General features: G+C 40.3%; 1 protein-coding gene across 2 annotated transcripts; it reads right to left on the bottom strand.

Moving 5' to 3' along the window:
* Positions 1-20,909: 20,909 nt before the first annotated feature.
* Positions 20,910-43,752, bottom strand: LOC111141136 (pantothenate kinase 3). Of its 2 annotated transcripts, XM_022493482.1 has the most exons (7): positions 43,603-43,752; positions 34,509-34,861; positions 31,755-32,008; positions 29,606-29,782; positions 28,805-28,928; positions 27,210-27,333; positions 20,910-26,262 (listed from the first exon to the last, which is right to left on the bottom strand). In XM_022493482.1, exons 1-6 carry the CDS (start codon positions 43,628-43,630, stop codon positions 27,211-27,213), a joined length of 1,059 nt encoding a protein of 352 aa, XP_022349190.1. In that variant the 5' UTR covers positions 43,631-43,752; the 3' UTR covers positions 20,910-26,262; position 27,210. The 2 variants fall into 2 exon arrangements, with proteins under 2 accessions (XP_022349190.1, XP_022349191.1); XM_022493483.1 differs by lacking the exon at positions 29,606-29,782 and having other exon boundaries at positions 26,205-26,262.
* Positions 43,753-72,089: the final 28,337 nt, after the last annotated feature.

Here is a 72,089-nt window from a genome sequence, read left to right as displayed (position 1 = left end):
AAGGTCATTGATACTGAGTCTGGGGATGACTGCTCACTAATGCATTATTTGGAGAATGGTTCTGCCTTCCTAAAGATGTGCAGGGGCAGAGATTGCCTTAGTCTGCATTTTCTGAGAGGATATTTCCTGAGTAAGATAATATAAATCAGATTTTTTAAAAAGGCATCCATATCTCCACTCCTCTCCTCATTTCCCACCACATGCACATAAATGCTATAATGCGGGGTGAAAACTACCATTCAGGTGTGTTGGCCCAACAGACTCAGGACGAACAGGGTGAATGGAATAAATGCCTACAGAAACCCAAACCAGTTATTTCCAAAAAGAATATGAAATCTTCATTACAATCCTGCAAAGCAATGATGATAATTTCCATTTAACAGTTGAGAAAACTGCAATTCAGAAAGATGACATAACCAGCTTAAGACCTTCCAGTAGGGTTCATAGCCAGAAATCAAACCCATAGGAAACAGATTCCAAAATCTATGGCCCTTCCCTGGAGATCTATACTGGCTCCTTTGCTTTGAAAACCCCTTTCTTCAATCCTAGGCTTATTAACTTGATGCTGGGATGAATCCCTGAGGCTGGGGATGGACTCCCAGGAAAGTTCCAGAATGTGACAGGATCCAGTCCTTGTCAGGGTTGGCTCAGCCTCAAAAAGGAGCACTTGTTTCTTCTTTACAGGGAAAACTCAGCCTCGTTCCTTGGCATGAGCACTCCCATATATACCCACAGGGCCGATTTATAGTCCCTGTCTGACGCTGCTTACAGTGGGGACATTAATGGAGAAATGACACAAAAACAACCGCCTAAAGAATATCTCTGTGTTGTAGATGGGTTCCTGGGTCAATGGAACAACACAGTAAGTACCAAGAGAAATATGGGACTAAGACTGAGGGAGCAAATGAAGGAAGCTGGAACCTGATTTGGAGAATAAAGGCAGGGAAAAGGATGGAACTGTAACTCCAGTGGGCAGCGAGGCCCAGAAGTAGGCAGCAGTGACACTGGACACCTGACATGCTCAGAGCCAAAAATGCTTGGGTTCCTAGAATGTATTAAATTATGATCTCTATCTAGGTGTCTTAGACCACTTGGGTCCTCATCATAAAATACCACAATCTGGGTTGCTTAAGCAATACATATTTTCTCACAGTTCTGGTGGCTGAAAGTCCCAGGTCAAGCTGCCAGCAGGATTGGTTTCTGGTGAAGCCTCTCTCCTTTGCTAGTTGATAGCTGCCTTCTCCCTGTGTCCTTAATGGCCTTTTCTCTGTGTGTTTGGTGGGGGGCAGAGGAGATAGGGAAAGTTACCTTTGGTATCTCTTCCTCTTCTTATAAGGACACCAGTCTTATCAAATTAGGGCCTCACCTTTATGACCTCATTTAAACGTAATTACCTCTTAAAGGCCCCATCTCCAAATATAGTCATATTGAGGGTTAGGGCTCCAACACTTGATGTTGGGGGAACATGGTTCAGCCCATAACACTAGGGTGGGGCAGGAACCTTCTGCTAAAATGCCTGTCTTACTGGTTTGTGAGAACTGACTGAGGAAAGCAACATACAATGTGAAATACTCATACTGCGCTCTGCGTACTGTTTCTCCCTCCCATCTTTCCTCCCTTTGTCCATATAAGATGACGGGGTAGCTGAGAATTAAGGATGAGCATAAAAGCCTGGGGTTGCACTGGAGTTCAGGGGAACTTAGCAGGGCTTTCGGAGGGGCCTGATGTTCCAGCTGAATGGTAGATACAAGTGGCTGCTGAGTTTCAGGGAATCAGCAGGCCGACGAGAGCCGCAGTGGAGCCTGGCCCGAGCGCCAGTGTGTGACCAGCTGTAGGCACCTCTGCAACAAGTGCAGGGAGGTAAGAGGCTGATACTCGAAAATCAGGAGTGATGAACTCTGCGCCGAAGCAAGTCAGCAGGAGCTGGGTGGGGTGTGGTGTGGAGAACACACAGATCCAATCTCTCCTACTCTCACCATCACCCTAATGTCCGCCAGTTTCCTTCCTCGCTGCAGTCCTGCTGTGAAGCTAGATGCACACCCATGTTGCAGTGAGTATGTTTGCGTTCTGCCTCACTCATGTTTTTTGCTTATGAGGTCTCAGGCTGGGAGCTAAGCACTGTTTGATTTTTTTTTTTTTTTTTAAGATTTTATATATTTATTTGACAGAGAGAGAGAGAGAGCGCGCGCGAGAGAATACAACCAGGGGTAGCAGCAAACAGAGGGAGAGGGAGAAGCAGACCCTGCCAAGCAGGGAGCCCCATGTGGAGCTCAATCCGAGGACCCTGGGATCATGACCCAAGCCGAAGGCAGATGTTTAACCCACTGAGCCACCCAGGTGCCCCTGATTTTTTAAAATATAAAATATAAAAATATAAAAAATAACGTACCAGAAAAATACTGAAACGTTAATGTTCAGTTTAATGGAGTGCTATAACATGAACACTGGTGTTGGAGTTACTCCTAACATTTGTGTGGTCTGAAGCAAGAGAATGTATGCAAGCCTGTGGCCGGTCCCTTCCCCTCTTCCACCCCTGGTCTGCCTATACCCTCATGCGCATGTCTCTAGAATCCCTGCCTTCAAGTCCAATGCTCTGTAATAAACTCTTCAAGTTTCCCCCAGGCTCTTTAATAAACAGCCTCCTTTAAGGCACCGCACGGAGCTAGAGTGGCAGACTGGAAGTGTGACCCTCTCTCAGGAACACTGGGCTGGAGAATACAATAGAAGCAGATCCAGGCTGCTCAGGCTGGGTTCTCGTGCCTGATCCAGGATCTAGAAAATGGGGACATGGGTTCCTGGGGGGCATGGCCTTGCTCTCTATGGATTCCTTGCCCTGGGGGGCATGGCCTTGCTCTCTATGGATTCCTTGCCCTGCAGGGCAAGGTGCAGACATAGGAAAACCAGAGCAAAGTCCTGTAAAGTCCAGGAAGGGGCTACTGGTTGCTTCTGCCTTAAAGTGGCCTCTTCGCCTCTCCACCCACCCAAGTGTCAACATTCCTTCTTAAAGAAGCAAATCCAGTTCTTCCAAGTAGTCTTCCAGACCTTTGGGCTCCCAGGAAATCCCTCTTTCGAAAGCCCTTGATTCATTCACATTCGGATTGAGATAGCATTTACTAGGCTTCCAGACACCTTGCTTAACTTAATCCACCTTGGTTAACTACCCTTGGGAGGTGGGTGTTATCACCCCCACATCACAGATAAAGAAACCAAGGCTCTGGAAAGTGATATGAGTCACCCAATGTAGTTTAGTGAGAAAGTGGGAGAACAGGGGCACCTAGGTGGCTCAGTCAGTTGAGTGTCCCACTCTTGGTTTCGGCTCGGGTCTTGATCTCATGGCCTGTGAGGTGGAGCCCACATGGGGCTCTGTACTCAGCAGGCGTAGGGGTGGGTCTGCTTGAGGATTCTCTCCCTCTTCCCCATCCCACCCCTACTCTCTCTCAAATAAATAAATTAAAAAAAAAAAAAAAAAGAAAAGAAACTGGGAGAGCAGGATTGTGTTGGTTCTTTAAGTTAATGAAATGAAAATCAGATGCTCCAGGGAAAGGCATGGATTCAGTGTTTTTCATCCACCCCGCAGGTGATTCTAATGTGTACCCAGGGCTAACACCCACTATTTGCAATTCTATACCATTCTTGTCATTGATTGGGAAAGGCAGGTTTATTTTTTATTTTTTTAAAATATTTTATTTATTTATTTGACAGACCGAGATCACAGGTAGGCAGAGAGAGAGGAAGGGAAGCAGGCTCCCCACTGAGCAGAGAGCCCGATGCGGGGCTCGATCCCAGGACCCTGGGATCACGACCCGAGCCAAAGGCAGAGGCTTTAACCCACTGAGCCACCCAGGTACCCCGGGAAAGGCAGATTTAGTACAGTATTTTGAATAACTGGAAGACAGTAGCTGAGCTTTTCTTTGGTGCCTGCTGGTACTTGGGGCCTCTGTGACAGCCCAAGTACTCCCTAAGATTCCAAAGAGGAGGAGAGGTTTGAAGTTTGTGCCTGAAAACAAAGTTATTAATGTTTCTGTGCATTTAGCCCCTGGGAGCTACATGCAGATCATGTTTGTTATGAGTTCAGCTGAGCTGCCAGGTATCAGAGTTAAGTCTGTAATTACTGCCATGGAATAAGCAAAAGGTGAAAATTAGAGAAAGTGGTGACTCCCCGTGGTTCACTTCCTCCATGCAATGACCCTGATTGAGGATCAGGGGGCTGAGAGCTACATGGGGTGCGGGAGTGAGGCTCATCTCGCTATTTCCAGCACCTGGAACAAAAGACACTTTTATGGACCCTGAGGTGGGTAATGGGGGATGAGGGGAAAGATGAGGAGTGGAGGAGTTTTTTGAGTTTTGAGTCAGAGGGGAAAAGCATCTTCATTTCCCCCTGCAGCCTCCAACAGGTGGCAGAGAAGCCCGAGGGAGACCTCTAAGGCCTCAGATAAGGACACCTAGAAACAGGAGGAGACAGGGTAGAAATGTGAATTTATCTGCCAGGGGCCCCGAGTGCTTCCGAGACTGCAGGGTGCAGGCTGTGCCCCAAGTCCAGCATGGGGAGGCACCTTCTCCTACCCCACAGCGGGTCTGCCGAGTGGAGCCTTTGCGATCCCCTCTGATCAGACCCGAGAGACTGCGCACCGATATTTAATCAGGAGCCAGACGCTAAGAGTGCTCAGCATATAAGTTGTTTTGAATGGGCTTTTTTTCTGTCTCTTGAGCAAAAACATTTATAGATTTCTTCCCCAGAATGTTGCCTTTGCACTTTTCTTTTTTCTCCTGCTTGCCTTTCCATTCTCTGGAGGCCACCCAGCCTCCCATCCAATATGGCTCCATGTCCGCTGTCCACTAGACCCTTCTCTACCTACTGCCTCCAGCCAGGCCTCTGCCTGCAACCCCAGCAGGGGCTCCTCTGATTCATAGCTACTCGGAAGCACAGGTCACAGCCCCGGCTTGTTGTTGGCGTCTGAAGTTGGGAGGGCGGAAATATTTTTTTTTTCCTAAAGATTTTATCTATTTATCTGACAGAGACACAGTGATAGAGGGAGCACAACAAGGGGAGCTGCTGAGGGAGAGGGAGGAGCAGGCTTCTCGCTGAGCTGGGAGCCCGATGCGGGATTTGATGTCCAGACTCTGGGATCATGACCTGAGCTGAAGGCAGACCCTTAATGACTGAGCCACCCAGGCGTCCCCGGGACGGTGGGAATCTTGTGGGGCTGAGCCCTCAGCCTGTGGACTGGAGGCTCTGGAGCGTGTCAGAACTGAGTTGTGTCGTAGGGCAACCAGCTGGTGCTGGAGAACTGCTGATGGAGAACAGGCCCCGTTTCCACAGGGTGGCATTGGGGGACAGAACCGACTCGGAAAGTGATTAGGTCATGAGGGCAGAGCCCTGTGGAATGGGCTTCGTGCCTTATAAAAGAGACGCCCTCTCTTAAAAAGATCTCCCCCACTTTGGCCATGTGAGGGCACAGCAAGAAGCTGCAGTTCTGTGAGCTGGAAGAGGACCTTCTCCAGCGCTCAGCCGTGCTGGTGCCCTGATCTCAGACTTCCAGCCTCAGCAACTGTGAAAAAGAGGATCCTGTTGTCTGTAAACGACCCTGCCTCTGTCACCTGAGGGACTAAAACAGCATGGCCTCCAAAGCCTCCAAAGGCCAACCAACTACTTCTTCAATCTTGTTTGACATCAATCTGAATGTCCGGTTTCAGTCATTCCGAACTGCTTGTATCCTCTTGTGTTTCAGAAGCGTGGGCCTTGCCCGTGATTATTTCTTCCTATAATGTACTTTCTTCTCCACATCATCTGTTTGACTTACTCCTCCTTTGTGCTTTCAGACTTAGCTCAGACACGTCCTATAGACGGTTTTCCCTGCCTCCTGTTTCATCCATCCATCCATCCATCCATCCATCCATCCCTCCTGTGCTTAGGTGAGAATAAAGTCTCTCCTCCCTCCCTATTCCTCTTGTTCTGCATCTCATTTGGTTGGGAATTTACATCTTATTAAAGTGGTTACTTATAGTTAAAAAAAAAAAAATCTAGGAACACCTGGGTGGCTCAGTGGGTTAAAGCCCTGCCTTCTGCTCGGGTCATGATCCCAGGATCCTGGGATCGAGCCCTGCATTGGAATCTCTGCTCAGCAGGGAACCTGCTTCCCTTCCTCTCTCTCTACCTGCCTCTCTGCCTACTTGTGATCTCTGTCTGTCAAATAAATAAATAGAATCTTCAAAAGAAAAAAAAGAAAGAAATCTGGCTACATGCAGTAGCCATTATGTGTGGCAGAGTGTTTCATCTCCACCACATAAGATGGCTTCCAGAAATGCTGGACAAGAAGAGCTGAGGAAGAAACTAGAAGTTGTTTTTATGGCGAACCATGTCTTTCTTATCTCTTCCTTTGATTCTAGTATTCTCTCATCCAAACCTCCTTCCTTCCCACTTATTTGTCCACTTCACTGCCTTTAGGACTGGTAGATCCAACAATCATTCAACCCCATGAAGACCCCCAACACTCTGATCCACCTTCTTTTTTTTTGAAAATTTTTTATAATTTATTTTTTTATAAACATATGATGTATTATTAGCCCCAGTGATTCACCATATTTTTACCACTCCTTCAACTCCCTGCTTCTTGTCCCCAAGTTCTCACCTCCTTCCTTACCTGGCTAAGATCTTATGGTCCATTATAGTTATTTCCTGGCTGAATTCCTTGCTGAATTCCCAGCTGTTTCTTGGAGCACTTGATCAAATGGAAATAAAGCTGCCAATAGATGCTATCAACACTCTTTTTCAACCTCTCCTAAGGTCCCAAGTTCACTGACACGTTACCCACCTTCCGTGTTATCAGGTGACTAAAGCTTCACTTCTTCATAACATAAATCACTATCCTTGTATTGTCTCCTAGCTGCTGGCCCCTAATCCAATGCCACGTATTTAAAATTTTTGGTGTTCTGTGGCATTCCATTTCTCATCCAACTTCTGTATCAGTTGGGATAGGCATATCAGATGGATTATGCTGTGAACCAAGCCTTAAAGCCTAAGTGAACAGTGGTTTTCTCCCTCACACTGCAGCACCTTCATTATTTGGTGGTGAGGGAGAGATAGGGCCACTGTTTATTTGAGTCGCTTAGTGTCTGCCCTGTTAGCTTGATCTCTGTCTTGAATACTGCTAGTTGTTATACTAGAGGGAAAAGATGGCTCTGGAAGGTCTCAAACAAGTGATTAAGTGATCTAGCTGAGAAGTAGTGCACATCATTTCCAATCACAATTCACTCACTAGTTGGCCAGAACTGGTCCAACCACAAGGGAGCCAGGAAGTGCAATCCTGCTGTGTGTCTGAAAAGGGGAATACTGAACATTTCTGCTGAACAGCATTAATGAAGACCACAAGGTGGTACAATTATTAACCTCATCCTGCATGTGGTGAGGCACATGGAGTTAAGAAATTTGCCTGCTATCATGTGCCTCATAAGCCAGAGCAGGATTTAAATCCATGTTCCAGAACACTTGCTTTTAACCACTGCTCTACACTTCCTCTCAAGCCATGAGCAGACATTGTTATTTTCATGTAATTTAATTGTGATATGTTCAGAGACTGTGGTCTTATTTTTTGAAATTTAGTGAGACTCTGTGGTCTTGTAAGTGATCAATTTTTGTAAATGTTCTGTGTGCTTGAGAAGAACGTGTACTCTCCTACTGCTGGTTGATAATTGAATGTTAAGACCTTTAGGTCTAGCTTAACTGTAGTATTCAAACCTGTATTTCGCTGAGTTTTTGTTTACCTGAACTGGTTTTTTTTTTAAAGATTTTATTTATTTATTTGACAGAGAGAGATCACAAGTAGGCAGAGAGGCAGGCAGAGAGAGAGGGGGAAGCAGGCTCCCGGCTGAGCAGAGAGCCCAATGTGGGGCTCAATACCAGGACCCTGGGATCATGACCTGAGCCGGAGGCAGAGGCTTTAACCCACTGAGCCACCCAGGTGCCCCTACCTGAACTGTTAATAATTGAAAGAGGTGTTGAAATATCCCACCGTGATGGCAATTTTATGACTTAATGTTTCATCAATTTTAGCTTTATTTTTGTGGCTATTCTATTACTTGCATATATACTTTAAATTATCACATCTTTTGATTAATTTAACATTTGTGATTGTGTAATGGGCCCTATTCTTAATGATGGCCTTTGTCTTCACATTTATTTTCTTACCTTAATATAACTACCTAAGCTTTCTATTAATGTTTGCCTGATCATTTTTTTACTTATCTCAAAATTGAACTATAGTTGACATACAATATTATATTAATTTCAGGTGTACAGTGTAGTGACCCTATCTATTTATCTATCTATAACAAAATGCTCACCATGGTATGTGTAGTTACTATTTGTCACCCATACAAATTTATTACAATATTACTGACTGTATTCCCTCTGCCATACTTTACATTATTATGACTTCTTTTATACTTTTATACTTCTTTTTTTTTAAAAGATTTTATTTATTTGAGAGAGAGAGAGTGAGAAGGAGGGAGAGCAAGAGCACAAGCACACACAGAGAGAAGGAGAGATAGAGAAGCATGCTCTCCGTGGAGCAGGGAGCCCCATGTGGGACTCCATCCCAGGACCCTGGGATCATGACCTGAGCTGAAGGCAGATGCTTAACCAACTGAGCCACCCAGGCACCCTGGAATTTTATACTTCCGAATCCCCTTTTATTTTGCCCACTTTCCCATTCACTGGCAACTACCAGTTAGTTCTCTGTTTTATGTATGTTCTCTGTATTTATGAGTCTATTTCTGTTCTGCTCAATCATTTGTTGTTGTTGTTGTTTTTAGATTCCACATATAAGTGAAATCATATGGCATTTGTCTTTGAGTTATTTCACTTAGCATAATACTGTCTAGGTCCATCCATGTCATTGCAAATGGCAGGATTTCATTCTTTTTTTATGACTGAATAATATTCTAGTGTGTATATGCACACACCACATCTTCTTCATCCATCAATTTGGATTGCTTCTGTATCTTGGCTATCATAAATAATGCTGCTATAAACATAGAGTGCATGTGTCCTTTTGAATTAGTGTTCTTGTATTCTTTGGGTAAATACTCAGTAGTGTGATTGCTGGATCATAGCATAGTTCTATTTTTAACTTTTTGAGGAACTTCCATACTGTTTTCCACAATGGCCTCACCAGTTCACATTCTGGCCAAGAGTGCAAGAGGGTTCCTTTTTCTCCATGTTCTCACCAATACCTGTTGTTTCTTCTGTTGTTGATTTTTAACCATTCTAACATGTGTGAGGTGGTATCTCATTGTAGTTTTGATTTGCATTTCCCTGATGATGAGTGATGTCAGGCATCTTTTTATGTGTCTGTTCGTCATCTCTGTCTTTGGAGAAATGTCTGTTCAAGTCTTCTGCCCATTTTTAAATTGGATTATTTGTTTTTTGGTGTTGAGTTGTGTAAGATATTTATATATTTTGGATACTAACCCTTTATCAGGTATGTCATTTGCAAATATCTTCTCCAATTCAGTAGGTTGCCTTTTAAAAAAAAAAAAACAAAACATTTATTTATTTTTTAGAGAGAAGAAGAAAGAGAGATTGAGAGACAGAAGGAGGGGCAGAGGGAAAAGGAATGGGAGAGAAGCAGACTCCCTGCTAAGAGTGGAGCCTGACGTGGGTCTGATCCCACAACCCCGAGATCATGACTGAGCCAGTATCAAGAGCTGGAGGCGCAACCAACTGAGCCACCCAGGTACCCCTCAGTAGGCTGCCTTTTAGTTTTGTTGATTATTTCCTTCATTGTGTGGAAGCTTTTGATTTTGATGTGGTCCCAATAGTTCATTTTTGCTTTTGTTTCCTTTGTCTCAGGAGACCTATCTAAAAAGATTTTGCTATGGCTGATGTCAAAGAGGTTACTGTCCATGTTCCCTTATAGGATTTTTGTGGTTTCAGATCTCACATTTAGGGCTTTAGTCCATTTTTTTAAAAAGAAATGTTATTTATTTGACAAAGAGAGAGATCACATGTAGGCAGAGAGAAATGCAGAAAGAGAGGGGGAAGCAGGCTCCCTGCTGAGCAGAGAGCCCAATGTGGGGCTCGATCCCAGGATCCTGAGATCATGACCTGAGCCGAAGGCAGAGGCTCAACCCACTGAGCCACCCAGGCACCACCTCTTTAATCCATTTTGAATTTATTTTTGTGTATGGTGGTTCAGTCTCATTCATTTGCAAGTTGCTGTCCAGATTTCCCAGCAGCATTTATTGATGATACATTCTTTTTCCCATTGCATATTCCTTCCTACTTTGTTGAAGATTCATTGACCATATAATTGTGGGTTTATTTCTGCATTTCCTATTCTGTTCCATTGATCTATGTGTCTATTTTTGTGCCAGTATCATACTGCTTTAATTTCTATAGCTTTGTAATACAGCTTGAAGTCTGGAACTGTGATGCCTCAGCTTTGTTTTTCTTTTTCAAGATGGCTTTGACTACTAGGGGTCTTTTGTGGCTCATAAAAATTTTAGTATTGCTCTAGTTCTGTGAAAAATGTGATATTTTGATAGAGATCACGTTAAATGTGTATATTATTTTGGGTAGTATAGACATTTTTAACAGTATTTGTTCTTCCAATCCATGAACACAGAATGTCTTTCCATTTCTTTGTGTTGTCTTCAATCTCTTTCATCAGTGTTTTATAGTTTCCAGATACAGGTCTTTCATCTCTTTGCTTAGGTTTATTCCTAGGTATCTTATTATTTGGGGTGCAACTGTAGTGGGATTGTTTTCTTTTTTATTTTATTTTTATTATTATTATTTTTTTATTAACATAGAATGTGTTATTTGCCCCAGGGGTACAGGTCTGTGAATCATCAATCTTACACAATACACAGCACTGCCCATAACACATACCCTCCCCAATGCCCATTACCCAGCCACCCTATCCCTACCCCCTCACCCCCCAGCAATCCTCAGTTTGTTTCATGAGATTAAGAGTCTCTTATGGTTTGTCTCCCTCCAGATCCCATCTTGTTTCATTTTTTTCATTCCCGACTTCCCACAACCCCTCGCCCTACCTCTCAAATTCCTCATATCATAGAGATCATATGATAATTGTCTTTCTCTGATTGACTTATTTCGCTCAGCATAATACCCTCTAGGTCCATCCACATTGTTGCAAATGGCAAGATTTCATTTTTGATAGCTGTATAGTATTCCATTGTGTATGTGTGTGTACATATATATGTATACGTATATGTACATATGTATACATATGTATACATGTATATGTATACATATATACATGTACACACACACGATATATATACATATATATATCTATATATCTATATATCTATCACATCTTCTTTATCCATTCATCTGTTGATGGACATCTAGGCTCTTTTCATAGTTTGACTATTGTGGACAGTGCTGCTATAAACATTCGGGTACATGTGCCCCTTCGGATCACTACATTTGTATCTTTAGGGTAAATACCCAGTAGTGCAATTACTGGGTCATAGGGTAGCTCTATTTTCAACTTTTTGAGGAGCCTCCATACTGTTTTCCAGAGTGGCTGCACCAGCTTACATCAGTGGGATTGTTTTCTTAATTTCTCTTTCTGCTGCTCCATTATTGACATAGAAATGTAACAGATTTTTGAAAATTGATACATTGATTTTTTTATCCTATGACTTTCTTGAATTCATTTATCATTTCTAGCAGGTTTTTTGTTGAAGTCTTTGGGGTTTCTATATAGACTATCACGTCATCTACAAAGAGTGAAAATTTTACTTCTTCTTTACTAATTTGGGTGTCTTTTATTTCTTTTTGTTGTCTGATTGCTGTGGTTAGGACTTCCAGTTCTATGTTGAATAAAAGTGGTGTAAGTGTGCATTCTTTTCTTGCTCCTGATCTTAGAGGAAAAGGTTTCAGTTTTTCATCATCAGATATGATATTATCTGTGGGCTTACCATATATGGCCTTTATTATGTTGAGTTATATTCCTTTTATACCCACTTTATTGAGAGTTTTTATCACGAATAGAAGTTTAATTTTATCAAATGTTTTTTTGCATCTGTTGAGATGACTGCATGATTTTCATATTTCATATTGTTCATTTGGTATATCATGATTGTGGATATTGAACCATTTTTGCATCCCTAGAATAAATCCCACCTGCTTATGGTGAGCAGGAGGCACTATTAGATGTTTATGGACAATAGTTCTTTGCCACTGCATCTGGATATAGTAGGGCAATTTGACAAAGTGTGTGAGGTCCTTTTTGGGTTGGATGTCCTGACTGATACTGAAATTCTTGGGCCTTTTCTCAAACAGTGGACTGATCACCTTCTTGGCCTCCTACTTCTTCACAACAGCAGGGGCTAGGGTCATCTTCCCCTTAGCCTTCTTTTCTTTCAGCATCTTGGATGGCTGGAGGAGAGAGCTTAAAATAAGTGTTGATAGGTTATTTATTTGTTACCATTTTGTTAGTTGGTTTCTGGTTATTCTTGTAATTCTTCTCTGTTTCTTTCTTCTTTTGCTCTCTTCTCTTGTGATTTGTTGACTTTCTCTGGTGTTATGCTTGGATTTATTTTAATTTTTTGTGCATCTCTTTTCAGTTTTTGTTTTGTGGTTACCATGAGGTTCATATATAACACCCATGTGTATAACAGTCTAGTTTTTTAAAGATTTTATTTATTTATTTGATAGATAGAGATCACAAGTAGGCAGAGAGGTTGGCAGAGAAAGAGGAGGAAGAAGGCTCCCCACTGAGCAGAGAGCCCGATGTGGGTCTGGATCCCAGGACCCTGGGATCATGACCTGAGCCAAAGTCAGAGCCTTTAACCCACTGAACCACCCAAGCGCCCCTATAACAATCTATTTTAAGTTGATAGTCACTTAACTTTGTTTTTGTTTTAAGATTTTATTTGTTTATTTGAGAGAGAGAGGGAGGGAGAGAGAGAGCACACAAGCACAAGCAGGGAGAGCAGCAGGCAGAGGGAGAGGGAGAGGCAGGCTCGCTGCTGAGCAAGGAACCCAATGCAGGGCTCAATCCCAGGACCCTGGGATCATGACCTGAGCTGAAGCCAGATGGTTAATTGACTGAGCCATCCAGGTGCCCCATCACTTAACTTTCTTTCTTTCTTTCTTTTTTTTTTTTGGTTTAAATTATTTTTTTAAATTAATTAATTTATTTATTTATCAGAGAGAGAGAGAGAGAGAGATAGAGATCACGCACAAGCAGGCAGAGTGGCAGGCAGGGGCAGAGAGAGAAGCAGGTTCCCTGTGGAGCAAGGAGCCCGATGCGGGACTCAATCCCAGGACCCTGGGATCATGGCCTGAGCTGAAGGCAGCGGCTTAACTGACTCAACCACCCAGGCATCCCATCTTTCAACACATTCTAAAAGCACTACATTTTTCTCTGCCCTGCTCCACAAGATTTATGTATTTTGCATCATCTTATTATTTTTAGTATCCCTTAATTATTATGTAGTTGATTTTACTACTTTTATCTTTTAACTCTCATACTAGCTTGATAATGACTGATCTATACTACCTTTACTATATGTTTGCTTTTACTGTTGAACTTTTTCTTTTGTAATTTTCTTACTTATGGCCTTTCATTTTCCACTTAAGTCCTTTTAATATTTCTTGTAAGTCTGGTTTAGTGGTGATGAACACCTTTAACTTTTCTTTGTCTCTGAAATTCTTTATCGATCTTTCAATTCTGAATGATACCCCTACTAGATAGAGTATTCCTCATTGTAGGTTTTTTCTTTTCAGCACTTTAAATATATTATGCCCTTCTCTTCTGGCCTGAAAAATTCCTAAAAATTCAGTTGATAGTCTCATGGTTATTTCTTTGTATGTTACTGGTTTCTTTTCTCTCACTGTTTTAAAATTCTCTCTTTGGGGTGTCTGGGTGAATCAGTTGGTTGAGTATCCAACTCTTGATTTTGGTTCTGGTCATGATCTTGGGGTCATAAGATAGAGCTCTGTGTCAGGCTCCACACTCAATGTGGAGTCTGCTTGTCCCCCTTCCTTTGCTCCCCCCCCTTCTTTCTCTTTCTCTCTCAAATAAATAAATAAATCTTTTAAAAAAATTCTCTCTTTATGTTTAATTTTTGACATTTTAATTACTGTGTCTTAGTAACCCTCTTTGGTTTCATCTTGTTGGGGTTCTCTGTGCTTCCTGGATCTGGATGTCTGTTTCCTTCCCCAGGTTAGGGAAGTTTTCAGCTATTATTTCTTCAAATAAGTTTCCATACTCTTTCTTTCTCTTTCCCTTCTGGGACATCTATAATGTGTACGTTGGTACACTTGATGTTTTGCTGGAGATCCCTTAACCTATCATCATTAAAAAAAATAATAATAATTCTTTCTTCCTTTTGGATTCAACTTGGATGATTTTCACTACCCTGTCTTCCAGACCACTGATCCATTCTTCTGCATCCTCTAATCTGCTGTTGATTCATGCTAGTGTGTTTTTCATTTCAACTATTGTATTCTTCAGCTTGATTGTTTTTTGTATTTTCTATCTCTTTGTTGAAGTTATTACTGAGTTTTACTCTTCTCCCAAATTCACTGACCATTTTTATGACCATCTCTTTGAATTCCTTATCTGGTGGATTGTTTATCTTCATTATTTAGTTCTTTTTATGAAGTTTTGTCTTGTTATTTCACTTGGGACATACTCCTCTGTCTTCTCATTTGGTCTGATTCTCTGTTTTTCTATGGATTAGTAGGTCAGCTTCCTCTCCTGGTCTTAAAGATAGTGGTATTATGTGTGGGCCTGTGGGGCCTAGAAGCACAGTTCCCTCTGGTTACCAGAACTAGATGCTCCTGGGGTAATCTGTTTGTGGACTTTGTGCACACTCATGTTATGCCTCGGAGGTAACTGCTGTGGGGCTTTTGGTAGAGGGTGGGCCTGGCACTGCTACATGTAGGCTGGTGGGCAGAGGTACTTCCCTTCCTCCCCAGGGTGGGTGTTGCTTTGGAGGGATGCTGGTCCCAATGGAGGCTGCCTATTGGGTGGAGCAGGGCAGGAACTGTTTTGGAGAGACACCTGTCTGGATTGGTGGATTGAAAGTGGTAAATCCACAGGGGAATACCAGGGTGGGATGAATGTTGCTAGCAATGTAGTTGGAGAGTATCTGCCAACATTGGGCCAGCTAGGTTGAAAAGGGTCAAGAAAAATGGTGCCCAGCATCACTTTTATTCCCAGAGAATGTTCCTACAAATCTCTGCCCCTCTGGCATGCACCTAAAATCAGTCAATAGATCTTCTACATTTATGGCCCGGTGCTTTTCAAACTGCTGACTCTGTTCTGGGCCTCAGAGTGAATGAGATGGTGCCTGGGCCCTTTAAGAGTAGAGATTTAGTAATCCATAGCCTTCAGGCTCTCCTGGAGTTAAACACACTGATACTCAAAGCCCCTGGAGTTAAGCCCTGCCAATTTTCAAAGCTAGATCTCTCCAGGACAGATCTCCAGAGCAGGAGGTACCCAATTTAGAGCTTCAATCCCTCACTCCTGAGGAAAGTCCTCTGTGTCTGTGGTAGTGTGTATGTTTGTGGGTTGCTGCTGGCTACACACAAAAGTGGGTTCCAACTTTTTTTTTTTTTTTTTTCTCCTGAGTCTTGGGGTTAGTGAGACTGAATACGAACCCTCCAGGAGAGAAACCAGTTTCCTATAGCACTTTCAGATGCCTGGACATCAGTTCAGCTCTGTTGGTTTCCTTTTTCCTTTTTTTTTTTTTTTTTTTATTTTGTTTTTTAAGTAATCCCTACACCAAAATGTGGAGCTCGAATTTAACGATTCCAAGATAAAAAGTCACATGTTTTACTCAGTGCCCTGGACAGGTGCTCCACCCCTGCTTTCTAATTATTATTTTTTTCTGTTGGCTTTCTAAGCCAGATGTTCTGGGGCTTTTCTCTCTGGGATAGATCCTCGGGGCTGGACTACCTGATGTGGGGTCCCAAATTGGGTACCTCCTGTCCCAGAGATCTGCCCTGGGAAGAATGCTCATCTATATGGTTTTTCACTTCTAGAGAAGTGTCTATCTGGTGAGATCCTTCTCTATTATATTGTTGCTCTGGGTGTTGGGTTTTTTATTTTTCTAAAATTGTTACTCTAAAATGGTTACTCTGCCTCTCCCACCTTTTACTTTAGTTAATATTCTATATTATAAAAGCATGTATGTTTTCCTCCTTTTAAACCCAGACTACTCCTTTAATTGGCAAATTTAGTACACTTATATTTGTGTTTATGAAGATACTTTTTCTATGGTTTTTCTTTTGTACTTGTAGTTCTGATTTTTCTATATTGATTGTTCTTTCTTGGATGTTCTAACCTTATTCTTTTTAATTTGAATAACATTCTCTTCCTGTATACTACTTGCCCAACAGAGGGAGGGTTAAAAACAACAACAACAACAACACTGAGTGGGCTAAGAAAAGCTAGAATTCAGTTTGAGTTCTGTTAATAACCTGCTGTGTGACCTGGGACAGGACAATTGATTTCCCTGAGCTTTATAATTCCCTATAAAATCCTGGGTTTGAATCAGCAGTCTGCAAGATTCTTTTTTTTTTTAAAGATTTTATTTATTTATTTATTTGACAGAAACAGTGAGAGAGGGAACACAAGCAGGAGGAGTGCTAGAGGGAGAAGCACTCTCCCTGCTCAGCAGGGAGCCTGATGCAGGACTCATCCCAGGACCCTGGGATTATGACCTGAGCAGAAGGCAGACGCTTGATGACTGATCCACCTAGGCGCCCCTGCAAGATTCTTTCTAACTCATGGATTCTCTATGCCCAAACTTGGCTGGTCATTGGCTACTGGTGTGTGGAGATACTAGGGCAATTGAAATTTGAAGTTTACTCTTAGATGAAGAGTCTTTATTTTAATTTTTTTGCCCAGTTTCATTGAGATAAGACTTGGATTCAAGATAGCCTTCGTTTCTTTACAGCATTGGGACGATTTCAGGCTAAAGTAGCATTATGGAAAGGAACCCAAGAAAAATCAGAATGTTAGTAATATACTTTGATATATATAAATTGTGGTATATTCACCCAATGGAATATTTACTCAGCAGTAAAAAGGAATGAACTACTGATAAACATAGACTAATTTCAAAAAATATGCTGAGAAAGCAGTCAGGTATGAGTACATATTATAGGTAAATCTGTAGACAGAAAGTAGATTGTAACTCTAGAAAGCCTAAAGTAGGGAGGGATGGGGTATTGGGAGGTGAAAAAAGGGTGAATACCCTATGAGCCCACTTATCTTTAAAGTCTAGAAAAGATAAATTGAATCTACTATCATAAAGCATTTATCAGTTGCCACGGGATGAGGATGGGAGGGGACTAAGTTGAGAGGCCAAGGGAACTGTTAAGAATGATGGAAGTATCTTGGGAGTGGTAGTCACAGAGGTGTATAAATTTATCAAGCTTACTTAAGCATATAATTAACTATTATTTTACTTCAACTATACTTCAATAAGAGGATTTTAGAAAATAGGTCCCAGGGGCACTCGGTGGTTCACTTGGTTAAGTGTCCAACTCTTGATCTTGATCTCAGGTCTTGATTTCATGGTTGTTGAGTTCAAGCCCCTCGCTGGGTTCCATGCTGGGCATGGAGACTACTTAAAAAAAAAAAAAAAAGTCCAAAACCAAAAATAAACAAAAGCCAATATTACAAATTTACTGAAATCACTTTTTGAAGTATTAAACTATTATCCTGAAAAAACCTGAAGAAATGTTCTAGAAATCTGAAACATATCAGGATTTTTAAATTTCAACTCTTAAAACAGGATATTTAAAAACAACAGCAACAACAACACAAAAAAAACCAAGCCAAATCCTACATAATATATATTCATTTATCTTTTTCAAGTTGAGAGCCTTGAGTTTTCTAAATGATGTAGTTAATGTTTCTCCCTGACCTCCCCCCCCCAACTCCCCGAGAAATCAGGCGTAGCTGACTCCAAACTCTTGCTAGAGAAAAACAAGCAAATTAGGCTCTTCACTCCAAAAGAACATGCCATCATGGTTTCCATAATCTTTCTATTTCCAGAAACTGTGAAGTTTACTTTTTAAAGCCCTGATTGGAGATGCGCATTTATTTACATCAACATCCAGTCAAATGCACTTCTGGGGTTCTTATTAATAGCTGGGAAAGGCAACATTAAAAAGACCAGTTTTTTTATGTAAAAGAGGTACAGTCCCAGAGAGGTTAGGTTTTCCCAAGTTTATTTTAGAAAAGAACCCAAAGCAAAGCTCTTTAAAAAACCCTCAAATCCCAGAAGCATAGGAGTATCTTAAAATACAAAATACACAAAGCTTTTATAATAGGAAGTATCTGGCTGGCTGAGTTGGTAGAATGCGTGACTCTTGGTCTTGGGGTTGTGAGCTCAAGCGCCATGTTGGCGGTAGGGGTTACTTAAGAATAATCTGGAAATCTTAAAAAAAAAAGTTAAGTGATCAACAGACCTTAGATGCAGAAACATTAACAGTGTTTGCTCAATATACAACATACCTTTAATGGAAGAACATGTCAAGAGAAAAGAGGCATCTTGCTTTCAACATTTGTAAGCTCTGTGAATAGAATCCAGTATAAGCTCTTTCTTTCCCTCCCAGAATAAGTGAGTTTTGAATGAAGCACTTATGTGTATAGCCTTTAACTACTTTGGCTCTTCAGCGACTTATTTCCAGTTGCTTGCGGTACTTCTAAACTACATCTCAAATTTGCATTTCCACACCAGACTTATCATCTTTCCCCTTAGTCACCATCTCACACTTTTTTTCATCCTAACTGCTGTTTACTGGATTTTTTTTTCTTTTAAAGGTTTATTTCAGAGAGAGAGTGAGATGGGTGGGGAGGGAGAGGGGGAGAATCTCAAGCAGACTCAGCGCTGAGTGAGGAGCCCAATGCAGGGCTTGATCTCATGATCCTGAACTAAAACCAAGAGTCTGACACTTCACCACTTAAATGACTGTACCACCCAGGCATTCCATGGGATTTTTCTTTTCCTTAAACAGAAAGGCTATGTACTTCCCGAGTCATATTGGTAGTCTTCATGTTTTCAACCATTCATATGTGCCTGGAATGAACATTCAATTTGAAAATGATAAACTTTCCAAATTAATTCCTCACTTATTAAGATCATCTTTTTTCCTTTTTTCTTTTTTTTTTTAAACAAATCTAACAGTCATTGTCTATTAAAAATAAGTAAATGAGGGGCGCCTGGGTGGCTCAGTGGGTTAAAGTCTCTGCCTTCGGCTCAGGTCATGATCCCTGGGTGCTGGGATCAAGCCCTGCATTGGGCTCTCTGCTCAGCAGGGAGCCTGCTTCCCCCTGCCCCTCTCTGCCTGCATCTCTGCCTACTTATGATCTCTCTCTGTCAAATAAATAAATAAATATCTTAAAAATAAATAAATAAAAATAAGTAAATGAAGTTTTGGTTTAGAGGAAGCATGTATGAAGTTAACACTTCCCAAGGACCACAAAGTTCTGGCATCTCCTGTAGAGCATATCCAAGAGTGTGGAAGAACCCCTCTGTTGACATTCATTCCTGGTATAGGGTAACATGGCCTCATTTTGAGAAAAAGTTACGTTTTCTACATTTTAATAAACGTTAAGTCCTGTATTTCATGAAAGTTTGTATGTATGAAGAACTTAATATGCTTTCTAATGATGGGAACCAGAAGGTGGGGAAAAACTATAATTCTGTCCTACACAGGCAGACTAAATAAGGACACTACAATGAATTCACTCAGCAAGTATTAATTTACTGAATGTCTTCTCTGTGCCAACTACTGGGGACAGAAGAGAGACTGACATGTTCTTGTTCTCAGAGTTTACATTCTACTGTAGGCAATCTCAGTTAAAAATTTAATCAGAGTGAAAACGTAGGAATACAATATATAAAGTGAAATAATAAAAAGATACACATATTAAACAACTTAGAGAATTTATTTGAAAAGTAGGAAATAAAAAGAATGATTTTAACATTTATTTAGAATATGAACAAATCTAGAAAAAGTTGAACTACAGGAAAGAAGGCAGAGAGTACCGAAGTTGGCTTAATGGCCATCCAATATAAACAAGCAAAACTCAAGTTTCTTTCATGCAAATAAGCATTAAAGAGAAGAGCACAGGAATGTTTATAGAACAGGCCACAACGAGTATTTTAAAAATTTACATAAGAAAATGTACATAAACGAAAAAATAAACTGGACAATTTACAAGAAATGTTTTATAGGTTACAATAGGCTATAAGTTAGTTTATTATGAATAAAATTTGTAACACATCATACATTTTTACATCACAGATTCAGTGTTAAAAGAACTCCAACATGACAATGCTTAGACTTGACAAGAACAATGCAATAGAATAAGGCAACTTAAACTGAAATGGCCTGTATAAATAAAATTAAAACATACAAACATCTAGATATGATTTGGTCAATAACTGGGCAGGATTAAGACAAATGCCATTCAACTTCAGTTAAAAAGTCGAAGTCTCAATGTAGGTTCAAAAAAAAGGGAAAGCATACAATGTATAAAAAAAATAATAAAACCGTCTTAACAGGACTTACATCCTAATTCCATTAATTGTATTTGGGACAAAGAAACTAAGATACTGATGTTAGGTGTATAAAGTTACCTTTTGTTTCTAAGCAAAAGTTTGCAAACTAAAAAGGGCATCTCAGAAAAAAAAACTGTAAATTTAAAAATGGCTGATCTGTAATCACTACTAACTGTGCCAGGTATGATGTCCATGATTCAGAGATACAATGTAAAGCTAAAATAATCTCAAACTATTTGCATTACTTGTGTATACTTTACAAATTATGTAAAAGCTCAAATGTTTTCTTTGAAAGTTACTGGAACTGTAAGCCATGTAATGAATGAAAGATGTTAATAGCAAAAAAAAAAAAGTCAGCAATATCTTAGAATTGAAATTCAGTTGCATATTTTATACAATTCAAAACCTTGAATTTTAACTTCATTTACTCCTTTGAAAAATATATTCCTCATTAGTTCTTTTAAACACAAAATTAGTGGCAGCTGCAGCAAAATGACTGAAAATTTAAAAGAAAAATAATCTCTTTACCCAAAGAGCCAGAATATAAAGACTTCTAGATTTTTTTTTCTTAAGGAAAAAAAAATTTATCCCCTCAAACACATCATTCAGCACAACTATTTAGTACTTGAAGTCCCAGTATCAACTCACTGCTACATTTATTTTAATAAGCTAGGAATGTCAGAACCACGTACAATCTTTTTATCCTCAATTCTAAGGATAAAAGTATTTCAAGTCTTTGTATTTGATGTAAATGACTAGAACACATGATATTTCAATTCACTTGAAGGTAATTAAAATTGTTTTATAAATTTCTTTACAAAATGTGTTTGACAAAAGCAGTAAGTAATTCCTGGAGGGGTTTATTCCGTATCTGTTCCTACTCAAAATGACCAGAAAGAAGAAACAGCTTAAAGAAAAGGGCCACTAAAAATCCCAAATATATTTACTATTCAAACATACATGAACCTACCAGGAATTTTCTTTTTGTACAATGGAAAAGCTGTAATAATGTCCACATAATTTCAAATTTAACACAATAAAAATTCCAGATACTTCCACAGATTAAAGTGGACACACACACATACACACTCTTTAATAATATATATATAAACCCCCTCCTATTACTTTAACTACTTGGCCATCATAGGCAAGAACATAGCATTACGAGAGAGTAACTAATACCATTCTACTGGTTTGGTGAGAATCCAGAATCTAGTGCCTCTATCAACATATACAAATCAAATTAACGCCAAAACAGGACACAACATATCTGAACATTTTAGTCTTTCCAAATGCAGCCATGAATGGAAAAACTTTTTTCAGAATCCTGATGATAACGGAGTCGTTTCCCATTGTAATAAACCAATTCCCTCATTTTATAATGAAAGAAAATAACATTCAAAGAATTTAGACCAGTGGCTGGCACTATTTCTAATATAATACCAAGTTATGATCCCATATCCACCGAATACAAAAGCAATAGAGACTTCTCTGAGAAGTCTTTTTGGAAGTGGAAACTACTCAGAATTTTAGATAGGGTCAAAAAGCTGGGGTGATTTATTTTTTATACCACCATCATTTTTATTAGGCTATTAAAAATACCTTCAAGGAAGAAAACAAAATTACATCTTTTGGTCTTTGATTATTAGGCTCAGTAGAAATTATAAGACCACTACTAACTTAAATATTGAAAACAGGCAGTAATACAGATAAAGCACATTATTTTCTGAGGTTATCTGATGACATAAAGTTGGCTGAATTCCTTCAGTATTAGAATAAAACCCACATTTAATAAACTTATTAGGAAAATAGGACATCAATGACATTTCCTGGTAAATCATCTTAAATAAGGTCAAAGAGTATTATAAAAAGGGAATATATTTCTAGTATTTTGCTTATACATACCACAAAACAGTGAGTTAAATGCTAAATAAAGCACACTCATTTATTTCTGATTATCCTTTAAACAGTTTTTACATGGCTTTAAATAAGAAAGGATTTCTAAACTATATTTTCTCAAATGCAATAGACTAAAAGGCATAAAGTGCTCAAAAGAAAAAAAAGATACACTACAAAATACGAACATTTTTTGCATATAGAAAGCAGAGTGGTTATAAAGGATATCTGGGAACTATTGCCTTCCTAAGCTTTCCACAAAGAATGCAACCTTAGAAAGGCAAGATGTGACAGACTGCTCCTACAAGGCAAAAGTTCCATCGGATATAGAGGAAAACCTTTCCCTTTAGCTGCATCATTTTTCTTACAGAAGTGGGACTTTCAGGAACTAGTACCTAAAATACAGTAATCACATTTGCATGCAAAGGAAAAAACTCAAGAATCTTTACAGAGTCTAATATTTGGCAGACTCTGAACCTCTTGAAAGACTGTCAATGGCCATGTATATTACTGGCAATGGCACTGACTTAACCCAAATGAAAAGCCCACCTATTCAGAGTAGCTGAAAAAGGAATACCCCTGTTGACAGGCAAGCCAGTCTAATATAACGTCTGGGGAAACTGGGTATAGAATTGAACGCCATTAGCTCTAAACGTCTCTAGTTTAGCAAAACAACTTTTTTTTTGGGAGGGAGGTGTTGGTGGTGCAAAGTTCTAGACCTTGTGTTTTTCATCAAGCCCAAGACAACTTGATAGTGCTCTTTGTATCTGAAAGTATTCTACCATTCTAAAGAATGGAAATTAAATCCAAAAGTTGTAAAGAAGATTCTCTGTGTGTACAGAATTCAAGAATTAAAAGGGTCTCTTTTTAGTCCTTTAAAATTGTCTTCTCAAAGTTCAATTAGGTAAGGTTGGGGGAATTTAAGTCACTGGAATCATCGTATTTGTTTCAGTGAAGAAAACCGACATATTAGAGATTGCTGATGCCAGTCAGGATGGGTCTTGGGCAACTTTATCAGTATCACTGGAAAAATGATACACAGTATGATGAAATGGCAGGATCCAAAGTAAGACATTTTTGGATTGGTCAGAAATACAGCTAGTCTGTGTAAAATAAACTAGCCCAAATGAGCTACTTCTTTATCTCCTTTTGTATTAAAAAAAAAAAAGTTCCCACATTTTCCCATAAAAAATAACACTTCCCATATCACCTCTCAAAAATTCTTTAAAAACCCTTATTCATAAAGTTTTATTTTTAATATTCATAAAGTTTTAATGGATATACAATAGTGTTCATTTTTAAGAGCTAGTTCTGGACTGCACTGTCTAGTACCGTAGCCACTATCCAAACATGGCTCTTGAGAACTTGGAATGTGGTTAGCCTAAACTGAGGTGTGTCCTGTTTAAATATACACTGGTTTTAAACACAAAGTTGAAAAAAAAATACAGTATCTCCTTAACTTTTTATAGAGATTGTATGCTGAAATGGTGACATACCAGATATACTGGGTTAAATAGACATATATAATAAAAATGATTTTCACCTCTTTCTTTTTACTTTTTAAATATGCCTACTAGAAAATGTAAAATTACATATGGCTTACACTTCATGTTCTTAAACTGTACAGTCTATTTCTATTATAGAACTTTGAGGCATTATGCTGATTGGGCTAAGAACTAAATCTGTTTACCACTGTATGCTTATAAAGAATTTTGTGAGATTGTAATAAAAAACTAAAATCTTGGCAGTCTTTATCACAACTCTGTGTTCACACTTATTCCAGTAATTCTTGATTATACATGAGAACAGCCAAGAACAAAAGTGGTGAAATGGTTGTTCACTACATATGCATTTTAACAGGTAACTTCAGTTTCAAAGGACATAAAGTAGGAATCACGTCCCTAATTAACCAAAGCACTGATCAAATTAACTTACATGGACTCCGACCATTCTGTTTCTTTCTTAAAGACAGCCCCATGCTATGGCTGCTAATACAGTTTGCCATGAACATGAAATTATCATTTAAAAACAAAAACGTTTTGTTCAAATGTCCAAATCACAAAATTTTAAAATAAACTGAACACATGGCTTTTTGTAGTGACAGAGATAACTAGCCATAACAATGGAAACATTAAAGTAAGAAACATTTAGTCATTGTAGGTTTTCAAAGTGACTTACTGACCTGACATGAATTCCAAGTTCCAAATATTCTAAATTCTAAAAAATTACCTTACATGCTTTTCTCTCTGAATATTCACTCCTATTATTCATACCTTCATGCTTTTAGATAAATAAAACAGAATTTTAAACATCTGAGCATGAAACTTTAAAACTATAAGGAGAAATGTCTTTATCAAGCACCTCTACTGCAAACTGTTCTTTATGGAGCAAAATTATGTTCCATAAAAACATATTAATACTTCTTTCTTCCTGTAAACAATTTTTAAGCTCTTCAAGGCATATCCACACTTACTAGTAATTTAAGGACGTGAATATTTTTCCCAAGTCTACTTCTTAAACCAATTAAGTAACAGGTTTGAACAACTTTGCTGAACTAGACCTCCAAAAATGTTACTGCCAAAGTAAATATCTGAAAAAAAATTAGTAACATTATAAAAAATGACTTCAAAATAGAGCACAAATTCCAAGGCAAAAGGATTTACAAATTCTGGAACTCTAATGCCTTTATTACCAGAATGTATAAAACACTGATCTTTTCCTAATTCTGCAATACTGCTCTCAGACCCCTACAGTTTCGAAACAACTCATCTTTTAGATTTCCATGAGCTCTCTTTAGAATAAATGTGATTTTTGTTGCTGTTCATAATAAAGTCTCTAACTTTGAAGTTTCAGACCTAATTAAACAGAAATGACTAAGTTCAGGCCCAAGATAATGTGGTACGGAAAGAGCACAGGTCTCTATCAATGCACACAAACCATATTCTATTAGTATAGTCCTGGGACCACATTAAATGGATTTTCAAATAGGTAATTAAGTCTCTAATTAAAAATTACAAAACATTTTAAAAATATAATGATTAACATAAAATACAGAAAGTGCAATTTTCACCAATTATGTGATTTTCTAGGACTCATCTTAAAATTCAGGCTAATATTTAACAATAGTATTTCAATTAAATTATGGTGTTTGAAAGAGCTTATACTTTGGGAAGAGATCACATAAACATGCTTTTTTGGTGGGAGAAATGTTGAGAAAACTGCAATAATGAGTAATTCATACTGCCTTACCATTTCTAAAATCACATCAAAACGATCATCTTTGATAGCCATACAGGGTATGTTACTGCCCATTTACTAGTAACCAAGACACGTAAGAACACACTTGTAACAAATACTCAGATCCAATTATATTTATGAGCTAAACATTTCAGAGACTTTAAGATTTGTGTTTGAGTATACAGTACTGAAATAGTTGGCTACATAAAATAAATAGAAAATCTTCTGAGAGGAAGCTCAATAATTAGAGGCGGTATTGCATTTTAAGGATTTAACACTGGATATATACAGAAGGGAAAGCATTTCAATGAGAAATACTTCACATGTTACCGTGCTCCTTCTTTTAATATGGCAACTCGGGGCAGCTTACCATCTTGACATTTAAAATTAACAGGAATAGTGCTACTCTGTTATCCTTTGGTTCCCAGTGACAAATAATGCAGTAATAATGCCTCTGGTTTTCAGTTCCTCATGGATGACATTTTTTAGTAGAGAATAACCTGATGCCTTTTAGCTGAAATTTGGCAGTCCAAGAAGTGCACCAACTGCTCCAAAGTATCCCTGCATAATTTTAAAACAATTATTAAAGCAGTTCAGCTTTTAAATTAGCATATGATATTAACAACTACTAGGAACAGATATTTATATATGATCTATTTAAGAACTCTTACTCAGAAACCTATTTCTGTTTTGTAAGCTAGTATTTGAAAAACATGAAATACATAATTTTAAAGTGTGGCTTACAGACACTGAAAAGCTTCTACAGAGAGCCATTACTACAATTTTAAGCCCCTCTCCTCTTTCTTCAGTACAATTCTTTTTGTTCCACCTGCCACTCTCCTGGCATCCAGCATGGCATGTGGAGCCTGCACAGCAGTACACCGTAGAGAGAGCAGTGACAATGAAACATAAACAAAAGAGAGTACTCTTATTCTGTGTTATCAGAATTATTAATATGTCCATCTGACCAGAAACAAAACAATTCAAGGTAAATTGACTTAATCCAAACCATTATATGAACTGACAATTTCAGACCAGAATAACTGGATGCAATGAATGAACAGGAAAAAAGTCCTAAAGAATGATCTCCAAAATTTTAACAATGGTCCCTCTGGAGGTAGGGGGTGAGGTTGTGGTGGGGGGATTAAGGAGGATTTTCATTGCTAAACTATTTATTTTTGTGGTGTTCACATTTGTTATCTCAGGGGAGAGAAAGAGAAAAGAATACAATTTAACTAAGTACACTAACAGCTCCAATATCTAAGGAGCTCACAAGATCTAATATCACTCTCTCTTGGTCAGAGGAAGTGGGAAACTCCCTGTTAATGGGATGCCTACCAGGTTACAGTAAACCCTATCCCCCCAACTCAAACTGAAATGAGAGACTCAATATACTATTTATGTAAATCAGTTTTATACTTATGAGTACACAGTAAGAAGCAACATATGAAACCTGTATATAAAAGCATGCTGTTAAAATTCACAAAGCATTTATTTTCCTATCATACCTCATGCTCTAGAAAATGCTTTCAGTTGACCTTTTGACCAATAATCCAGTGCATATGCCAAAAGTTTCATTGAGAGAGTATTGACACGTAAAAAGTTCCCAACAAAGACAACTCGGTTTATTTTCTAAAAGAAAAGAACAAAGAAAATGAGTTGAAATAAAAATTATCAAGTAGAATTTATAATACAGAAAATCTCTACTTTAAGATTCCACTCACTAATATGGTTCCATAGATAACTTGAAGGTAATCTTATATGCAGGAACTGGTGTTTCAATCTTTCTACTCACAATAATATAATGAACTTTTGAGCGTACATTTTCACATACTGAGTTTGGTTAGTGTAAACTATGGCCCTTAATTATTGTCAGGTGGCTGGTGAAAATCTAGATCTATAGGGCAAAGAAAAAAGGTTCCAGATTATTGTCAGCCCCCAAAAGTGAAATATTCCCTAAACTTGGGTTAAAACATCTGCTAATGGCTCCCTTAGCTAACTTACTACACTGTTATTGAGAAACTTAGAATCCTGGATTTAAACAGAATAATTCAAAGAATTAATTTGGGTCTTTTCACAGATGTTCTCTGCTGGAGCTTCTCTTTCCCCAAATATCTGCATGCTGATTATCTCACCTCCTTTCAATATTTATCCAAGGGTTACATTTTCAATAAAGCCTTCCTTCAACAATCCAATTACTCAGCAGTTTGTTTTCTGCTGGTCTACTCTCAATTCTCTTTATCATATTTAATGATTTTCTTTTTTAAAAAATAGCATTTATCACCAAATACACACTGAAAATTTGTTATATCACTAGAATGGATGAAGTTGCATAAAGTCACAGACCTTTGTTTTTTTTTTCACCAATGTATCCCAAGTGCCTAGAACAATGCCTGGCATATGGTACTCTCTAAAATACTTCATGAATAAATGAATGAACAAATGAAGGGTTCCCTCAAAAAGTAAAATTCCCAATTCATTTTAAGTATTTGATATTTACAAAAATTAAATAGGTAAATACATCTATTACATGAAGACAGAATGATATATATAATCTCCTTCAAATAAAAATAACCCAACAATGAAAGTAAATAGAGTACATGCTTTTCGTTAAGTACATCATTCAAAGTTCAGGTGAAGAACAAGTCTCAATGCCTTCATAGCCCTGTACAATGCTGCTTGATCCATATGCAACAAGGCAGCACTGTAAAGAAGCCAAAGGCAGTAAGAAAACTAAGCACCTCGCTAATCATATTTAACATTAACAGCAAAAAACACCCTTTTCAATAATTAGTTACTTCAGAATCATCCTGTTTGGAAAGATTTTTCTTTTCTATCTTCAAGAAACTTAGGTTGTATATTTCTGAAAAAGTTTCTAGATAAAATTGAAAATGTAAATATTTCTTTGTTCTATTTCCAATTTGAATTATCTGCTACTTTCTTAAAAGTAACGTAACAATTAGGTACACATGGCATATACAGCTAAGCTTTGGGATTTAACAGAGATCTCAATTCTATAGGTCTCCTTAAGGAACACAAAGAAGCCCTGCTGCATGTACATGAAGCGCCAATCCACATTTTTCGAATAGTTAATTTTTTTTACCTCATTAACAGCACACATTCGTGCCACAGAACCAATGTTATTCGTGATAGTAACTAAAGTAGCTCTTGCTAGATCTTCTTTACTAACAGATTCTCGCTTCTCCTTATAAATCATATTCCCAAAACTGCAGAGAAATGAAAAACAAAATCCTGTTGATTATAAGCAACATTTCATATATTTCTGGAATTTATCCTACAGATAAATTTACACAAGTACAAAATAAGGTATATAACAAGGTTACTGACTGACCCACTGAACTACACATAGCAGAATACTGGATAGCACCCTCAAACTCGGATAAATTCACACAATAAAATACCAAGAGGCTGTTAGTAAGGGAGGGAGGGTAGGAGGGTGAGAGGTAAAGGAAGAGAATGGGGAGGGAGAGAGAGAGAGACAGAAAAGGAGGGAGGGAGAGAGGGAAGCTGGCAGAGAGACTAGGATATATTGCCTACTGACTTCTTATTGTATTTTTTTTTTTGAAGATTTTACTTATTTATTGAGAGAGCAAAAGCGAGAGAGATCACAGAGGGAGAGGGAGAAGCAGACTTGCTGGGGAGCAGAGAGCCCAACGCAGAACTCAATCCCAAGACCCTGAGATCATGATCTGAGCTGAAGGTAGAAGCTGAACCAGCTGAGCCACCCAGGTGCCCCCTTAATGTGGATCTTATTTTTAAACTACATGAACGTTCAAAACTTGGAACCTAACGTGGTAAGAGTAAGCCCCCAACAACTTCCTGATATGTTGCCTTCTAAAACCTAAATAAACAACTTTAATTATAATATAAATATTAAACTTACCTAGATGCTACAGCCCAACCTGGCAGACCGAATCTTTCATAATCTCCTCCGTAAATGTCACGGACCAGCTTGTCAGCTTGGGTGCTGTCACCTTTGGATGCCATTTCAAGAGCCTCTTCAAAACTTTCACAGCCAGTCAATAAACAGCATAAACCCAGAAAGGTACCCCCTCCAAGGCTTTAAAAAAAAAAAAAAAAAAGAACACTAAGTAAGTTACATTTACACACTGTATTCTTCCTCCAGAGTAAAAAGGTGGAATATCCATGTAATTAATAAACACAAATAACGAACACACTGCTAATATCAAGTGCTGAAATAGCAACATAATGAAGGTAAGAAAAATGCCAAACCAAACTTGTTAGATGAAAAAATAAAGCATGGCGGGGGGGAACAGTTGGTGATAGCAACAAAAAGGCAGAAAGAGATTAACTTCTAATATCTTTACCCAATTCCTTAAACTTTGTAACTGCTAAAAATAAATGCTTTTACATGTGGGGGAAAAAAGCAGTAAGTGTTAAAAATTAGTACCATATAAATTAAAAGGAGAAAACTTTTAACTCCAAAGAATAAATGGTTTCCAGGAAAGGATTTAGTGAAAGGCCTATTTACTTGGTCTGACAAGGCTGAAATCAATTCAATGTGACACATTAGCATTTGAAATAACCCAGAAATGAATATGGTGAGAAAATTTATGTTAGGCTGGTCAATATATTGATGACAAAAATTTACTTGCTTCTATTATTCTTTTGGGTATGCTGATTAAAATGAAATCCCTAAAATAAAAATCTTTGCTCCCCAGTCTCTCCTAAATTTCTAACAGACTCCATCTATCCCTGATCACTGCTGGAATTTAGTTAATGGACTGAATTTCTTTTAGAACTGATTGAAATAGGTAATATTTCCCTGTAATTCTTTGGCTCAGAGTTACAGTAGAGGTAGATTTTTAGCCACCAGAGTGATAAAATACTAATTAAATTTAAGTATCACTTTGGGTGCCTGGCCAGCTGAGTTGGTAGAGCACAAGACTCTTGATCTCAGGGTCTTGAGTCTTGAGCCCCACATGGATTAGAGTTTACTTAAAACAAAAAAATTTAAGTATCACTTTAATAAGAGTACTACTTTAAAACAGAAATGAGTTTTTTTCATATTCCCCAAATCTTTCTTCCTCAAATAATTAGAGGAGTTTCAACGCCCCCCCCCCTTTTAAAAGATTTTATTTTATTTGACAGAGAAACACAGCGAGAGGGAAACAAGCAAGGCGAGTGGGAGATGGAGAAGCAGGCTTCCCGCTGAGCAGGGAGCCCAATGCAGGGCTCAATCCCAGGACACTGGGATCATGACCTGAGCCAAAGTCAGAGGCTTAACGACTGAGCCACCCAGGAGCCCCAGTTTCTATCCTTAAAAGCTGATCAAGTACATGTATCAGAATCATAAAAACAATTATAAAACTTCATTTCACAATAATATTTCAGGCATTATAGAAACTCTTATGGGATATTTAAAAGATCCATGTTATCCCATAACGAGCTCATGTTAAATTCATCTTGTAAGAATTATTTCACTTGGTTGAGCATCTGATTGTTGATTTCAGCTCAGGTAATGATCTCAGGGTAATGAGACTGAGCCCTGCATGGGCTCCCTGCTCAGATGGAAGTCAGCTTGAGATTCTCTCTCCCTCTCCTCCCACCCCCCACTCTCTCAAATAAATAAAATAAATCTTAAAGAAAAAAAGAATTATTACAATGTTGCCCACTTAAATGTGAATCTAATTCAACCAGCATGCAAGCTGACCAGTGGCAAACTTCAGGCTTAAACAGATCTATATGACAGTGAAAAACAAGGAGAGGAATGAATGCTTTGGAAAACAGAAAAGTCATTGAAATCATTCTAGATAAAAATTCCCTCTTACAATTATGGCAATTTTGATGCCAACTGATGTTAAGCAAATATAAATATTTAATTATTTTAGTTTGAGTCTTTACATACATACCTTATAAAACATATTATTTGTGACACTCTAACTTTTACTTACATATCTACATTTTCTGCTACTGCACAAATGTCCCTTAGAGGCTAGCATTAAGATGATTTCACAACTTCTGGGTATAAAACAACATGAATGCTGCAATAAGAACAGAAAGGTCACTACCTTGTCCCGGTTACTCGTTTATAGTTGTCTTTGGAATGGACTGCTAAAATACTGACTCCTGAGCCAATGTTCACTATCAGCAGTGGATAGGGATCATCCAGGTTAAAAGGCATCTTTTGGCATCGCTCAGGTTCTGAGGCATTAGCAAAATAATAGCACTCTGCTTGTCCATTGAAACTGACAGAATCTATATACAGCAAGCCCTTTACAAGGCAGTCAAGTTCATCCAGTTTGTGCAGGTGGAGGTTTCCAATCTATAAAAAACACCATAGAAGTTTTATAAAGTGAACAAGGGACAGTATTCAAAATATGACTCAAATGCACTGTATAATTTTCATGTACTTTATAAAACTTCAAAATCATCTATGACCCATACATTTTCACTTGTTTTGTTTCGTGTCAGAATCTCTTAGTCCAGTGGTTCTCAGTGATGGTGGTATTACCTCTGGATACATTCTGGGAATTTTTAGGGATATTTCAGTTTTCACAAAGATGGAGAGGAGGACAGGACCAAACTAACATACAGTGGGAAGGACTTGGGATGCCAGATACCTGCAATGGGTAGGGCAGTTGTGCAGAAACAACAAATTATCCCATTCTTGCCTAATCTTTGAGCCTTCTGACATTTTTTAAGGAAGCAGCAAGGAAATTTGTTTGTAATTATCAGAGCCTATGGAATCACAAAGTATTCTTCATCTGGCTTTAATATATATATGCTAAATTTGCTAGGAATGCAACCACCATTTAAACTGAGGAAATAACAGACGTTTTTATTGCTTGGAATTTTCCCAAGTGTTATGTCACAAACAGCAATAGCATTTATGGTACCAGATTTTCCTAAAAATACCGTATCAATCTACCAGCATTTGTGGCTTTAGAATTCATGGTGAATTTATGTTTAAGTGCCAGCATCTAACTATCTCATTATGCCCTCTCATGTGATCATACCAGAGAATCTACCCATTTTCTAAATACCTTCATTTCCTTCCTCTATGTTATAGTTTGTGTAACTAGTTTGAAATTTATTAAAGTCATTTCAGGTTAGTAAAGAATTTATTATAAACTATTTGTAAAAAAGATCTTAGCTTAGAGATCACTTCTTCTGGGAAGCCTTCGTTCTCCAGAACTTGTTAGGTAACACTACTCTGGTGTTCCCATGACCCTGCTTTTCATAGCAATACTATTAATTATAACGCACTGTACCTTTACTTGTAACCCACTGATCTGTGTGGTCTAGATACTGCACTCTTTCAAAGCTAAGACTGTGTCTTATTCCCAGCTGAGTTCTGTGTCTAGCATAATACCAGACACATACTAAGTGCAAGTATTAGCTTAATAAATGACTGAATATTAATATAAACAGTTATTACAGAACTTCATCACTAGAAAATATTGATACTACTGGGGCACTTGGGTGGCTTAGTCAGTTAAGCGCTGGCCTTCAGCTCAGGTTGGGACTGAGCCCTGCGTATGGGCTCCTGCTCAGCATGGAGTCTGCCTCTCCCTCTGCCCCTTCCCCTGTTCATGCTCTAATACATTAAAACACACACACACACCTTAAAAAGAAAAAAAAAAAAAAAAGAAAAATATTGATACTTCAATGGCCAGGTAAAAGCTAGCTTCAAAGATGCCACTTCTGGTAAGAATTCTGGCAAACACTAAATATCACATGTTCAAGCAAACTAGTCTCAAATTTATGAAACTTATGTTAAAATTACTCAATAAATTGAATACAAATTTAGACTTTTCAACTATCCCGTAATTTAAGGGTCTCACTTATGTGAGCCATATAAATCATCACTTATGTTCTATTAACAGAACTTAAGAAATTAAATGGTTCAGATGCATATTTTCAAAGAAAATAAATTTTAGTAGCCCCAAATGCCAACATTCTAAACTTTATTCTACTGGAAAGGACTAGAAGCTTGACAAACCCCCAGTAGCACTTAAATCAGTTTACATAGTCCTCTTGCCATATCCAAATGACCCCCTTTGAGATAGGAACATGGTAAGGTTGGTGGATAAAAACAGAAAAAAGGGTAATGGGGACTCTCAATCAATGTCTACTTAATCAAAAGACACTGGCTTCAGCAGATTTATTTATTTTTTGGTGGGGGGGGGAGGGAAAGAGATGGCCCTGGGACAAAGTACTGTATGGATAATACATAAAAGCAATGCAAACACAGGGCAAGGCAATAATAGTGAAAATAATTCAAACACCACTTATATTTGGCTTTGTATACTGCCAAATTCACTGACATGAACCCTTTTACTGTAGCTTTATAGTAGTCCCTAAACTTAGCAGGTTTTACCAAATATTATGGACAATAAGCCCAAATCTGGACAATTTTCTACTCAGCCCACGAAGGTAATAATTAAGGGCCCCAGGTGAAAAGCTGGTCATGAATACATACTTCCTCCAAACCCAGCATGGGGAACTTATCTAGGAAGCATGCTAGATATAAACAGCCTTGTATTTTAAAAATTAAAGAGGGGGTGCCTGGGTGGCTAAGTGGGTTCAGAGTCCAACTCTTGGTTTTGGCTCAGGCCATGATCTCAAGGTTGTGAGACTGAGCCCCGTGATGGGCTCCATGCTCAGTGCAGAGTCTGCTGGTCCCTCTCCCTTGGCTCCTCAACCCCACCCCTCCTGCCACACACACTCTCTCAAATAAATCAATCTTAAAAAAAAAAAAAAAAATGAGAGAGAAAGAGAGAGAATGAGTAACAATTTTGGGTTTTGAGTAAGATACCTACTGTGCGAAAATCTTCTTCAAACTTGTAAGCACCACCTCCTGTAGCACATAGCACCGTGTGTAATGTTGAGAAGTTTTTATCTCTTCCCATTTGAATAAAAGTAGGCAGGTCGTGGGTTGGAAATCTGATAAAGTGCAAGTTCCCTCTTCGCCCAAAAAGTGTTAAATCCTTCAGTTCAAGATGTACATCCCGAATACCAGTGGATCCATATGCTACATTAGAAGTCAAATATTTCCGGATACTTTTTAAGCTCTCAACTTCTTCTTGCTCTTCCTCTGCTGTGATATCAATAGGTTCAAAATATGAGAGCTTTACTAGAGTCCCCCCAATGTCCATGCCAAACCATGGGAAAGCTGTGGATAAAAAAACATACATATATATCAACTCTAGAAATGCAAATTAGGAGCTAGTTAATTATCCACAAACATCATATATCCTGAATTATGCAGTCAATATTTTTGGGGTTAGATGCTTCTTCTATATGGAACTCAAATTTTTCCCTTCAAAGTATTATTTTATAGTTTTCTAAAAACCTGTAACAAAGGCCCAGGGCCTTTATATTCCTGGTCAGGTAGGTATTCCTTTTCATTTATTAAATACTTACCATATGCCCCAAGGGATCAAGAAAAATTTGGACCAATTTTGTTTTAATAAATAGGTCATCAACTATGGCTTGATAATGTTTCTAGTAAGATTTTAATGTAATAAAATTGGCCTAATAATTACTTCAAGCAACCCAAGGGAAAAAGTACCTCCTTAAAAAGAAATCTTAGTCTTTGCTCATTAAACATTATATTTCTTTGGTACATCTAGTTAATAAAATTAGCTGTTAATGTTGAAGATAAGTCTACTTAGGCACATTTGGGCAGGCAGTTATATCATTTAGGTTTGGAACCTGGTGCTTTTTCACTAAATGTACTTACGTAACTTTGGAAAAGCCATTAAATTAAATTTTCTGAAACTAGTTTTTTTAAGGTCTGTTTCTATTCTCTGGGATCTTAAACAAAATGATAGAGACTCAAGAATAATTTAATACTTAAGATATACACATTACAGGTGCGTGGGTGGCTCAGTGGGTTAAAGCCTCTGCTTTGGGCTCAGGTCATGATCCCAGGGCTCCTGGGATCAAGCCCCCTATCAGGCTCTCTGCTCAGTGGGGAGCCTGCTTCTTCCTCTTCTCTCTCTCTACCTGCCTCTCTGCCTACTTGTGATCTCTGTCTGTTCAAATAAATAAAATCTTAAAAAAAAAAAGATATACACATTACTGAATACTTCAGAACAAAATGTATTTAACAGTTTATGTGTAAGTTGTCAAGGAAAACTAGTTCCCTCCAAAATCTGTTTCTTAAATATTAATATTTTATTTGAAATATGTGACTATTAGAAACCAGGTTCATACAATTCAACAAGAAAAGATTCTATATATTTCTCTATTTCAGAATTTATGTTTTCTGAAATTAGTAAATAATATTAAATGAGGAAGGAGTAGTTCTCATTATCTTCTCCTGGAGAAATAGTTCACTTGTCTTTTTTTTTTTTTTTTTTTTTTAAGATCACTTGTATTTGTATTTGAAACCCAATTTCCAGATTGGGTTTCCAGATCTACACTGAAGAGTATTAAAAAACAAACTTCTTTAAAAAAAAAAAAAAAAAAAAAAAAAGGTAAAATGACTTAAGACTATAATCTGAGGGGCAATAAGATCCGAACAGGCATAACACTTTTGTGTCACCTATAGATTTTTGTAAGTAACTAAAATATTAAAGAAACAGACTAAATTTTCTCAATTTTTAAATCCTTAGTAGCAAACAGCAATACTAACAGTTATAGAGGGGAAATTTACAGCAACTGTTTGCTTGGACAACCCGTTGAAGAAAAAACAATATGGAGTACCTCTACTGATCCAATAAATCAGAGATATCTTCAGAATTTTCCCAATCATAATTAGGACACTTTTCAGTGGACATTAGATAAAACATAGGAATGCTACTGGTATAACTGTGATTATTTTTAAGATTTTATTTATTTTAAAGAGAAAAGGCGGGGGCAAGAGTGGGGAAGGGCAGAGGGAGAGGGAAAAGCAGACACCTTGCTGAGCACGGACCCTGATACCATGTCCTAAGCCAAAGGCAGACACGTAACTGACTGAGCCACCCAGGAGCCCGATTTCTCTTATTTGTTGATGTTTGATTCTAGATTTCATGGGGACAGGTGTGCAAATCACTGTTCCACATAAAGTACATTTTGGGATAGAAGAATTTCTACAAGGTAAGATTTATTAAGCTAAAAACCTTTATTTTCCAAAATTAAAAATACTTTAAAAACTGTTTTAAGTTTATAGTTTTCCTTTCTATGTTTTTGTCAGGTGTCAAAATTTACAAATAAAAATATTACTTCAGAGCAAACTACAATGCTGCAAACATTACCGGGTTCAAAGTTCATGATATTTTTATTTTCAGTCAGAGTCCCTGTCTGCTCCCAGGTTTATAAATATGTGAAAACTGCTGTTCTTGAAAGAAAAAAACCCAATTAACATTTATGTGAAGAACTTTTAATTCTTACACGAAAACATAAATTAAGTTTCAAAAGGACCTTACTTAACATTTATGTGAAGACCTTTTAATTCTTTTTTTTTGGATTTTATTTATTTATTTGACAGAGAGAGATCACAAGTAGGCAGAGAGGCGGGCAGAGGGGGATGGGGAAGCAGGCTCCCCGCTGCGCAGAGTCCAGTGATGCGGGGCTTGATTCGAGGACCCTGAGATCATGACCTGAGCTGAAGGCAGAGGCTTAACCCACTGAGCCACCAAGGCACCCCAAGAACTTTTAATTCTTACATGAAAACATAAATTAATTTTCGAAAGGATGTTACAGCCTATGAAGATTATCTGAAGTTTATAGATGAAATACTGGAGAGTGATAAATTTTCTACTTTTCTAAAGCTATGCAGGAGCACCAAGGTTTTTGAGCCCAAAGGTCAAGGGCCAATTCTAATACCTAATTGTGGAGTAGGCAATAGAAAGGCTCACTGAATGAAATCCTGTTTGTGAGATCTAGGGTGCTCAAAAGTATTAACTAGTTCTTTCTCAGAGAAAACTACTGCTTAGATATAATTATAGTTAAATTGATAAGGAAAAATAAACAAAACCTTCCACTGCTTCTTCTTTTAAAAGGCTTTTGTTGAGGGATGCCTGGGTGGCTCAGTTGGTTAAGCATCTGCCTTTGGCTCTCAGGTCATGATCCCAGCCAGACTCCTGGGATCAGGTCCTGCATCAGGCTTCTTGCTCAGCCGGGAGCCTGCTTCTCCTTTGCCTGCTTTGCCTGCCGCTCCCTGTGCTTGGGCGCATGCTCTCTCTCTAACAAATACATAATATCTTAAAAAAAAAAAAAAAAAAAAAAAAAAAAAAAAAAAAAAAAAAAAAAAAAAAGAAAAAAGAAAAAAAAGGAAGGAAAAGCCTTTTGTTGATATATTTGCATGAAACAACCAAGCTTGTCCTATCTGAGAAAGAAAACTCCACACAGAAAGTAAAAAAAATTGTAAACAAAGCTATGTTTTATTATTACAGTATATCAAATCCCTCATTTCTTTTAAGTTACATTAATTACTGAAGAATACTCTAAGATATGTATGACATGTAACACATAAAGAATAACAACCACCAGCCTGGGGGGCTCAGTCAGTTAACGGACTCTTGGTTTCAGCTCAGACCATGATCTCAAGGTCGTGACTGAGCCCAGCACTGGGCTCTGTGCTTAGTGGGGAGTCTGAGTGAAGATTCTTTCTCTCTTTCTAAAATTAAAAAAAAATCTTTAAAAAAAAAAAAAAAAAAAAAAAAGAATAACCACCAACAACCACCACGAACTCATGAAACAGTATTACCATTCAATTTTAAATCTTTGTGTGACCCACTTTTGTAGACTGGACTACAGGAACAGAAGTTTCTATGAAAAAACTGCAAATTAAATTGGAAAAACTGTATGATTTCTTTAACAGTTATTGACTACAGAGGTCAGTTTTTAAAATTAAGAATGCAAAAAGCCCAAACTCATCTCACATCTAGCCTATGAGACACATTTGTTCTTTTAGTGCTGTCTGTTCTTAAGGGAAGGGTAACTAGAGATGCTATATTGTAGTCGAATTTCTCAGTGATCATGTGCCAACTAGAACATAACATGTGCTTTCTATTTCTTAGTAAATTTCAATTATGACCATTATCTACTTAAAATCAGGAAGGTAAGGATTGAAAGAAGTCAGCCTTGCCAGTGACTCCAAAGAAAAAAAAGTTGGTTAATAGCCACCTTTGGCACAGTGAGACATTTAACTTGGCAGAGTTCTGGAATTCATTTCCTTAAGCCAGAGGGGGAGAAAAAAAAAAATCACATTAAAAAAGTATGGGGACCCTCTCCCATGGGAGCCATGGAGGAGCAGAAACCATGGCTCTAGCAAACTGAGCAAACTGAGGCACAGCCATGGGCGCCTCACCAAGCACACCAAGTTTGTGTCGTCTCAGATGATGCCAGATGATCCCAGGTGTGCCATGTCGCCCCACATGAGCAGAATGTGCAAGGTCTCCAAGGACAAGTGCGCCCCCAAGTTCATCAAGAAAAGGGTGGTGACATACATCCGTGCCAAGAGGAAAAGAGAGGAAATGAGCAATGTCCTGGCAGCCAAGGGGTAAGAAGCAGCCAAGAAGGACTGGACCCCCTCCCCACTCTGTATATACTAAAGACTCTTTGGAACTTGAAAAAAAGGAAAAATTAATTTTTTCATTTTATTTTTAGGCACTCTCTACACCCAACATGGGGCTCGAACTCACAACCTGAGTTCAAGAGTCCCATGCTCTACTGACTGAACCAGTGAGGTGTGTCTCACAGAAAACACAAATTCTTAATTATGATCCACTTCTATCATTTAGTAAGTGGTCTGATTACTGATCTTTACATTTTCTAGTACATTAAAAAAAAATATTTTGTCACCGAAACAGGAGGGGGAAAGGGACATGGAGCTCAAACTTTATTTACAATTCTAAATATGAGGGAACTGTAAGGTTATTAAGTACAACCACAGGTCCACTAATAGATCATGAGTTAAGAAAAATACCAAGTTTCCTAAAAAATCAGGCAAGCATCTATACCGATAGTTTTGTTGCTTCTAGCCGAGACAGGTTAAAGGTCAGTCACCAGCACATAAGCAGGCTACTTACTGCATATAACGTCAACATTTTTTATTCTTTGATAATAAAACTCTCTACTGCCAAGGTGAAAATATGAACCAAAACACAGGTTTAAAAAGTAAAATACACACTTCATAAATACAACTGAGTACTTTTGATGATGGGAAATATGCACTGCCTTCTCCAGACTTTTCTAGAATCTATTTGGCGTTCAAAAAAAATAACAACTCCTATTCTGTTTCTCAGCTGAGCCTAACAGAGCTGTCAGTTGCCCATCAGTAACAAAACATCCAGAACTACCATAAGCATAAAGTGCTACCAAGAATTTTATCTTTCTTACCAGGTAGATTGTGTGTGAAGAAACCTGCCAAGTCCAATCCCCTTGATTATCTAGCAGAAGATACCTTGCCACGGGGCAAACTGTTGATTTCTAACAAAATATGTTATAAGAGTTTGGTGTCTTGCTAGATGTGAAGGGGTGGAGGAGAAACATTAAAGAACTGTTTAATTGCTACTGGCTCCATGCAGATTTCAGCCCAAAGGGATCCTATGCCAGATTTAATTCTTTAGCAGAAAGAGGGGCCAAATGATGAAAATGTTTAAAACATTAGTAGATTATTTTAAGAAACAAAATTCTAAAATGGGCATGTGCACAGGTAAATTCCAGGTATGCTTCAGTTCTTAGAAAAAAAGGCCATTAATTTTGCTTTTCCCGATAATCATTCCAACTAAAAATGCTGGTGTTTTGCAATAGACTAAGAAAATAACCATCTTCACACCTTTAGTATCATAATTCCTTAGAAGAGTGTTAGGTAAATATTTCTTTTTCCTTTGGTAAATTAGGTACATCCAAGGGAACACTAGAAACTATCACATTCAATTGTACTTCATTATCAACTGGAAGGGATAATTCTTTTTTTTTTTTTTTTAAAGTAGGCTCGACACCCAGCATGGAGCCCAACATGGGGCTTGAACTCACAACCCGGAGATCAAGACTCAGATGTTCAACCAAATGAGCCACCTAGGTGCGCATGGAAGTGAAGATTCTTAAGTAATGATTCAATTTACAAACAGGCCAATCAAATTATATAGAAGCAAAGGCACATATGCCATATAATTCTCTCTGCTCTTGACAAAAGCTTTAGGTAACAGCCTGGGTTAGCAAAGCAGAGACTCAAAAACCTTCATCTTATCAAATTAAAAAATGTGTCTTTTAGTATCATCGTGTTAATTAGGCTCCATGCCACAAAGGTAAGCAAAACAAAGGTTGAACATACCTTAAGACATCCCATCAGCTGAGGTACAAAGGAACCCATGATTGTTTGGCTTTTTAATATCTAATATTTAAGCAGTATGAAATACTTAAGTAAAGGTAAAGCAAACAAACACTGCCACTTTTCAGGTTTCCATATTTTCACAAGGAAAAATTTTTTACTAGGTTAATGTTTGACTTCATCCTTCCCTTAGAGTTGAATTAACACATACTTCCAATGCTAACCTTTTACTTATATTATACAGTCCAGCAGATGAAACTACTTCCTTTTCTTATTTTCTGGTTAAATACATGCATTTGATTTATAACCTCCTAATATATTAGTGATGTATCTAAAAGCAACGTTCTAACACTCAGGGGAATGTAAGAAAGTGTGAAGCCAAAGCTACTTGTTTAATACAGCAATGCATGTAAAGATAAAGCCTTACACATTGAAGTGCTCACTAAATTTATAATCACGAAAAACAAAACAAAACAGAACAAAAAACCCTACCCAACTACTCAAAAACAACACAAATATATTTTTAGGTAATCTGAGTGTTAATATTCCTAAAAACATTAGAAATAACACTCTCCAGTTACATATTTTATAATTTATAATGGAAATACTTCCCTCACAAAAACAAGATGTTCTTTACTTTTCGTATAAAGAACTAATGAAGCAGTAGTATCATCTTTTACACAAAAGAAACAGGAAATGTTACTTTAGACTTCTAAATCCTTTTAACTGACTAGTGTTTCAACATGACTCTTTCATCATTAATAGCCTCATAATGTAATAGCAAGTAACTTAAAAAAAAAAAAAAAAAAGGTGTTTTTGGGGCACCTAAGCAGCTCAGTTGATCAAGCATCTACCTTCAGCTCAGGTCATGATCTCAAGGTCCTGGGATGGAGCCCTGCATCAGGCTCCCTGCTCTGCAGCAGGGAAATCTACTTCTCCCTCTTCCCCCACTTGTGCACTGTCTCAAATACATAAATCCTTAAAAAAAAATTTTTTTTTAAAAGGCGTTCTTTTCTCAATCTAAAGTTTATTTAATAAACCTTTATATCTTTGCGGAAACACCTCTGACAGAGGTGGCATTCATACCTGATTACAAGTGTGACCAAATCCAACAAATCATATTACTATCATGGAAAAAAAGAAAATACCGTAAGAGTCTGCATATGAGCTTGTCATAGTTAAACTTATTTTACTAAATGGAACTTCTAAGACAAGCAGGGAAAATGTATGTGTTAAGGGAAGATGTCCAAGTGTTTTACATGACTGCATCTGTTCAAGATTAGTTTAATTCAGCAAATATAAAACAATTAGAAGTGGTTCTACAGTACTGTCATTTATTTAAGCCTTCACATCACTATTTTATAGGGTCCTTGAACAAGAACTCTAGTTATCACAAGAAATCATCATTAAAAAAATTTTTTTTCAGCAGGCAGATAAAACCCCCCAGACCAGAAAGTTTTTCTTCTCTAAGTATTTGGACTAACCTATCCCTTTGGGTGCAGAAAAAACACTGGACTACGAGGGAACCTCATTAGCAGAGTTGGTTGGTACTGCCTTGGAAAAGTTACTCTGAGGCTAAATAAATTCAACTCCCTCATCTGTAAAATTAAGACCAAACTATCTCACATTTAAATAACAATTAGTCGTTTTCAAAGTGCTTTGGTATGTTGCCTTTCTGGTGAGGTTACAAGAATGCTCAAGGGCCGGAAGGGAAGGTGTCAATGCTCCCTTTTATAGATTTCTTAGAACTCTAAGATCACATGAGACACTAAAAACTTAAATACCAATACAATTCTAAGATAAGCATGCTTCCCCACATTCCTGGTTCCTCTGGGAGAATATACTTACAAAGTATGAAAATCACAGTGAGTGATTAAATAAGCTATTTACAGGAGTAAAAGGTTTTTAAAAGGCTAATAATAAAAAGGAAAGGAAAACTGATCTCTTTTAAAACACGTGAGGAATGTTTTATTAAAAAGCACGTACAAAAATAGTCGTAGAAAAACCTCTAATAAGAGCATTCAACAAGGTGTTAATAGTGGTTAGCTCTGAGTGGCGGGAATACCCGTGATTTTTATCTTTTTTGTTTGTCTCTTCTTTTAAGCAAACACGACCTAGTTGTTATTCTAAACAAAAACAAGCCAAGGTAATTACCCACTGGTAGGTTACAGGCGGGTTTTAAAAAGATTCTAATTTTAACAGCAGTGACAACTCCCAGGAACACACCGGTATTTCAAGGACACAAGCGGGAAGCACAGCAATTAGTTTAAGAAAAAAAGAAAAAGGTGGCAAATGCCCCCACGCAAATGCCCCCCATTTTCAACCCGACTTCAGAGGAAGCTGGGGGAGTGGACTGGTAGCTCTAGCCTTGCCTGGCAAACACCGAATCAAAAATTCCCCCAAGCGCGTCCCAGATCTCGAGGAGGAAGTGGGAGGAAAGGGCCAGGGGGCGGCAGGCGTTCGTCACGCGCGCACAGGAGGATGGAGAAGGCGGCTCCATCCCGAGGCTGAAATGGTCCTTGCGCCCCCATCCCGTGCAGGGCGCCGGCGACGAGCGACAGGCCGGGAACGAGGCCGCTCCGTTAAGGCGCTTCTACACGGGGCCCAAAGTGCTCTCCCAACCCGGCGGGCCCAAGCCCTCATCTTACAGGGTTTCTTGGCATCCTTGATCTTCATGGCTTCTGCGGAAGGAACCAGGGGCAGGTTCGGACCCGGAGCACGCAGGTAGTGGCGGCGACTCTGGAGCTGCCTGGGCCGCGCGGGAAGGCCCAGCCGGTTCCTCCCCTCAGGCCGGGCGGGGCGGGCCTAGGGCGGGGCGGCGGCGCCTGAGGCGAGGCCCGGCCCAGGGGCGGCCTCCCCACCCCCGTGAGGGTGTGCCGGGACCGAGCGAGCTGGGGAAGGCCGCCGTCCTCGCCGCTCCGGGGCCCCCACCGCAGCCGCTCCAAACAAAAGGCCCCGGTCCCCGGAGCCGCCGCCGCCGCCGCACTAAGAAATAGCCCGCCCAGGCCGAGAGCCCACGTGACACAAGCTCCCCCTCTCTCCGCTCTTCGCGGGCTGTTGGGGATTGTAGTTCTCCGGGTCCTGACGCCTTGGTCTTTGGCTGCAGCTGTAGGGTCGGACTACAAAGCCCAGGATTCGTCGCGGTCCCTCCTTTGAGGCCCCTCCACTTCCGGAGATCGCCTCAGCATGGTCCCAGAGAGAAGGGGGAAGGGCCTTAATCACGCCAGCGACGAGGCGACCAATGATGGCTGAGATGGGCGTGTTGTGGAAGTCGGGGGCTCAGGCCTCACCCCGCCCTTGAAAGATAAGGGAAAGGGTACTCCGTGCGGGTACTGGTGTCGCTGTTCTGTAAGTCGCGGACGTCCCCCGGAGGTAGAAAACGTGGTCGTTTACCATGGAAAGCCTACAGGCCGGACTGTAGGTCCGCTGTTTAGGCAGAACATTGAATGCATTTGTAAATTCAAGTCATTCACAACGCGACCCCCTGGCTTAATAGAGGCACCTCGAATGTTGTTGGGGTTGGAATAATAAAAATAATGGCAAAAATATTAACTCACATTTATTGAATGCTTGCCATGTCCTAGGCACTCTGCTAAGCCCATTTAGTGAAATTATTTAGTTCGGTTGAGCAACTTTGTAAACTGCGTTACAACCATTACCACGCATTTTGAGGATGGGGTGGGATCTGAGAAATTTAATAACTTGTGGGACACGTGCTCTTTGCCACAGTTCCATGAAGTCCGGCTCCGTCCTTCCAAAGGGGAGAATCTCCGGAGAAGAAAATTAGACGCTCCAGTTCTCACAGGAAAGACGGAGACCCCTTTCCCTATGCCTCCTAGATTCCGAGTTTTCTAGCTGGAACAGGAAGGGATGGCACCGGGGATCTTCTCCTGGCCTCCCTTCGGCCCCTCTACCTCAGATGGTTTGAGAGTGGGCCCTGGACGATTAAACTTTACTGTCCCTCCCCTGTGAAGGATGACACAAGGATTGTGAATATGGACAGAAAGGGACACAAACTACCCAAGGAGCATGTCCTGAGAGCTGGCACTTCGCAGTTAAAATCTAAATTTTAATTTAGATTTAATCCTCACAACCACCCTTTGAAATATAATGAATAAGAACTTCAGATTTCAATTTTTGGTCCAATAACTTGACAATAAATTTGGGCAAATTACTTCATCTCTCTGATTCTCATTGGAAATAATGATATCTATATTCCATGGGATTGGGATGGGGATTAGACGAAAGAAGGGATAAAAACTGGTTAACTCATTGCCTGTCATATGGGTAGTGATCAGTAAGTGATGACTACATCTATTATTGCTATTGTTATCCTTATTGTAAATATGAATAATGGTTATCTATGCTGTTAGGCTAAGGTAATTATTTAGGATTGGACCTCAGGTCTAATTGGTAATTTGAGGTACCTTATTTTTTGTTATTTTGACCCCAGTTTCCACATTTGTTGTTTGGAAAAATATTTTTATTTTTATTTTTTATAGAAACGGTCTTTTGAGTTCCCAGATGTGTGTGTGACCCGATAACTCTGAACCATGACTCGTAGACTTAACCTTCTTTTCCTCTTCTTTTCCCCTCTTCCCATTCTATCACATACAGAACTATGGATGTCCTCGAATGGTCCTGTTTGCCCACAGTTTTATTGGGTGAGAATCACGATTTCTGATCGTATTTAGCTTCAAAAACTGTGAAGTATCTATTACGGGTTAACCTGCTGTTTTTGTAAGTATCGTGTACATACCCTGTTCTCTACCAACATATATCTTCTGGTTATTTCCGGCCTCGTTCTGATAGCATCAGCTTGGAAATCAAAGGGGAAGTGATAAGTGTGTCTTGTGATAGGTTGGCCATGGACTGAGAGGCAGGAGAGCTAGAAATGAGAAGTCATAAAAATTTGGATGAGTTTTGGACACAGGCACTTGCTAGTTTCTGTGGCCACAGAGATGAATGACATGTGGATATGACCTTAGCTTAATTTAACTTAAAAGTTAGGTTTATACTGGTGATGATATGTGCCAGAAAACACTGAACTTTGAATAATGAGAATTCTAGTCTTAGATCAGCCACAGAATTTCAGTGTGATCCTGGGAAAGTCTCTGGGTTTCAGATTACCCATTTTAAAATGAAACAGTTGGGGTTTCTTCCCTTTCTGATTTTTGAGGTTCACTAAAATGTCTCTTTTTCAGGAACATTATGAGATGTATTCAACTGTGCTTTCCATTAGGTTTTTCCCAGTGTTATTGAAACCGATAAGGTTATCCTGCTTCAGTTTTTGACCGGAAAGTTTCTTCTGCAGCCCCTGTTGCCTGTCAGCCCAATCCCTCCCTCCAGTACTGTCTGGGTACCTGCATTTTCTCTCTTCTCTAGCATGTTCTAAAAACCCCTCCCCGCAGAGCCAATGTGGGAGCTGGGGAGAATATGTGAAGGGGCTAAGAGACTGTCTTCCTGTCTCAATACTTATAGTTTACAAGACACAATAAATTCACACTACCTTGCAAAGGAACAGAGGAGAGCTACCACATCCTCATTTTACTTTTACCAAGTGGGTATCCATTGAGGTAGGTGGTAGATTGTACCTAATGATGATTATGAGGTCTCTTGGCATAAACTAAACACACACACACACACACACACACACACACACCCCTAGCTTCAAAGCCCAGACCAAGCTTGTGACAATGGATTCTGTCTCTAATTAGATGGTCGAGAATATGTTCCAGTCAGTCCTTGGATCCACAAACACAAACTAGCATCTTACTGTGGGAGGGCGTCATTTGTATGAGCGTCATCAGCATCACCATAAAACTGGAAGCACAGTTTTACACAAAAATGTTAATTGAGCTTTGACTATGTTCTGGGCACTGGAATACATGCTAGGAAGAGAGAGAGGTGAAAAAGAGAGAACTAATAATCAAGTCAACTAATCGGTGAACAAGAATAGGCTGTGATATCTAATGTGAAAGAAGTAATCAGGCTGATGTGCTAGGGCAGAGGAGGAAGGATTTATTTTATTATTTTTTTTATAAATTATTTGTGCATTTGTTTATTTTTTATTTTATTAACGTATAATGTATTATTTGCCCCAGGGGTACAGGTCTGTGAATCATCAGGCTTACACATTTGACAGCACTCACCATAGCACATATCCTCCCCAGTGTCCATCACCCAACCACCCTCTCCCTACCCACCTCTCCCCAGCAACCCTCAGTTTGTTTTGTGAGATTAAGAGTCTCTTATGGTTTGTCTCCCTCCCGATCCCACCTTGTTTTATTTTTTCCCTCCCTAGCCCCCATGGCGCCCTGCCCTGCCTCTCAAATTCCTCATATCAGAGAGATCATATGATAATTGTCTTTCTCTGATGGACTTATCTCGCTTAGCATAATACCTTCTGGTTCCATCCATGACCTTGCAAATGGCAAGATTTTGGGTTTTTTTGATGGCTGCATAGTATTCATATATATATACGTGTGTGTGTGTGTGTATATATATACACGTATACACACACACACACACACACACACACACGTATATATACCACATCATTTTTATCCATTATCTGTTGATGGACATCTAGGCTCTTTCCATAGTTTGGCCGTTGTGGACATTGCTGCTATAAACATTCGGGCGCACATGGGAAGGCTTTATTTTAGTTTGGACAGTCAGAGAAGGCCTCTCCCAGAAGGTAGTGTATGAGCTAGAATCCTTACAAGTTGCTGGGGAAGTCAGAAGTGTGACTGGCACTGGAGGTGTATTTGGCTTGAGGAACAGAGCCCACAATATAGGCAGTTGAGAATAAAGTGTATTGGAGTAAAGTGACTGGAGGTGAAGTTGGAGAAGTGGGTATGCTGGACCTTGAGGACCCCTGGAAAATTTTAAGCAGGGCATTGACATGATCTATGATTTTAGAAAGCCACTCTGGCTGCTCTGTGGAGAATAGGTGGACCAGAGAGGTGCCATGAGTTAGAAATGGAAAGGCTAGTCACTCTAGGCTCCTCCCTCACCCTCCTGGCCCCATGCAAGCAGTCACCAAGTCTGAGGCGCTCCACTCTGGGAACTGTGTGGGAACTTGTGTCAGTTTGGTGGCGGCAGAGATGGAGACAAGCTCTGGGATGAGCACATCATTTTTTTTTAAAGATTTTAAAAAAATATTTATTTATTTGACACACACAGAGAGAGAGATCACAAGTAGGCAGAGAGGCAGGCAGAGAGAGAGGGTAAACAGGCTCCCCACTGAGCAGAGAGCCCGCTGTGGGGCTCAATCTCAGGACCTGAGATCATGTCCTGAGCCGAAGGCAGAGGCTTAACCCACTGAGCCTCCCAGGCACCCCGAGAACATCATTTAACAACTGCTTACTGAGCTTCCTACAGTGTGCCAGGCACTGTTCTAGGTATTCGGGGTGTGCTGAGGAACAGGACAAAGTCCCACTCTCCTGGAGTTTACATTTCAGGGGGACATAGAGAGTAAACAAGTAGACAGCATCCACCCACTTTCCCAATACAGAAAGCTGGGAGTCATCCTGGACTTCTCTCGCCCCCTTCTAACCCACATCCAACCAGTCGCTAAGTCCTCATTGCTGTCCTTGTGTCTCTTCTTCCTGTCCAGCCTCACTGCTTTCATCCAAGCACCAGTCTCCACATCTCCCATATATACTCTTGTAGGTCCTTCCTGCCTCTTGACTGGCTTTTTCCATCTACACTCCTTGCTGATACCAGAGTGAGTTTTCGCAAAAGCAAACTGGACTGTATCATTTCCAGGGTTTAGATCCGTGTCTCTCCCCTGATGTTGTCTTCAGGATAAAATCCCAGCCCTTTAGCCTAGGATATAAGACCTATTATGACTGGCTGCTCTAAACTTCTTTAGCTGCATCCCTTTCACCCATGCACCCTGATGATATGCTGTGATAAGACAAAAACTGCTTATAGCAGATGGAGTACATGTTACTGCCTGATGCTTCTATCCCTTTTGTATCTGTAAGGCTCTCTTCTTGACTTCCCATTGAACACCTATTCATAGTTTAAAGCCCAACTCAGAAATCCCCTCCCCTGGAAAGACTTCCTTTCCTCCAAGCTACTTCTGGTCCCTGCACAACCTTCTTTTTGCCTCTCTTTGCATAGTAATATAGTGATCCCTTCACTTGCTTGTCCCCTTCAATATCAGATGAATTCTTTGATTGCTAGGATTGTGACGTATTCTGCTTGGTGTCCTCAAGCTTAGCATGGGGTCTGTAACAGAACGGTGGCTCACAAATAAATAAATTGGATGAGCTTGTATACAAGTCCTTCAAATACAACCTGGAAACTCTCAGCCTTCTAGAAACTTCCAACAACCAGTAATTATTGATCACAAAGGCAGCTTAGTAGGAGTGAATTATTGTACTTTATAGGGTTAATATTGAAGAGAGTATGGCCTGGGAGCCATCATGAACTTTCTAACACTGTGTGTAATCAGGGGCACCTCTAATTATAGCTGGGCCTCTTGCTGGACCTGGGATACCTGCAGAAGTGTGTTTATCAAGGCCTTGAACTAGGTTAGAGTAGAGTTCAATGGTAAAAGCTAGGCATCAAATTAGGCAGGATTAGGTTTTGAGCTTTCATTGGTTATGCAACTTTGAAGTGGTAATTTCCCTATCTATGTCTTGGCCTCCTCCTCTGTAAAAGGAGGATAAAAAAGGCTCCCACCATTCAGCCTTTGTAAAGATGAAATGACTTCCTGCATCTAAAGTGCTTAACAAAGTATCTGACATACAGAGCAAAAGGGTGGCCTTGTTGGTGACTATTAAGAAGACAAATCATTCTTGCTAATATTTGAGCCTCAGTGTAAAGGTCCCTTTTCTCCCTCTCTAGTGCACACAGGCTGACTTGACTAGAGTGTCTATTTGACTTTCTTATAAAACTTGAGTACTTTGTTCATAGCTTTCATCATGAGACTAGTTGTGTCACATTTAGTCTGACTTCCTCACTCAGCTCAGAAAGCTCCCAGAGGGCATGGACTCTGTTCTTTACACCACTCTTTTTTTTTTTCTTTTAAGATTTTATTTATTCATTTAAGAGAGGGAGAGAGAGCATGAGGACGAGGAGAAGCAGGCTCCCTATTGAGTGTGGAGCCTGATATGGAACTCAATACCACGACCCTGAGATCATGGCCCTGAGATTATGACCTGAGCCCAAGGCAGACACTTAACTGACCAAGCTGCACAGATGCCCCTATTTCTCAACTCTTAACACAGTTCCTGGCCCAGAGAAAGCTCTCAACTCTTAACACACTTCCTGGCCCAGAGAAAGCTCTCACTGACTATTGAATGATTGAATGAAGAAGCCTTTTCTGCTGGCATGCTATGTTGCCGTGGGATATTTGTGTGTGTGTGTGTGTGTGTGTGTGTGTGTGTGTGTGTGTGTGTATGTGGGTGTGTGTAGAGGGGCTATTTGGTGGGATTAGAAGTAAAAGCACTGGTAGAGAGTCCATGGTAATGATGAATAGTTAGGGACCTCTGCACCAATGAGACAAGAGACTAAGAAGACATAAAGACAGTCCCCTGCATCATAGGATTTTTGAGGCTATTACTGCCTTAGGCTATGAGGCCAGTGTGTAGGATAAGAATAGTTTGCACAGTTCTACTTTGGAAATCAGGGCTTTGACAGAGCTTAGCCAGTTACCCAGCAAGAATAGCTAGTCATTTCTGGAGCTCAGAACCTTATGAAAATTCCAGAACTGGGGAATAATTAAAAAAATTTTTTTTTCTTACTTTGAAAGGCAGGAATAAAAAAAACCCTACCCTCATTTTCAATATTCTCTTTATCTACAATATAAATTATCTGACACTTCCTGTGCACAAACCCATAGATGAGAGGAAGGAAGGAGCCAGGAATAAACCCAAGTGCCTCACATGAAGGCATCAAATGAGGGATGAGGAAGAGTAAAGAGTATAGTGTGGTGGCCAGACTAGAGGAATGCTAGGCAAAGTGTGGCACACAGGTGTGTGCAGACCCCTGACTGTCATTAGCTCCCAGTGGGATATGGAGCCTGCAGCACAATGTAAAGCAACTGCTTCACTGAGCACATTATTTTTAGTCTAACTGATACTCTTTTCATAGCGAGATATGCTCCATGAAGGTAGCCCTTCATTATTTTACATTTTTTCAAACTATTTTATTTATTTGACAGAGAGATCACAAGAAGGCAGTGAGGCAGGCAGAGAGAGGGGGGAGGCAGGTTACCTGCTGAGCACAGAGCACATTGCGGGGCTTGATCCCAGGACCCTGAGACCATGACCTGAGCGGAAGGCAGAGGCTTAACCCACTGAGCCACCCAGGCGCCCATTATTTTACATTTTGGCCTGACCTTTTACTGCCTCAGGCTTGGACCAGTAACAAACAGTTTACTGATAGCTGCTTTGAACAATACAGGTCTAGAGCATGGACTTTGAAATCAGTCAGACTTGGTTGTACTAGTTAAGCAAGTCCTCTAAGTTATCTGAGCCTTGGATTCCAAATCTGGAAAATGGCAGTTCATTCTTACCCACCAGTGTTTTGAGCACAATAGTATATTCTAGGTACTATTTTACCAGTTGAGGATATTGCAGTGACCTTGGCTGATGGGATTCCTGCTTTTGAGGGGCTTAATGATAAAGAAGTGAGATAATTACAGTTTATAATACATGCTGTTAAGAAAGTCAAATAATGGGTTACCTGGGTGGCTTAGTCCTTTAAGTGTCTGTCTGCAGCTCAGGTCATGTGGGATCCACCCCACATCAGGCTCCCTGCTCAGTGGGGAGTCTGCTCCTCTTCTCCCTCTCCCCCTCCTCCCTGCTTGTGCTCTGTTGCTCTCTTTCTCAAATAAGTAAATAAAATATATTTTTTAAGATTTTATTTATTTATTTGACAGAGATCACAAGTAGGCAGAGAGGCAGGCAGAGAGGGAGGGGGAAGCAGGCTCCCCGCGGAGCAGAGAGCCCGATGTGGGGCTCGATCCCAGGACCCCAGGATCATGACCTGAGCCGAAGGCAGAGGCTTTAACCCACTGAGCCACCCAGGCACCCCAGTAAATAAAATATTTTTTAAAAAAGTGAATTAAAAAAAAAAAAGAAAGTCAACTAACTGATGTGTAACAGATTGATTGATTAGGAAATGGTTGACTTGAGAAGTTTAAGAAGCAACCAGTTATGCAAAAAACTCGAGGATGAGTATTCCAAGTAGAGGGTAGAGCATGTACCAAGGCTCTGAGGCATGTTGGGGAAACAAGGTGACCAGTGTGCCTGGAGTGGAGTAAAGCAGGGAGGTAGAGGGTAGAGAGGTGAGGTCAGATAGGATCCAGTTCATGCAGGTCTAGTAGAACACACAGAAAGGGTTTGGATTCTGATCTTAAAGCAATACAAAACCTTTGGAGGATTTTAAACTAGGTCATAAAATTTCTTGGAAACCATGTTAAAGAGTTTGGACTTATTCCAGAGAACAACAGAGACCCTTCAAAGATTTAAAAGCAGGCGAGTATCAGGATTAGAACCAGGGTTTAGAAAGTTTACTCTGGCTGTGGTAAAGGTAACAGCTTAGATGGAGCTCAGGCAAAGAGACCAGCCAGGGGAAGACATTCTGACTGTGGAATGAGTGCATAAGTGTAAGTGTGATTGAGTTAGCATCATTAACTAGACCACAAGCTCCCTTATGTCATGAGCCTCACCAACTCTTATTTTGGATGTTTTACAACATAAGCATTAGGTCTTTGTGAAGGTCAATGTTTAATTCATATACAGGTCGTTGAATTGACTAGCTAACAGAAAATCAACCTAGCTTCTCCATCCCCTCTACAGAAGCTTAATCATTGTGCAGAGCACTGATCGTATCCATGTTGTATTGTCTGTCTCCTTAACCTTGTTCACTTCTTGCCCACTGATGGTAGAGGCTACAGGTGAGTCAGTTTCCAGCAGCAACTGAACTGGAGCAATTAACATCTGGAACCAAATAAATGCCTAAGCCCTGTTTGGAATGTCTGCTTCTAGAGTCATCCAGCCACAGAGTCTGTTGCACAAGGCAAACTTTCATTTGGCCTGCTTAATAGAATTGTCAGTGCTCCTACATGAGAGAAGACCTATTCATTACCAGAGGCTTTGCTAGCCAACATTGGCTCAGTCAATATCAAGGAACAGTGATGAGTAATGTTTATTGACCAGCTACTGTGTACCAGGCTCTGGGCTGAAGGTTTACATTTTTTCTCTCATTTTAAATCTCACAACAATCTTATACAATAGGTGTTCTTAACTAATTCCATTTTATTTTAGTTATTTATTTATTTTTTACATGTGTGAAGGTTTTTTAAAGATTTTATTTTATTTTATTTTTTTTTAAGATTTTATTTATTTGACAGAGAGAGATCACAAGTGGGCAGAGAGGCAAGCAGAGAGAGAGAGAGAGGAGGAAGCAGGCTCCCTGTGGAGCAGAGAGCCCGATGTGGGACTCGATTCCAGGACCCCGAGATCATGACCTGAGCCGAAGGCAGAGGCTTAACCCACTGAGCCACCCAGGTGCCCCTAAAGATTTTATTTTATTTTATTTTTTAAGATTTTATTTATTCATTTGACAGAGAGAGAGAGATCACAAGTAGGCAGAGATGCAGGCAGAGAGAGGGGGAAGCAGACTCCCCGCTGAGGAGAGAGCCCAATGTGGGGCCCGATCCCAGGACCCCGGGACCATGACCCGAGCCGAAGGCAGAGGCTTTAACCCACTGAGCCACCCAGGCGCCCCTAAAGATTTTATTTTTAAGTAATCCCTACACCCTATGTGGGGCTTGAACTTACAACTTTGAGGTCATCAGTCACATGCTCCACTGAGTGAGCCAGCCCTTAACACTATTTTAAAGAGAAAGAAATTGAGAATTAGAGAGACTAAGTAACTTACCTAATGTCATATAACTAATAGGATGGTGACCAGGATTTATGCCTAGTTCTCTTTGATTCCAAAACCTTGTGTCATTTTAATAGTAATTTTAAATTTACTTTATATGTAATGACTCTTTATAATTATTAAGATTATATATGTTTATTGTCATAACTCAAGCAATTTAAGATTATATAAAGTAACTATGGGAACTGTCTGTTCTGGCTATCTATCGCTGTGTAAAAAATCACTCCTGTGCTTAGTGACTTAAAAAAAAAACAGCAGTGATTTAGGGGATGCTGCGGGCCATGGCTGCTGAGCAGCACGTGGCCCCAGGAGCCAGGTCTGAGGTGGCTGTGGGGACATGGGGCTGGCCTGGAGGCCTTGGGAGAAGGCAGGCTGGGGCCAGGGTCTGGAACCACCGGCTTGTCTACACTTGCAAAGTCTGTGGGACACTGTCCTCCAAGCACATCTCCAAACTGGCCTGTCACCAAGTTGTGGTCATGGTGAACTGCCCCTGTTGCCAGAAGCACTGCGTCATCGTGGACAAACTGGGCTGATTCTCGGACCTGGATAGGAAGAGGAATATTGAAGAAATCCTGCTGGTCAGAGGGGAGAAGCTGTGCTGAGCGGCTGGCGATGGGGCCCTAGGGCTGGTTGGGAACCCCAAATCCACTGCTGCTCCAGAAGGGGGTGAGGACGAGGATCTCACTTATCCTGGCAAGGTGGAGCTCAGATGACCCTAACTTTTGCCTTCGAGAAGATCCTTCAGCCACAAGCCCTTCTAGACTTCCCTGTTTTCTATCAATAAAAAGATATCACTTGGAAATAGAAAGCAATAATTTAATTCTCTCTCATGGTTCTGAGGCCTGCCTGGTTCATCTAGTCCTATCTCACTCATTGTCTCTTACGTGCTTATGGTTGGATCTCGGCTGGGGCTGGAATTTTCTTAGTTTTCTTACTCCCATGCTGACTACAGACTGGGACCATAGTGGGGCTTTCTAGACACAATCCCTTGGCCCTGGGCTTTCCTCACAGCATGATGGGTGGGATCCAAAAGTGAGAATCCCAAGAAAAGAAATAGAATCTGCTCATTTCTTAAGGCCTGGGCCAGAAACCGACAAGTACCATTTATATGCTGTTTTCTATTGATCAAGCAGTTACAGAGCCAAGATTGAAGGGAAGGAGACAGGGCCCACTTTTACATGGTAGAAATGTCAAAAAATTGGGAGGTCAGATTTTAAAACTACCATGGTGTGCTTCTGACCACAAATTATGTTCTTTCTTCACTCAAAATGCAGTTGTCCCATCCAAAGACTCTCCCAAACACCTTGTGCCATCTAGGACAGGCATGAAGTCCAGGTCCTTGTCTTCTGTATTACTTCTAGGTGTGGATGAGGGGCCTTGAGTCCGAATCTTTAGTAATAGCTCTTCAGGAATGATTCTTCTTGATCTGAGTATCTGTGAACAAAAAGACAGATTATTGGGATGCCCCGGTGGCTCAGTTGGTGAAGCATCTGACTCGTGATTTTGGCTTAGGTCATGATCTCAGGATTGTGAGATCCAGTCCAGCATCTAGCTGGCTCCACACTGGGTGTGCTGCCTGCTTAAGATTCTCTCTCCCTCTCCCTCAGTTCCTCCCCTCCCCATCCTTAAGAAAATATCTATCTATATTTATATATAGATATAGATAGATAGATATAGAATATAAACAAAATAAAAAGACAGGTTATTTGTCTTCCACACCCAACATACAGTGGTGGGATAGGCATCAGGAAACGGCAATATAATTTTTTTTCTTAGGACCCAATTCTATTTGGTGATCCTCTACACCTCTGTCTTCTGAGCTCTTGGTTCTACCTTCTGGAGTTAGCTGTCCTTTTCCATGAAATGTAAACTGTGTTTGCCCTGAGTGGTTTCTGAGGTTTCTGAGCCTGCTTCCTGCTCATAGAAGTTCTGGAATCCAAAGGCTTTTTTTTTTTTTTTTCACTGTGCACTATTTCCTTCTCTTAGTTCAAACTGATTCTAAAAAATGTTGTTTTTAAATGATTCTTCGTTGAGTTCCTTCCATTGGGGAAAAAGCCATGACCACAAATCTCTTCAGCTCATGTATGTATTTTCTACTTTGGGTGCTTTTTAAGGGACATCCTGTTGTTTAATTAAGATAGAAAAGTGCAGTCTGAAATTCTTCAGGGGCATTTGGCTGTTTGAAAGGGTTAATGAAGTAGTGAGCAGGACCCCTTTGCTGAAGATCACTTTAATTTGAGAAGAGTTTGCCCTCTGGAGAGGCTGGGCATGAGAAGTCATTTTATTTTCAAACCCAGAAAACCCTGACACTTCTATATACTCTCTAAAATTTGCTCTAATACCAAAAAGTTTCTTTTGTTAGCTGCTCTCTCTCCTTTGCATTTTACTATATGTAGATTGGCCAGGTCATCATATTATGGAATATTTACTTTTCCACATTACAGAAGACAACAGTGCACCAAATCTTCCACTGCCCACAGGGGTCCCCTTTCTTCCAACTTCCAGTAGCATTTTCCTTTAAGTCATCATCAAGACCCTTAAGATTTTCACTAACATGCTCTTTGAGGCCCTTCTAGCTTTTGCCTGCTGGTCAAACACGATAATTATAATATTGTGATTTATAGTAAGAAATATTGCTAAAAACAACACTCATTTTTATGGCTCATGGTCCTCTGGCTTGATGGTGCTCATTTAGCCCGTTCTCATGCAGGTGTCTCATGAAGTTGCAATTGTCTGGCCAGAGTCATCTTGAAGGTTAGCCCAGGCTATACCAATCTCATCCCTCCTTGGAGAATGTATAATAATCAGGATATGGACAGATTAAGCCAGTTAACTATGGAGAGTCAAGGGGAGAGGCCATGGAGACTTCCAGAGTCAAAATGTTGCAGAGGCTGGTATATTGGGTCATATGCAAGATGGTTAAACAAAGCAAGTCATCTGTTGGAAAAGAAAACCAAGGTGTAAAGATGACAGAGAGCACGGGGCACTCTGATTTCCAAGTTCATAAGTCCTGGCTGTGCTTTGTTTCCATTATATCTCTGTATTCTTACCATAAACATCCGTTTTTGCTGTATTGGCCTAGGGAGATTTCTGTTTCTGACATGCAACATACCTGACATGAAGATCTTTATTATTCTCAAGGAGTGGTGGGAAGAAATGAGCATGTACTTTAGGGCAATTGATTGAGATATTCATGTTATTACCCAATATTAATGCAAGGAAGTCTCTTGTACTTCCCTCAGTTACCAAAATCTGCCAGACACGGGGTATGTGGAGGTGAACAAGGTTGGCAAGGTCCCTGTCCTCATGGAACTCACAGTCTAGTGAGACTCACCCAGAGCCAAGTTCAAATTCTTCCTGTGTCAGGAACTAGATGAGTGAAGTCCCTACTTCTCACCTGGGAAGTGGGCAGCACTTTGTGGACTTGATGTGAAGATTAAATGACATCTGTGTATGTGCATGGAAATGTGGAGACCATATGACACATGAAAGGCAATTAAATATTTTGGTTTATTTTTCCTTGTGTTTTTTCTCAAATTTGGGGCTGGATAATGCTTTGTTGTGGAAGGCTACCCTGTCTCTGCAAGATGTTTAGCAATGTCCCTGGCCTCTATGCACAAGTTGGTGGTAGCACTCCCTCTGACCCCAAGTTGTGATATCCAAAAATGTTTCTACTTATTGCTGGATGGGCCAAGGGGTAGAGATTGGTTGGGCAAAATGGCTGCCTGTTGCAAACCCTTACATCAGATAAAAGGCAGACTTTTATGCCTACAGCTATGGACTCTAACATCCACTTCTGAGTTTAACTTCCCAATCCGCCTGACTCCCTTTCATGGTTTTTTGTTGTTGTTGTTGTTGTTGTTGTTTTGTTTTGTTTTGTTTTGCTTCCAAGACTAAATGGCATCAGGAGGAAAGTAGATACTAACACCAATTTGGTAGTGCTGACACTGAAGAAAGGAAAATTGTTACAGTCCCCTCCCTCCTTCCTTCTCTGAGGCCAAGCCCAGTTTTGCCTATTTAATTACCTGCAGTGATTTCAACATTAACCAGGTCTGTTGATCCACCCTGGCAAGAGAAATAACAGAGTTGGCCAGATCTGATAGTGCAGAGAAATTGGAGGCTTTCCCTAGCACTGTTTACACAGACCTCATCTGAGGGTTGAGGGTCATAGCTTTGGTGGCTTAAAGCTGGAACACACTTGTCATTACCTGAGGGAGAGGAAAAGGGTTCTATTTCAATTGGTAAGCACAGAATTTCGCAATAGGGGGGGCATGGGCTTAGCTGTCTGATTTGTATGGGGACTAAATTTGCACGGCAAGAAAATGATTTATCCAGAGATTCTGTTTAAAAAACTATACAAGTATCTTAGTTTTCTAAAAGGCCTTTATTTATACTCTACATAAGTTTGGAAAAAAGTTCATTTTAAATATCATAGTGCTATGATAACAATTTTGTTTGGGATGGGGCTTCTTTTGGCGCAGTACTATTAGAGCCTGTCGGGTAAGACTGACGTGACTCTCTGACTCTCTGTCTTTCCACTTTCTCTCTTGTTCATATACTGGCTTTCTTCTGTTCCTGAACACCAAGTTTCCTTAAGGCCTTTGTACTTGATGTTTCCTTTTCTTAGAACTTGCGCTGTCTTAGCTGGTGTGCAAAATGCCCTCACAGGCTGAGTGGCTTAAACAATAGAAACGTATTTCTCACAGTTCTGTAGACTGGGAAGTCCAAGGTCAAGGTGTTAGCAAGGTAGGTTAATTGGGAGGCCTCCTCTCTTGGCTCCTCGGTGGCCTCCATCTCTCTGTGTGCTCACATGGCCTTTCCTATGTGCATGTACACAGACAGGTGGGAAGAGTAAGCTCCCTGATGTCTTCTCTCCCAAGGACACTAGGCCTATTGGATGAGAGCCCCACCTTTATGACTTCATGCAACCTTAATTTCTTCCTTAGTGACCCCATCTCCAAATACAGCCACACCGAGGGTTAGGGCTTCACTGTATGAATTTGAGGGGAGGGAACACACAAATATTCAGTCCATAACACTCTCTATTAGGTCTAACTTGGTTTAGTTCTTGGCTCTCTATAACACATCTTTCCTCCCCTTTTTTTCTGTCACTCACTATCCTTCTCTGCTTTGTTTTTCTTCCTGCACTTAATACCACCTAAAATTATTTTACATTAAATGAGTCGTGTTTATTTTCTGTCTCTAGGTCTTAGATTAGTTAATGATTAAATGCCCTTGCTTAAATAAGTTATTTGTTCAACAAATTTTTATTTTGTGCCTACAATGTGCAAGGCACTGGACTTGGTTCTAGGGTTACAGTGATGAAGAAAAGTATGCATATTCCCTGCCCTCATATTGCTTCCAGTGTGGGAGCATTAATTGAATACTTAGTAGGTACCAGGTATGGTGCTGAGAATTTAACCTAGATGATCTCACTTGATCTTTATAAAAATCCTATGATGTAGGTCTTATTGTTTCATTAATTTTGTGAAAGGGACCATTGGGCCCCACAGGGATAAGCCACTTTTTCAAAGTCATTCAACTAGTTGGACCTGGGCCCTAGTCGATGCTCTTGACCACTGTGCTACCCTGCATATGGAAGGCATCTCAGAGTACAGAGCACATTTGAGGGGGTGAATAAAATCATGTATGGCTGTAACCTCACTATCAAAAACCTCAATATCAAAAAAGTATTCAATACTGGTTATTCCCATTAAACATCAGTTAATTCCCATTAAACATAGTATAGATATACTATACTATAAACAAGTTTGGATATAAAAACCTATATGCACAAGATTGATATTCTGAGGCATTATTAAGAATGTTATAAAAATCACTGCACGGAATTCCTTTTCTTTAGAGTGTGTGATAGAAAACCCAGTGGAGGCTTTGGAGGCAGGCAGGGGGATTTGAGAGCAGACTTAGACTCATGTCTTTACTCTGTCACTTACTGCCCTTGGAAACTTGAGCAGGTTCTGAGACTTAGTTTTCTTAGCTGTGAAATGAGGATTATAATACCTACTTGATAAAGTGTTGAAATATTCCTGCAAATAGAGGATACTTAATGAATAGTAGTTAGTTTTTACTGTATTATTTTCACAGTACATTTAAACTATAATTTGAGGGGCACCTGGGTAGCTCAGTCGTTAAGCATCTGCCTTTGGCTCAGGTCATGATCCCAGGGTCCTGGGATGGAGCCCCACGGTGGGCTCCTGCTCAGTGGGGAGTCTGCTTCTCCCTCTGCCCCTCCCCCTGGTCGTGCTCTCTCACTTTCTCTCTCAAATAAATAAATAAAATCTTTTAAAAAATACACTATAATTTGATCTTTAAACAACTAACCTGTACAGAAGCGTGGGTGTTACGTACAGTGAGGCTAACCTGAAAGACTGAGTTGTGTAACCTGATCACTAGGAAGGAGCCATTTCTCCATCAGTTCTCCTGAATGCCTCAAGATAATCTCATCAGTCCTAGATTCCCTTTCCCTTGGAAGGAGTGTTTCTGGGACTGGCAGTCTTCCAAGGTTCTAGGAGGTCAAATGAATCCAGGTCCCCTTGACATGTTTCTTTCTCTTTGCCTCTAGATTCAATAGGAAGAAGTCTGGGTCTGTGTTAGTGGGTTGGATAAGGAAGAAGTGAGAAGAGGGAAAAAGAAAAAAAATCGGACATGGGTTCAAGTTATACCCAGTTCCCATTGGAGCCCCAGAAACTATCCCCTTCCCTTGGGCGGGACAGAAAGAATTAGAATCTTGCCGTCAGGGGTTTGTCAGACCACGTGTTTTCATGCTTTTGGCTGTGGGTGTTTAGAAGGCTGTGGGTTGTGCCTGCTGAATATTCATTCTCACTTCTTATAAAAATAACTTGACTTATTTTCCTTTGGGAAACTAACCTCCCACTTTTAGTCCCTGTTCCAGGTCCAGGTAAGTCTATAGCCAGGCCTAGCAGTTAGCGCCTTCCATTCCTCTTTCCACAGTGATTGGTCCCAAGATGGCAGTATAATTCAAAGCTGGGCCAATGAGGCTCAATTTCTGTGCCTTTATTGTCCGCCTTTCGCCTCAGACAGGCTAAACTCTGGGCCTGTAATCTTGCTTCTGCCTTGACCCCCTAGAGAGAGCTCAGCTCAGAGTGGAGGCAATAAGGCAAGAGACCTCACAATATCATTCCAGTTCCTCCATCTTATCAGGCTTCCCTTCCAGTTACTTGAACTGATAAACCCAGTTCCTCCATTTTTTTTCTTTTCTTAAATCAAGTTGGTTTTTGACACTTGGAGTGAAGAGAGTCCTAAGTAATACATCTGACTTTGTGGAACTGGAATGAGCAGACGAGGCAGCCAAGATGTGAGGGGGTGTGGGAAATCATGTCCTAGAGAAATCATGGGGAGACCAGCAGTGTTCACCTCTGCCTCAGGGGCTGCTGCTGGGTGGGGCTGTTGTTTGTCTTGTCTAGTTCGTTGGTGCTCTCGAGAGTAGAACTAGACCAAAGACAGGGGTTAAGAAGTAACAGATGGTAAGTATGTTATTTCCAATAGTGATTACTGGAGAAAACAGGTGGAAATTTCTAGTTGGGGAGCGAGTGCCCCATCACTAGAGCTGTCTGATTCCAGGAAGCTGCCCTGCCCCTGCTTGAATGTTAAGCATGGTGGAGGCAGACATATTTAGATTGACTTTGAGCCCCTTTTTATTTTGGGAGTTTCTGATTAGATGCAAATTGTTTGAATATATCATTTCGCCTGGAGTATGTATAAATGAGCCTATATTTCACTAACAAGATGTGCTCTTGTAAGGACTGTGTCTTGCATACCTCTCTAGCTTAGGGCAGACAGAGGACAGGTAACCTGGTAATGAAACTGAAATGCCCTGCATTCTAATCCTGAGTCTGTCACTTGTTTGATAAGTGACCTTGGGCAGTAACTTTGTGTCCTCTCTGTAACATGAGGATCCTATTACCTACTTCTTAGGGTTAGCCTGTGGGTTGGCGGTAAGGCATGGTAAGCACTTCTCTGATAGCTGTTATTAAGTGCTCAGCCCCTGCCTGTGGAGTGAATGGACAAAGGTGCTGGGAGAACCCCAGAGAAAACCCTGCCAACTGGTTTTAGAGAGGAACTCAGAGTGAATTTGGGAGAAAGAAAAGGTGTGGCAGTCAAAGAGAGCTCAGGTCTGCTCTTGCTGATGGGACACAGTGCCTGAATTCTAGTTTCTTCTTTCCTGGGTAAACAGGCATGTATCCTATGTTAGGTTCTATAGAAGCTGTGTGGGAGAGGGATAGGGACACTGTTCAAGTGATTTATGGGGGACAATGCTCTCAGGAGACAGGGAGTGAGCAGGACTGGCTACACAATTTTTTGGGTCCAGAGCAAAATGAAGATGGGGGGAGCCCATTTTCAAAAGAACAGGGAAAAAGTGTTGTTAAAGATACTAACATATAAAACTTTTTTCTTTCTTCTACCATTTTTCTTTCAACTTGCCATGGTATTTTTTTATTTGCTATTTAATGTAGTTCTAAGTAAAGGAAAAATAAAAATTTAAATTATTCGTATGAATTTTACTGTTTATCTTCTTTTTTTAAAAAAAATAAAACAATCATCTAATTTATTGTTGGGCTATGGAACTGTCATTTTCTTCTAGACATTTATAATTTAAACAAAGCAATGGTAAAACTTTACAGATAATCAGACATTAAAAATTAGTTTATGGTAATAGGTCCTTTTTCTTATCAAATATCCAATTGAAGATTTATTTATATACTAAAATGTTAGTTATATTTTTCCAAGTTTTCAAAAATGAGGACAGTAGAGTATTTCTCCAAGATGGTTAGGTTTTTAAAAGACCCTAAAGTGATCTGTCCTGGGGCGCTGGGCTGGTGGAATCGGGAGAGTGAATGACTCTTGATCTCAGGGTTGTGAGTTCAAGCCTGATGTTGGATGTGGAGATTACTTTATTTATTTATTTTTTAAAAAAGATTTTATCTATTTATTTGACAGACAGAGATTACAAGTAGGCAGAGAGGCAGGCAGAGAGAGATGAGGAAGCAGGCTCCCCGCCGAGCAGAGGGCCCAAGAGGGTCATGATCCCGGGACCCTGAGATCATGACCCGAGCTGAAGGCAGAGGCTTTAACCTGCTGAGCCACCCAGGTGCCCCTGGAGATTACTTTAAAGATAAAATCTTTGGAGTGTCCAGGTGGCTCAGTTGGTTAAGCATCTGACTTCGGCTCAGGTCATGATCTCAGAGTCCTGGGATGGAGCCCATCAGGTAGCTCTCTGTCTACCAGACCTTCTGGAAGCAGCTCTTCATTATCTGCCTTTATATAACCACACACTTTTGGTGACTGTAGATGTGAAACATTCTTGATATCTTCAGATTTATAAACTAATTTTCCTTTGTCTTTAGTATCATTAGTCTCCAAAGTGGCTCTACATTATATTCTGCCCCATCGGTGTTGATTCTTACTGTAATATCATCATCTCCTATGTGGGCAAGAACTGTAGAGTCAGGCTCACCAACCACATGTCCACTGAAGGAGTCTTGCCATTTGCTGGTGTACTCACTTTGATCTTTACCATCTACCACCACGACTTTGAAATTTTGGGAAGAGGTTCAATACTTGATGTCAGGTATAATTTAAACTGCCTTTTCAAGGCTGAAAAAGTCGGTAGTGTTTCTAAATGTGTTGAGGTCAATAGATCCCTTTTTCTTACTGTGTGCTGTTGGATATTGGATAAAGAGAGGGTTTTGTAGTCTGAGAGAAAGAATCAAGCTTTTCCAGTCACTCCGGGGAATTGTCTACAGGTGGCGGCGCCAGCACAAAAGGAACCACACTGGTCAAGAAGATGAGAGACACTGCTTCATGTTCCCGGCCTGGCCACCGGCTCCACCTCTCTGGGCAGCCTTTGCCTAAACGGGGCTCAGGACACTGCTCACATTGGGAGAGAAGGGGATCTGCCCGGCACTGCCCCTCAAGCCTTTTTCCTCCCATGCCACCTACCAGAAGACTCCCATTTATTTTCATTTTGTACAGTGCCAATTTTAAGTGCAAGTATCATCCAAATTATATTAGTTTGTATTTTTGTGCTTCATCCTCAGAAGGTGCCTCAAGCTAGTCAGAAGACGCAAACACAAGCCAGATCCAGGAAGGTTGGAAGGGAGGGTGTGCAAGGCAGAAAGATACACCAGCACCTGACATGCTGCCTCTGGGCTCAGGAAGTTGAGCTAAGAATGTCCTCTTCCCATAGATCACCCATTCTGGTCCACAGTGGAAGGAGACCCTAAGCTTATTTCAGCCTCTGTACTGGGATATCTAGCTACCTTCACTGGAGGTAGGTGAGAGGCTTGCTCTTCCCACAGTGCTTGCCAAATGTGCTATGCATTGCCAGCCAGAGGTAAGAACAGCCACCACCTTGCCCAGCCCCACCTTTCCTTGTGTCTGCACTCAGGCCCTTGCTGTGGGCAGAGGGCTGCTGCCATCACTGGGCAGGGCAGGGAGGGAGAGGTGGGGCAGAAAGAAGGGTGTAAGGAGGTGGAGGAGGTGGGAAGGTGCTGGGAGGTGGCACTGCCCGTGAGCCAAGGCTCTAAGTCCCTGCTCATCCTTATTAATTTACTAGGACTTCCCCTACAAACAGATTCAAAGATAAACTTTTTAAGAATTTCAAGATGGCAGGTGCAGAGCAGTAAACTCCAAGCTAGAGGCCCTTGTGAGCATTGGACCCTATGTGATTGCCTTGGTCTTAGGTTTGTGAGTATCTCTGACCTCATTTTTTGGCCCATCAATTCTTAATCTCTTTTCATTGTGTATATTAAGCAGTACCCTAGTTGGATGTCCTGATTTGCTCCCAGGATTACTATGTTCGATGAGCCATCTATCTAGATCCCTGCAGGTTAGGGTCCTGGGTCCTTGGCCACTATTCTACCCTCGTTGCCCTTTATGGTAATTGTACCCATCTTGTTTCTTATGGTTGAGTGCTTGTGCTGGTCTTTGCCATTCTGGAATTTTATTATCAAGTTTTTTTCTATTACAGCAAGTCCTTTAGGAGACTACAAGCTTCTTGAGGTACTATTGCCAACCTCACCAATATTTCTTTGTTTTTAAGATTTTGTTTTTAAAGATTTTTATTTATTTATTTGTCAGAGAGAGAGAGAGAGAGAGAGAGAATGAGCGAGTGTAAGCAGGGGGAGCTACAGAGGGAAAGGGAGAAACAGGCACCTGCTGATCAAGGAGCCTGACACAGGACTTGATCCCAGCACCCCAGGATCATGACCTGAGCTGAAGGCAGACGCTTAACTGACTGAGCCTCCCATGTGGCCCTCACCAATACTTTCTTATCTCCCTGGTAAAGGGAGAGTCCTCCAGGCCTTCTCAAGGAATACGGTCTGCTGGTGGGTTTTCCAGTCTCATCTGGTAGGCCCATTCGAGCATGCCCACTGCTCTGAGCGGGTCAGACCTTCCCTCCAGTTTGCAGTGGCAGTTCTGGCATCTCTGAATTGTTGTTTGGGTCATTGCTTTTTCCAGTCTTTCAAGAGCCTCTCTTCAGCATATTGGAAACATCCTCTGGGACCATCCTGTGACACTGGAGAGAGGACCCCTCTTCATCAACAAACTCTTACCCAGCTTCTATATCACCCTCCTTGATTCATCACCCTTTTAATACTCCCCAGACATTCTCCCCTCCCCAGTTTGGGCTTATGCATGTTAGCCAGGTCTAATATATAATCCCTTTCTTTCCTCAGTAGGCCTAACACCTTCTGAGTTGGTCCATGCTCAGGTTTTTCCTCCATGATTAGCCTGGTGGCCAGGAGTGGAGGTGAGGGCTTATCTTCCAGCAAGGGAACAGGGTCAGTTGGTAGGCCCAGAGAGGCTTCAAGTGTACCTGGATTTATCTCTTCAAATAGCCCCTCCCAAGAATCTGCATCCCCTCTTTACCTGTCAGGGCCTCGTCTTTGGTTCCTAGCAGAGAACTCGGCTGCCAGCTCTTCAGCTCTATCAGCTCTCCAGCTGTGAGAGATAAGGGTCTCTCTAAATGCTGTCATTCAGACCCTCTGAAACTGTTTATCAGTCTGTCGTCCTCTCTCTTCAGCACATCTTAGCACATCTAGCTAGTTCCATGGTCTCTTTGGTCTGCATTTGTCCCAGACCTCTCAGATGCCGGAGGGACTGTAGAAAGCAGATTCTCAGACTCAGAGGAGAGATCGAAGAAGTTGTTTGGACTTTGGCCCAATTTCTCTGGCAAGTGATTTCAGGATTGAAGATATTGTAAGTCATTGTAATGCATGTCACTGGTACTGTCTCTACTGGGATGGCTTTTGTTATGGGATAAATGAAGAGGCCTGGCAAAATGTGGCGTGCTGCTAGGTTTGCTTTCTGGGATCCCATAGCTGGATAATTATGGACACCACAGGGATCATGTTGGAAAGGATTTTGTTTCCGTTTGGTTCCTGGGATGTTTACTCTATGTTTTCTAATTACTGACCAAGTTGGAGAATCAATACGAAACCTGAAGAACTTAGAGTATATGCATCGATTTTCTGGGGTGCCTGGGTTGCTCAGTTGGTTAAGCTTTTGCCTTTGGCTCAGGTCATGATCCCAGGGTCCTGGGATGGAGTTGTGCATCAGGCTTCTTGCTTAGTGGGGAGCCTATTTCTCTTTCTCCCTCTGCTGCTCCCCTGCTTGTGCTCTCTCCTTTCTAATAAGTAAATAAAATCTTAAAAAAAAAAAAAAGAATCGATTTTCTGTTAGGGATTGTTGGGGAGCCTGGGTGGCTTAGTCCATTAAGTGTCTGCTTTCAGCTCAGGTCATAATCCCAGGGTCCTGGAATCAAGCCCGGCGTCGGGCTCCCTGCTCAGTGGGGAGTTTGCCTCTTTTCTCCCTCTGTTCTCTCTGTCTCTCTCTCTCTATAAACTAAATAAATAATAAGTAAATAAATAAATAAAATCTAAAAAAACCGAATTGTTAGGGTTTCTTACGGTTAGTTTTATATATCAACTTAGCCAGACCACAGTACCCAGATATTTGCTCAAAAACCAGTCTAAATGTTTCTGTAAAGGTATTTTTTAGATGAGATTAGCATTTAAATCAGTAGGCTTTGGGTGCCAGGGTGGCTCAGTCAGTTGAGCATCTAACTCTTGGTCTCAGCTCAGGTCTTGGTCTTGGGGTTGTGAGTTCAAGCCCCACACTGGGCGTGGAGCCTACTTAAAAACAAACAAATGAATAGGCTTTGAGTAAAGCAGATTACACTACATAATGTGGGTAGACCTCATCCAGTCAGTTGAAGGCTTTAGGAGAAAAAAAGTCAAGGTCCTCTGAGCGAGAGGGAATTCTGCCTCCAGACTGCCTTCTAAAACATCAGTTCCTCCCTCAGTCTCCAGCTTGCTGGTCTTTTCTGTGGTGTTTGGACTGGGCAACCCCAACTTCAATTGCACAAGCCAATTTCTTTGAAAAAATTGCTCTCTCCTTTCTCTCTTTCTCTATATACATCCTCGTGTTCTGTTTTTCACAGAACTCTGACTAACCTAGGGATATAGTTAGGTCTTTTTCTTCAACTGTTCTAGAGAATAGTGTAACTCTATTGTAGAATGAAGATTTAGGATTCATTCTTTTAAGTGTGACTGACTGAGTTTGAATCCTGCCTCAGTCATTTACTGTGTGATGTTTTAAAAATTTTAATTAAAATTTTATATGCATATAGAAATACAAACACATAATAAGATACAGCTCAATGGTGCTTGAGTAGCTTAGTTGTTAAGCATCTGCCTTCAGCTCAAGTCATGATTCCAGGGTCCTGGGATCGAGCCCCACATTGGACTCCCTGTTCGGCGGGGAGCTGCTTCTCCCTCTCCCACTCCCCCTGCTTGTGTTCTCTCTCTTGCTGTGTCTTTCTCTGTCAAATAAATAAAATCTTTAAACAAACAATCAAACAAAAAAAGATACAGCTCAATGGATTTTCAGAAAATGAACACACTAATGTAACTAGCAAAATAAAAAAAAACAAAATATTACTAACACTCAAGAAATTTCCCTTGTGCCTATTACCAATCACTACTCACACTGTCACTAAGGAAAAACACAATTTTGACTTCTAAAAGAGTATTTTTTTATTGTTGTGTATTGTGTTATCAATTTTTGCATTTTATATATAAGGAATCAGCATGTTTTTTTTTTAAGATTTTATTTATTTATTTGACACAGACAGAGATCACAAGTAGGCAGAGAGGCAGGCAGAGAGAGAGAGGAGGAAGCAGACTCCCCGTGAGCAGAGAGCCCGATGTGGGGCTCAATCCCAGGACCCTGAGATCATGACCTGAGCTGAAGGCAGAGACTTTAACCCACTGAGCCACCCAGGCGCCCCCAGCATGTATTTTTTGTATCTATCTTGTGCTCAACCTTTTTTTGGTATGATTAATTTAGGTGGTTTTATGTCATTATAGTTCCCCCCCATAAAATTTATCTATTTATTTTTTAATTTAAATTAAATTAACATATAATGTATTATTAGTTTCAGAGGTATAGGTCTGTGATTCATCACAAGATTTCATTTTTGATGGCTAAGTAGTATTCCATTGTACATGTGCGTGCGTGTGTGTGTGTGTGTGTGTATGTGTGTGTCTGTTTATCCATCCCACATCTTCTTTATCCATTCATCTGTTGATGGACATTTGGGCTCTTTCCATAGCTTGGCTATTGTGGACATTGCTGCTATAAACACTGGGGTGCAGGTGCCCCTTCAGATCACTAGATTTGTATTTTTTAGGTAAATACCTAGTAATACAACTGCTAGATCATAGGGTAGCTCTATTTTCAACTTTTTGAGGACCTCCGTACTGTTTTCCAGAGTGGCTGTACCAGCTTGCATTCCCACCAACAGTGTAAGAGGTTTCTCTTTCCTCTGCATTCTTGCCAACATCTGTTGTTTCCTGACTTGTTAATTTTAGCCATTCTGACTAGTGTGAGGTGGTATCTCATTGTGGTTTTGATTTGTATTTCCCTGATGCTGAGTGATGTTGAACATTTTTTCATGTGTCTATTGGCCATTTGGATGTCTTCTTTGCAGAAATATCTGTTCATGTCTCCCACCCATTTCTTGATTGGTTTTTTTGTTGTTTGGATGTTGAGTTTGATAAATTCATTATAGATTTTGGATACTAGCCCTTTATCTGATATGTCATTTGCAAATATCTTCTCCTATTCTGTTGGTTGTCTTTTGGTTTTGTCGACTGTTTCCATTGCTTTTTATCCTGATGAAGCCCCAATAGTTCATTTTTGCTTTTGTTTTTCTTGCCTTTGCAGACGTGTCTTGCAAGAAGTTGCTGCAGATCATAGAGGTTACTGCCTGCGTTCTTCTATAGGATTTTGACGGATTCCTGTCTCACATTTAGCTCTTTCATCCATTTTGAGTCTGTTTTTGTGTATGGTGTAAGAAAGGGGTCCAATTTCATTCTACTGCATGTGGCTGTGCAATTTTCCCAGCACCATTTGTTGAAGAGACTGTCTTTTTTCCACTGGACATTCTTTCCTGCTTTGTCAAAGATTAGTTGACCATAGAGCTGAGGGTCCATTTCTGGGTTCTTTATTCTGATCCATTGTTCTGTGTGTCTGTTTTTGTGCCAGTACCATACTGTCTTGATGATTGCACCTTTGTCATACAGCTTTGAAGTCCAGGATTGTGATGCTTCCAGCTTTGATTTTCTTTTTCAGGATTGCTTTGGCAATTTGGGGTCTTTTCTGGTTCCATACAAATTTTAGGATTGTTTTTTTCCAGCTCTGTGAAAAAAGTTGATGATATTTTGATAGGGATTGCACTGAATGTATAGATTGCTCTGGGTAGCATAGACATCTTAACAATATTTGTTCTTCCAGTCCATGAGCATGGAATGTTTTTCTATTTCTTCCTGTCTTTCTCAGTTTCTTTCATGAATGTTCTATAGTTTTCTGAGTACAGATTCTTTGTCTCTTTGGTTAGGTTTATTCCTAGGCATCTTATGGTTTTTGGTGCTATTATAAATAGTACCAAAGGGATTGATTCCTTGATTTCTCTTTCTTCTGCCTCATTGTTAGTCTATAGAAATGCAACTGATTTCTTTTTCTTTTTTAAAGATTTTATTTATTCAAGAGAGAGAAAGAGAGCACACGTGGGCACGAATTGGGGGCAGGGGCAGAGGGAGAGGGAGAATAGACTCCCTGCTGAGCAGGGAGCCCTATTTGGGACTCTATCCCAGGACCCTGGGATCATGACCTGAGCTGAAGACAGATGCTTAACTGACTGAGCCACACAGGCACCCCGAAATGCAACTGATTTCTGTGCACTGATTTTATATCCTGCCACTTTTCTGAATTTCTGTATGAGTTCTAGCAATTTTAGGGTGGAATCTTTTGTGTTTCCAACATAGAGTATCATGTGAGTGTGGACTTTAAAACAGCCTCCTGATAACTGTGTGACCTTGGGCTAGTTAAGTTTGCACATCTGTGAAATATGGCTGATAATGGCACCTGCTTCAGAGGGTTGTTTTGGCGCATAGTATCAGTTAACCATTGTTTTTGTTTTTATGTTATTATGAGAGTGTGTGGGCAGGCATCAGTGGGGAGCCAAGGCTGATGGTTGGTGTTGTGGATTTGAATGTCACATCCCTATGGGAGTAAGTAGAATAAGGAATGAAGGTGGTTTAGGGAGTGATCCTGGCATTTAACATTTAGTGGACAAAGAAAGAAAAGGAGATGGAGAGGGATGGTGTATCCTAGGAAAAGGTAGGGCCACAGAAGCCAGGGGAAATTTGAGTCTCAAGAGAAGGAAGGGGGTCATCCTCTGAAACAGAGAATCTGGAGAAACTATCTTCTTTTTTAGTCAATTGGATTTTGCAGTTAAATGCTCCCTGGTGAACTTAGATCAGTTTCAGTGGAGAGGAGGGGACAGAAACCAGATTAAAGCCAATTGAGAAATAAGTTGGAGGTGAAGAAGTAGCGAAAAACATAGAACTTTCTCCCAGAATATTTGGCTGTGAAAAGGAGAGAGCTTAAGGCAATGGCTGGAGAAAGTGTCCTGTCAGAAGAAACAGAAGTGGGTTGGTTTCTTGTGGGGAAGAGCCAGTTCCATCTTTCCCATCTCTTTCTCCTTCCTTCTTCCCTTCTCCTTCACCCCTTCCCTCCTACCTCCTTCTAGTTGTCTTCTCTAAGCCTAACTTTGTATCATTCTGGAAATGAAGCAAGTGACTAGGAAGGTTTAGGGGAAAGAGCAAGAGCGAGAGTGAGAGCGCGCATGCGAGAAAGAAGCTACTTGAGGAGGGTGGGATAAACCATGAAAGGCACTTGTACTGAGGAAGTAGAGCGATGGGGTCCCAAGTCCAGGTGGGCCTTTTATCCTTGCCCAGTGTTACAGGAAGGGAGGAGTGCTATCAGTGTGTATCAGTGCAGGAAGGCTTGCAATGGGGGAAATAGGGCAGGGGAGGAAAGTAATCAGGGTTTCTTCCATTGTATTTAGTTGGCTTATTAAGAGCATCAGTAGGCTTGAAATGGGCATCTGTATCTTTCCCAGAGATGGGTAATATTCTCTTCTCACAGAGCTCTGCACAAGAGTGGGAAAAGTGAGGTGGTGTATGAAGGGTGCTGGGAACTGAGAGCCATGCATTGCTGACGGGGGAAAGACATTCACTGAAAATATCTAATTTTGCCTGGTTATTGACTCACATGATGCCAGGACTCAATGACATAAGAGCAGATCTATGGGGGGACCCAGGCACAGGGGTCATGGCCTGATACTTTCTTTTTTGGAATGATTTGATTGTAAGTATTAGGGGACTATTATGAGGTTCCCCTGAGGGCTTAGAAATGAGGAAATCAGATGGCCTCCCATAATCTGATACTGAAATGAACACAATGATGTGCAGCCAAAGGGGGCTGAGTATATCCTAGCTTCAAAACTCCACCTTACACACAGGCCAGATGTCTCCACAGGCTGACACATGTCAGGTGCTTTGGGCACCGATGATATCTGTGGAGATACCGCCTCAACTACTAGACTCCATTTTTAGCTGTTGTATTTGTATGAGTATGGGAAATGCATGTGTGTTTGAAAGCATGTGTGCGGATATGCACATATATTTGGGGGGTCTGGAATTCATCTGCTGTATGCAGAAGTACAAAAAAGAAAGAAAGGTAGGTGAGTGGTGTACAATATACTTAATTTTTTAAAAAAATATTTATTTGAGAGAAAGAGAGGGTATGCACAAACAGAGGGTGGGGCAGA

Source organism: Enhydra lutris, unplaced genomic scaffold (assembly GCF_002288905.1).
Source record: "Enhydra lutris kenyoni isolate GAN:26980312 unplaced genomic scaffold, ASM228890v2 scaffoldscaffold5, whole genome shotgun sequence".
Lineage (NCBI taxonomy): Eukaryota > Metazoa > Chordata > Mammalia > Carnivora > Mustelidae > Enhydra > Enhydra lutris.
The sequence above is the reverse complement of the archived record's forward strand: the minus strand, read 5'-3'. Positions and strand labels throughout refer to the sequence as shown.

Bases quoted from the DNA above. Each gene is read 5' to 3' on its own strand.
- LOC111141136 (XM_022493482.1), bottom strand. From the start codon at position 43,630: ATGAAGATCAAGGATGCCAAGAAACCCT. The intron at 34,862-43,602 runs GTAAGATGAGGG...TTTTATCCACAG, and splicing joins CAAGGATGCCAAGAAACCCT to CTTTCCCATGGTTTGGCATG. The intron at 29,783-31,754 runs GTAGTGACCTTT...TTTTTTTTAAAG, and splicing joins AAACGAGTAACCGGGACAAG to CCTTGGAGGGGGTACCTTTC.